Below are 68,845 nucleotides of genomic sequence, written 5' to 3' on the forward strand. Positions count from 1 at the left end.
TAAGCTACGTGAGCGGAAAAACTTGCCGCCGCCGCTTAATCAGGTAGCTGATGTCTCTTCAAACGCTACACTGCTCACTACTTGAAATATTTGATTAAAGTCACCTTGTAAAATCAAGCAACAATAATTTCGGCCTTCAATCATCATTTCTTTTCTGCTTTTCCCCAACACTTAGGGCGTTGAAATTATTATTATTATTATTATTTTTTTTTTTTTTGTTGTTGAAATGCATATCAAAAATATTTTTTTATATTTTAAAAATTATTTTTAATATAAAACATATCAAAAGGATCTAAAATATATAAATTATATTAAATTTTAACAAAAAAATTTTTAAATTTTATGATAACGTGGTTTCAACGGTGTTCTCAAATGCTTTTTATAGCTTATGCGTTTGAGTAGCTGCTGATCGCACAGGACATGTCCATTGTCATGAAAAGAGTATTCGGAAGTGTGGTTGTTGTTGCTTTTCAAAGTGTTTTTTATTTAGAAAAATATGTCCATAATATTTTTTTATTTTTTAAAAATTATTTTTGAGATCACCACATCAAAAATAATTTAAAAAATATTAAAAATGTATTAATTTAAAATAAAAATAATTCAAAATCTTTTAAAAGTATTTTTAAAAAACACTTTCAAGCAGCCTCGAAACCAAGGCAAGAATCGTGGTTGGGTTTTTATTACTTTGAAATGATTAAAAACTGTAAGTAGATGGATCATGCTGGCCACGTGGAGGATACATCACAATTGTGCATTTACTTTTTCCCTTTCTGGGTGAATAGTATTGTCCCTTTCATGCATAATTAAGCCCGCCGAACAAATCGGTTTAGCTTTGAGTCGGTTTAATTCGTAGCTAGAGTAATCGGTTCAATTTTTTTAACATACAAAAAAAAGAAAAAGTCCGTATAACAATTATTTATCTGATATTTTTCTCAAGTAAAAGATGTTTATTGACTCTAATTTATTTGGTTAAAGTTACGTTGATTCTATTTTGTTTAATCATTATTTTATGATGAAGACTACCACTTTCACCGCACCGTGTAGTCCAACTCTGTTAAAATATTTTTTAAAAAATTTAATTTTTTATTTTAAATTATATTTTTTTATATTTTTATATCATTTTAATATACTAAAAATAAAAAATATTTTTTTAATAAAAACACTTTAAAAAATAATCACAACCACTCTCTTAAAAACCCTTTCAATTAAAATAATAATAAAAAACAATCCCCATTGTCTATTTAAAAAACATCTTCTTCTTCTCTATTTTTTTTTCTTTCTTGCAAATAAATCATGCGCATCTTGATTTTGTGACCATGGGTCGGTGAAGTGGTTATTTGCGAAAATCAGATCCTTTCTCGATTGATCTCACTAAAAGACTGAACTTTTAGGACTATCCACTTTAATTGACGGGATGATTTCTTCACTTTAATTATTTGCATTTTGAAGATGTCGGATACTTTACTGGTTTGAGATTTGTATTCCAACATGGATGTATTCGGTCTTGTTTAGCACTGCGGCCAATTATATTTTTAAGAATTGTTTTTCCAATTCTAACCCGAGCTACGTTGCAGGGTTAATCTATTAAACGGGTTTAATAATAAACTTTTCCTTAATTATTACATGAACAGGCCCTTTTAAGACATTTTTCATAAGAATTCTTATGGCGGAATGAGAGCCTCGCTGCCTCTTTTCAACAGCGACTCGAAGTTTTGAACCCGTAATTTTTTTCCCATCTCCCACCCCGCTTGAAGCCCAAATGTATTCTCTGATAATTTGCTTGCGCGATGAATTCTCACCAGCTTGATCTGCTTCCAAAAATACCAAACAGTTTTCTTAGCTAATAAAGATAAAGTTGGTGATTCTTTGGTTAACGTGGGAGTGATGAAAAGTCAATGTCATAAGGCTGGGGTTGGTGAGCACCAATAGAAAATCGAAAAAACAAAATTGCTCCTCACAGATTTACTATAAGGTGCCCCTCCAACATCCTTCCACCAACTCCATTGGAAGGTGGCGACTCCATTGACCTTTGTTCACCCTCTCTCGAACCCACCTTTTGTCTTCAATATTTTCTCTCCCCTTCTCTGCTCTAGTGCCTCTCTGGCTCACAGGTATGCTACCTCTTCATATGTTTGTTCTTGATTTAATTCCTGCGTCCCTTCTCTCTCTTCTTTGGGTTTTTAAGCAAACAAGGTCGTTTAAAACCGAAGTTAGACTAACAAATGCACGAGTTAAAGGGTTGATTTTAATGTTTTTTAAGTTATTAAATACTTCTGTGCCATTGTACTGGGGAAGATATGGATACATTGATTTTGTGTTTTAAGTGATAGTGATATAGATGCATCCAGTTCCTTTTCTTTTGGTTCAGGAGTTATGGTTTATGGAGTCGTTTTCAGATTGTAAGATTTAAGAGGGAAAAAGGAAGGCCTGTTCTTTTTTTGGTGTTTCACACATGTTTCTACAACCGAAAGATTTCATTTTTCACTATTTATTAATGCCAGCCACTGCATTTAAATGTGCAACCACCAAGAACTTTGTGGCACATAAACAGGCTGGGGCTGGAAAGGGTAACGATCACAATTTAAAGGATATCCATTATCAATTTGTGACAATTTGTCTTTGAAACTGCAGAGAACTTGGGGTGGAAGTGGCATAGAATCGGTAAATAGAGCATTAGCACGGGGAAAGATGATAATCAATGTGAAGGAATCAACCATGGTGCAGCCGGCAGAGGAGACGCCCCGGAGGGGGCTGTGGAATTCTAATGTGGACCTGGTGGTACCGAGATTCCACACCCCGAGTGTCTACTTTTATAGGCCCACAGGTGCCTCAAACTTCTTTGATGCAAAAGTGCTCAAAGAGGCTTTGAGTAAGGCCCTTGTACCATTCTACCCTATGGCAGGGCGGTTACGTAGAGATGAGGATGGCCGCATCGAGATCGATTGCAATGCTGAGGGAGTGTTGTTTGTTGAGGCTGAGACCGCCTCAGTTGTTGCTGATTTTGGTGATTTCGCACCCACTTTAGAGCTCAAGCAGCTTATTCCAACTGTGGATTACTCTGGCGGGATATCTACTTATCCTCTTTTGGTTTTGCAGGTATGTTTCTTCTATTTTTATTTTCATCTAATATGAGAATTATTTATTTTTGATCCTTTGAGCCAGCACACAAGTGAATTAATTATGTGATTTATCTTTCGATTTTGAACATGTTGCATGAATTATGGTGTAAATGTGCCTCTTAAAATCCTCCTCTTCAAGGCCTGATTTCTTAAGAAGCCATAAATGTATCCTTCTAAGCTGCACAAGTGAGTCAATTCAACTGTTGTTTCAACTGACGAGTTTCCATTGTGGTTGGATGGGATAATCTTCATGTAAGAGAGATCTGCTATGAACATAAAATTTCTCAAGTCACCCACAGGCTCTGGATTCACTTTTTCTAGGCCAGAAAAGAAAATGCTAGGTCAAGCTGTCCTGGAGTGTTTTGTAAACGCGTATCTACTCTAGAATTTATGATTTGGATGTTATATGGCATCAAAATTTGATTTGGAAACCTATCAGTAGAAGCAACTTGGGTTTTTTCATTCACTAGCAGGTCTTATCTAACATCATTTACCCAAAGTTTGAGATGAATTGTAATGTACACAACTCTCATCACCTAATTCATGAATTTATTGGAGAAAATGCAGTTTAACCTCCTAGTTTGACAAAATCACATTGAACAAACTTAAGTTTGCATAAACTTCCTTTTTTCATACCTATAGGGGAAGACCATACCCATCTTCTTATATTTGAAAGTATACTGAACATCCTAGTAGTGTTTCTTCCATACCAATAATAACAGTAACCAGCAAACACCCTGAAATTTTGATGTCAAGAAGTCTCCGCAACAAGATTTGAAGATAGCATAAAGTAAGTTTGTTTAGTCAGTTTATAAAACATTTTTAGTGGTTAGCATTTTACCTCAAACTTCACAGATAATCAAGACAATTTAATCCATCTAAAGTTTAAGGGCACCATGTAACTGTTTAAATCACTTGCATACTTTATTTATCATAAAATCATGGAGAAAAAAGGATGAGGTTGATTGAATTCTTGGTAATGTTTTGACTTTTGAGCATTTATTGCCCAATATAATTTTGTTTGAAATGGTTTTCAGATTGATCATTTATATGAGGTTTAGTTTCGTGTCGAGAAAAAGAAAAGGAAGAGGTCCAGTTTAGTTTTGAATTGCTGTATTGTTGTGATCATTTGCACGCTGGCTGTCCCAACTTGATGGGTGGGTGTTCGATAGATGACTTTAGAGAAATTAATGGGTAGCTAATAACCTTATGTTATCCTACTACACATTTTGAAGTTGCCCTATAAGGATTGGATGTGACCATGATTCACATAAATTCGACAAACAGAGTATATTGCACACGGAGTTGTTAGTTGTGATGGTAGGAACAGAGTACTGCAGTAATGTAGACAACAATACATTTACTTGATATCATTTACTGCATCTGCACATAAATTTTATTGGTGGGAACTTTAAAAGTTATTACAACATGACCCAAATTCACTTGAGCATCGATTCAATGGTATTGTAATCGTTCACATCATCATTTGAGGTGAGCGATTCTGGTAATTACAGAACTGTCATCTTGCCATGCTCCAAGATATCTTGAAGGTATCTCATTTGAAATGTCCAGTCCTTACACTCTGCTAAGCTCTTCTGATGACAAATAGTTCGCCGCTAAATTGTGTAAAATACATTTAAAACTCAACTAAGGATTTAAAGGGAGGTAGTTGAGAATATTTCCACTTAAGAAAGCTGGTAACTCTGACATTGGTTTTTTCTTTGTGTTGAATTTATTGACTTGGTATATAGAAATTTGGTTTGCCTTTTGTTAGGCTATGCTCATCTGTCTCAAATGGTTTGTGTACTTCAATTTTTTATGTACACTCTGTTTCCATGCTTTTCGGAAAGAATTTTTATCATCAAACTTTGATGAATTCACGTTATCATAGTATTTGCTAGTTGGGCATAATAAATGAAGTAGACCTGGGTTTTTATTTTTTTTTGTGACTGGCAAGTGGTAATGAGTGAGTAGTAGAGCCACCAATGAAAACAGACCTGCCATCTTACCGCATATTCACAAATTAGAAAGAAAATTCAACTTCTAGATGGCATGGATACTTCTCAAGCTCCTGAATGCACTCAAAGATATTTTTCTGTTGATTGCAGTTGCATTTTTCTTTACTGGAATAAAGAACTCTGCTTGAAATAGTAATCTCCTGGGTTTGGTCTGATACGTAACTAGCCAAGTCTATCAATCACTTAAATCTAATTTGTTTTGATGCTACTATGAGCGCACTATAAGCATGTTTATGATTTGATTCTCGGCAGGTGACCTATTTCAAATGCGGAGGAGTTTCACTTGGTGTTGGTATGCAACACCATGCAGCGGATGGGTTTTCTGGTCTTCACTTTGTGAATACATGGTCAGATATGGCTCGTGGTCTTGACCTTACAATTCCACCCTTCATTGACAGGACCCTTCTCCGTGCCAGAGACCCACCCCAACCTGCATTCCACCACGTTGAGTACCAGCCTCCACCAGCCATGAAAACCGTTCTTGAAACCTCAAAACCAGAGAGCACAGCGGTCTCCATTTTTAAGTTGACCAGGGATCAGCTCAACACCCTCAAAGCCAAAGCAAAGGAAGGTGGAAACATTATTGGCTATAGCTCATATGAAATGTTGGCGGGTCATGTATGGAGATCAGCATGTAAGGCACGCGGACTTCCTGACGATCAAGAAACCAAGTTATATATCGCTACAGATGGTCGGTCAAGACTGCGCCCTACACTTCCACCTGGTTACTTTGGCAATGTAATCTTTACAGCAACACCAATTGCAGTAGCAGGTGAAATTCAATCAAAGCCAACATGGTATGCTGCAGGAAAAATTCATGATTCATTGGTTCGCATGGACAATGATTATCTAAGGTCAGCCCTTGATTTCCTAGAGCTTCAGCCAGATCTAACAGCCCTTGTTCGCGGTGCCCATACTTTCCGGTGCCCCAATCTTGGGATTACTAGCTGGGTTAGACTGCCAATCCATGATGCAGATTTTGGCTGGGGAAGACCTCTTTTTATGGGGCCTGGTGGGATCGCATACGAGGGCTTATCATTCATCATACCAAGCTCCACAAATGACGGGAGCATGTCAGTAGCCATATCTTTGCAAGCTGAACACATGAAACTATTTGAGAAGTTTATATATGACATTTAACAGAAGCAGCCGAGGCTATTATCCTGTCATGGTTTCTGTCCTCCCTTCAGTAAATCAGGCTGGAAAAGCTCAGGTTTTTCTTTTCTTTTCTTTTCTTTTCTTTTCGGACATGGTTTGATGCATGGAAGACTATTTGAAAGGATAATGCGCTCTCACGAGGGCTTATGTTGTACATATTTATGTATTTGCCTCGAACTTCGAAGTATAGGATGGAAGGAATAAATACGACACAGAATATCATGTTTAGTTTGGTGGAGATGGAGACAACAAAATCCAAAATGTTTCTCCTTCATTTTGAGAGGACATGCTGACCAAAGACGAAAACAAGAAATTTAATGACTTTTTTACCTTGTTTTTCATAGAATAATTTGGTGTTGTTTGAATATTTTTTACCACTAGATTTGTTCAAAAAAAAAAAAAAAAGAGTAAAAAAAATATAAATTTAAAAATCATGAATAATAAGATAAAAAAGAGAGGAGAGGAATAGAAAAAAGAGGAATGTCGAAAATTAAGTTAGATTTTATTTTTGATAACTAAAGACTGTCGTGATTAATTCAAACATACCTTGATAATTTGAATTTTATATCTATATCTAAAATCCTTGCATTAGAATTTTGTATTGATTTTATTTATTTATTAATGATATTTGAGCTTAGATTTGTATTTAGAGAGTTTATTAGATTTTTTAGATGTGCATTTTAGTTAGAAAAAAAAAATTAAAAAAAATGAAGTTTTTTGATATTTTTTACCACTAGATTTGTTTCAACAAAAAAAGTAAAAAATATGAATTTAAAAATCATGAATAATCAGAAAAACAAAAAGAGGAGAGGAAGAGAAAATACAAGAATGTCAAAATATCAGATTTAGTTAATTCATAGATACTTAAATTAAACATATTATTTTTGGAAGAGGAATACATGATGATTTGAATTTCATATCTAAAAAAATTACATTCGAATTTTGTATTGATATTTTTATTTATTAATAATATTTGAGCTTAGATTTGTGCTTAGAAAGTTTATTAGATTTTTTAGATATGTATTTTAGTGAAAAACATAAAACAAATGAAGTGTTTTAAAGCATGAGTGATGTATTATATATATATATAGCCGGGCCTAAACTAGACTTAAGTGTGCTGGGGCTTTTTCAGGAGTGACCCAACAATTTTTATATTTTATTATTTTTATTTTCTATTTTCTATTTTCTTATAATATTTTTCTACATCAAGTTTATTAATTTTTATTTACCCTATAAATAAAATAAAAAATTATATTTTATGTTTTTTATTTGATTATTTTACTAATTAACACTTGCTTTTTTGTAATCTTTTACTTTGTATTTATATAATATTATATTATTAAAACAATAATGAAGAAGATTATTAAAAAAAAATATAAGTTTATTTTGTATTTTTGATAATTAAACTCAATTATTTTTTAAGATAAGCTAAAAAAATAAGGATAAATAAAAAAAAACATATAAAATATGTATAATGCAGTGAAAAACAAAATCTCAAATAGCAATAAAATATTTTTAAAAATCATTTATATAAACGAAAATTTGAATATTTGGATTTTAAAATAGTAGCTTTAGGAGCATCGCTTTGGATGCAAGTTTTTGTTCCCAACGAAGTTCTTTCACTTTTTCAAGTCATCTTTCCTCTGTTACAATTATATGCACAAGTTAGGGAAATTTCGAATCAGTCTCTTCGTCCCCGACAATAATATCTCTCGTAGCTTACCCTCTTCCACTCTCCTCTCGGAATTTCTCCATTACCTCCCTTGAACAGCACATATCAACTCAAACTTGAAGCCAATAAGAAAGATCTCTAAAAACCCAAGAAAACGAACACTTGCTTTTTTTTTTTTTTTTCAAGGCCAAGTCTTTCTTTGGAGACTCTAAGTCGTTGAAGCCTTGAAGGTGAGTACACATGGAAAGAAAGGCCATTGGAATTGATCTTGGCACAAGCTACAGTTGTGTAGGTGTGTGGCAGAATGATCGTGTAGAGATCATAGCCAATGACCAAGGGAATAGAACGACTCCATCTTATGTTGCCTTCACTGATACTGAACGTTTGATAGGTGATGCAGCCAAGAACCAAGTTGCCATGAATCCTCAAAACACTGTTTTTGACGCGAAAAGACTTATTGGCAGGGGTTTCTCCGACCCTTCTGTTCAGCGTGACATGAAGCTGTGGCCTTTTAAGGTGATTCCAGGTCCTGGTTGTAAGCCTATGATTGTTGTTAGGCATAAAGGTGAAGAGAAGCAGTTTTCCGCTGAGGAGATATCTTCTATGGTTTTGATGAAAATGATGGAGATTGCTGAGGCTTATCTGGGTCCTTCTGTAAAGAATGCTGTGGTGACTGTGCCTGCTTATTTTGATGACTTGCAAAGGCAGGCTACGAAGGATGCTGGTGCTATTTCTGGGCTCAATGTTTTGAGGATTATCAATGAGCCTACTGCAGCTGCTATTGCTTATGGTTTGGATAAAAAGGAATCTCGAAGCGGCGAGCAGAATGTGCTTATTTTCGATCTTGGTGGTGCAACTTTTGACGTTTCTCTGTTGACGATCGAGGAGGGGATTTTTGAAGTGAAGGCTACTGCTGGTGATACTCATCTTGGAGGTGAGGACTTCGATAACAGGCTTGTTGATCATTTTTTTGCGGAGTTCAAGAGGAAGCACAAGAAGGATATTAGTGGTAATCCAAGAGCTTTGAGAAGGTTGAGGACTTCCTGTGAGAGGGCGAAGAGGACTTTGTCTTCGACTACACAGACGACGATTGAGATTGATTCTCTGTTTGAAGGATATTACGATTGACAACTCTTGCAAGACTTCTTCAATGGCAAGGAACTTTGCAAGAGCATCAATCCTGATGAAGCTGTTGCTTATGGTGCTGCTGTCCAAGCTGCAATTTTGAGTGGTGAAGGGAATGAGAAGGTTCAAGATTTGCCTGTTTTTGATGTCACTCCTCTAAGCCTTGGGATTAAGACTGCTGGTGATGTAAAGACAGTTTTGATTCCAAGAAACACAAAGATTCCCACCAAGAAGGAGCTAATCTTCTCTACATGTTCTGATAATCAGCCAAGAGTGCTTGTTCAGGTTTATAAAAGTGGAGGTGCTAGAAACAAATACAATGATCTTCTTGGTGAACTCGAGCTCACAGGCATTCCTCGAGCCCCAAGAGGAGTCCCTCAGATCAAAGTATGTTTCGATATTGATGCTAATGGAATTCTAAATGTTTCTGCGGAGGTTAGGAATGCAGGAGTGAAGAACAAGATCACCATCATCAATGACAAGGGAAGATTGAGCAAAGATGAGATTGAGAGAATGGTGCAGGAAGCAGAGAAGTACAAGGCAGAGGATGGGGAGGTTAAGAAGAAGGTGGATGCCAAGAACTCATTGGAGAATTATGTTTACAATATGAGAAATACAGTGAAGGATGAGAAGTTTGCAGGGAAATTGGATCCAGCTGGCAAGCAGAAGATTGAGAAAGCAATTGATGAGACTATTGAGTGGTTGGAAAGGAACCAATTGGCAGAGGTGGATGAATTTGCAGACAAACAGGAGGAGTTAGAGGGCTTCTGCAATCCAATTATTGCAAAGATGTATCAAGGCGCTGGTTGAGACGTGTCAATGGGTGGTGGTGCTGAGATGCCAAATGGTGGTTATGGCAAGCCTAGCTCCGGAGGTTCTGGTGCTGGACCGAAGATTGAGGAAGTTGATTGAGGCATGACCTTGGGCAAGCAGGGTGTTCTGTTTTGCCTCTCTGCCCTTCTGATCTGTTTGGGCTTGTCACGTTTGACAGAATTCCTATGTAATGTAAAGTTTTAGTTGAGGCTTGAGGGATTCACATGTATGGAAATCTATATCAATACTTACGTAAAAGATATCCAGTTTGATTTTAGTGAATAAAAAATCTTGAATATGTTTTCTTTCTTTCTTTGATTTCTTTGTTGGGTTTTGATGTTAGAACTTAGCTTAGACTACCATATCATCCCCAATCTCCTGCAACTTCCATAGACTAGCAAGAAACTATTGCTTCTTAGGATTTGGTAGATTGAGAAAATTACACTAGTCTTGTATCTTATATCTTCGTTCTCGCGAATAACTTAGGAAGCCATTCCCAAATGGGTTCTCATAATTAGAGAGAGCTCGTGGACAGATTTCTCTGCTCTGCCCATGCAATGGTCTTTGGTGGGCATGGTTAAATGTGAAATGGCAGCTTATATCTACGAAAATACGGCCAGGGAGCCTCATCAAAAGGTCAAGTCTTGGTTCCAGTAGTGTGAAGGAAACCAAAACCATTGGACGGGTGCCCATCCGTATTTCTGCAGTTTAAAACATAAAAAATGGAATATATGATTTAATATATGTTTCAAGAAAAGGGTCAGTGGGAAGTATTTCTTTAATATATGCTTCTTTATATGTTTGTCTGAAGATTTAGAACAAGGAAACCTATAACAACAATGGCTAAAACATCATGGCTGAATCCCTTGCTTGTACTTTAAAACTAACCCACTTTAGAATTTTTAATTTGGTCCATTGATAAAGAAGATAGCGACAAGATATGATAATCCTATTGTTAAATGTTAATGGCTCTGGAGAAAATTCTTTGTTAACTTAAATAAGGGAATCATGCAGTTGTGTGATTCATCTTCTTTTATCAAGTGGGTTGCTGGTTTAGATTAAGCAAAGACACAAAATCTTCAAAAACCATAAAGTGATTTGTTATGCTTGATTCTTATACACGGTCCAAGCCTCATGATGGAGATTAGCTTAGATGGGAGATTTCAATAGCAATTTGTGTTCCAATTATCTGACAAAAAGAGGATGGCTAGTGGAATAAAACCTGTAGTTCCCATCTTTATTATTATTATTATTATTATTATTGCAAAAGCCTTCGTAGTGCCTCCAATGTTTAGCTACCGGAACATCCAAGCGGCATCCATTAACTATAGAAGCTCTGATAATGGTTTGGTCTTCGAAATAAGATATCAAGAGGTTGATGGTGGTCGCTATAGTGGAACATCATCCCACTTCACATTCGTGTGATTCTGCTCCTACTAATTGCATGAAAGTAACTCAGGAATCATATAGCCTTGGTGGAAAACGCGTTGTAATGTGGTGTTCTCTGGCAGCAGAATTGTTTCTGGTTGGAGCTTGGGATAGAAGATCTGATGTCACTTTGTTACTCCTTTCCATCCCCTTCTCCCCCAAGAGAGTAAAAGAAAGAAACAATTGTAAACGAAAACTATCAGTTGGCTTTAAGTATTTCGTGTTAGTGTTTGCTTGATTTCATAGATTTTATGGTGAATTTATAATTGATGGCATTACTTGTGGGAAAGAGGCGTGTAGGCATAACAGCTAGGCATTCCCTTCTGATAGCGTGTGGTTTGGCTCAAGCTTTTTACATTTGAAATTCGGGAATGTATATATCTTATTGTCTGGAGAAAGAAGAGAGACTTGCTGGTGATTTTTAGTCAAATTCTTGAAAGTTCAAAATAATATTCTGATGCCAGAGGCGTTACAGTGCATGTACAGAAAATAGGGAAGGTGTTAGTCATCACTGAGCGTGGATGACGACATTCCTAGAGAGGAAGCAAAAGTGGCAGTTGTGTCGCCACTGAGATACCTCTTTAGTCTGTCCAAGTCATCAGCAGCATCGAGCATTGTAGGCCTGGTAGTGGGGGACTCCTGAGTGCAAAGAATACCCAGCTCAGCTAATTCTCCGATTGCAACTTCCCACATCCTTTTCACTTCAGGAGATTGATCTCTTGAAGCTCTCATCAAGGAAGAGTCTACCACTCTTTCCACTCTCCCATGGTAGTGAGTCTTCACCCATTTGTGTAGGTTTAGCCCATCAACAAACATGGCATCTGTTGGCCTTTTTCTGGTCAAAATCTCAAGAACTAGAACGCCAAAGCTGTAAACATCTCCTTTTGTAGAAGTGTTTGATCCAAACCCATACTCTGCATTATAAGAATTCAAAGTGATTTACTCGTTTTTATATCAATGTGAAGTAATTTAGAAATTTGTACCTGGTGCGATATATCCAACTGATCCGCATACCAAATTTGCTGTAGAGTTTCCCATATTGTCAACCGTCCCACCGTTTCCACCCGCAACAGTCATAACTAATCTTGCTATACCAAAATCAGAAACCAGAGCGGTCATGTCATCGTTGAGAAGAACATTACTTGGCTTTAGATCACAATGTATGACTTTAACAGGAGAGTGGTGATGCAGATAGGCCATTCCTTCTGCTATGTCACTGCAAATGCTAACCCTCTGGAGAAGAGTCAAATCGGAACTGCATGAACCCAAACCTGTCTCTGAATGTGGATATAAACGGCTATCCAAGCTTCCGTTTGCCATGTATGGAAGAACAAGAGCCTTGAAATCAGGAAGACTGCATGCTGTTATGATCCTTATCAAATTTCTGTGCCTAATCCTCTTCAACACCTGGCATTCCCTGTTAAAACTCTTGGTTGAATTTCCAGACTGCAACTGCAATACCTTTACGGCTATGGCTGTCCCATCTTGAAGAAGTCCCTTGTAAACACGGCCATAGCCACCCGTCCCAAGTAGTCTCTGCTCCTCAAATCCTTCTGTGGCTTCCAAGAGTTCTCTATATGTAATTCTTGGAAAATTGTGGATCAGTTCCGGTGTTTTTTGTTTTCTTGCCAGCTCTGTGTCCACTGAGTTTCCAGAGGAAACATTTGCCTTGATGCGGCGGATTCCAATCACACAACATATTGTTGTTAAGATAGCTGATGCAAATATGACCAGTACAAATATAATCAACATACGTGAGTGAAACCAATTTCTTTTTCGAGAGCATTTCGGCATGCCATAAACTGTGCCACAAAGATGCCGATTACCTAAGAATGACTTATCTGTGACAGAATTGAAGACACCGCCAGAGGGTATTACTCCTGCAAAGTTGTTGAAAGAAAGATTTAGGAAACTGAGGCTTTGAATTTTGTTGAGGCTTGTCGGGATCCCTCCAGACAAGTGGTTTCCGGAAACATCAAAGGATTCAAGGTTCTTTAGATCACCAATGGAATCAGGCAGGTGCCCTTCAATAGAATTACGTGAGAAATTTATCAGCTTCACTGCGATGCAGCTTGATATCTGAAAGAAGACACTTCCACTGAGGTTGTTTGATGAAACATCTATCTCTTCCACATTTTCCAGCTTACTGAGTTCTATAGGTAAAGGACCATCAAGATGATTGTGTGAAAGATTTAGAAATCTTCGGATCTCACGTATACCCGATATTTCTGCAGGGATGCTCCCTGTCAATTTGTTATAGGACAAATCCAGCTTGGACAGATCAGTGCACTGCCCTAATGTTGGAGGAATAGTTCCTGAAAGGAGGTTGTTGTTGAGAAACAGAAAACTCAGTCGAACCAAGTTTCCTAGAGTTGCAGGAATTTCACCGGAGAGTTGATTGTTTGACAAGTCAAGCAGACCAAGACGAGGGAGCTGACATAATGCTGCTGGAATTGCACCAGTTAATAAGTTGTGTGATAAGAAAAGCTGCTCCAAGGAAGACATCTGGTTGATTTCAGCTGGAATGGTTCCATTTAGAGAATTGGATGTCAAATTCAGCACTGTAAGATTGGAAAGATGTGCTATTTCTGAAGGGATCATTCCAGAGATCCTGTTTTCTTGCATTAACATGGTATCTAGATTGACACTAAGTCGGCCAATGGAACTGGGCAATCTTCCTCCAAGATTCATACCAGCCATCTCGAGCTCCTCTAATTCGGTACAATTTGCAAGTGCCGTGAAGAATGGCTCGAGGTTGGTGTTGCGATCATGGCTGACCATATTATTATACGATAAATGCAGTGAGACAACTGAATATAGTTTCCCTATGATATTTGCAGGCAATTCTCCAGTGAGATTGTTATACTCTACATCTATATTATATAACTCTGAAATGTTGGCTAAAGATGCAGGAAGTTCTCCTGTAAATTGATTGTTGTACAAATTGAGGTTCCAGATGCCTGGACAATTTCCGATCTCTTCAGGAATCCGGCCTGTGAGCAAGTTCTGGGACAGGTCTATATTTGCTAATGAAGTGCAGTTTGAGAAGAAGGAAGGTGGAAGTGTGCCCGTCAAATGGTTTCCGTTGAGAGATAGCACAGTAAGGTTGGGAAGAATGGAAAGAAATTCTGGAAATGGGCCATGTAGATTGTTGCTGTCTAGCAAGAGAGAATGCAGATGCTGAAGAGAAGAAAATTCAGGAGGAATAATGCCATAAAAGTTATTCTCGGAAAGACTGAGATTTCGAAGCCCGCTGAGATTTGAAATGATGGGAGACAGTGGCCCTGTGAGTTCACTGCGGGACAGATTGAGTTTTACCACACTGTGTCGGTGTTTGTTGCATCTGACACCTGCGAAGCTGCAGACATCTCCATCTTCAGTCCAGGTAGCTAGCATGGACTTTGGATCAAAAACTATGGTCTTTTTGAATGCTAGAAGAGCAGACTTGTCAGCAAGCAAGGAATGGTTACGATGGTGGTGAGAACCTGAAACTGCAAAAGGAGACATTAGAAATAAATGCTGGAGCAGCAGCAGAAATGTTCCGATGAAGATCATTTTTCTTCTGTTGTAAGTGTCCAGTAATGTTTCTTTTATGAGAACCCTTGCTCCCTACACTTTCATCCTGCTTCATAATAATGAATTACTGTCAGAAAAAAAAATCTTGAACTTTTAACAGAGAGGTGCAGATGCGATTGATAGAATAAAAGAGTGGTACAAATGAAGAGATAATTGATCTCTAAGGAATAAAAAAGAAATTCAGTGCAGGTTATGATTTTGTGGAGGGACTAAAAAACTAATCTCACCTCTTTCCTCATGATGAGTAGACCTTCAACTAAGCCTAAATGAATATGCATTGAAGGGACAACAGAGCAGATTGGCTTATCCTTTTTCTTTTCGTAGTAGGGCACGCGCAATTTCAACCTTTACTGTTGAAATATGCTTTACTTTGCCTGCACAGTTGCATATGCCTGTGATACACGCACAAAGAGGTTGCATGTGAGATTTCTTTACCCTGTTCATCGTGGATGCAAGACGTGTTTCTTTCAGGGACTGCAGTTGACATTTTTGTGTGATAGGAGTAAAACTTGTTTCTAGAAAAGCTCAGTTGACATTCTTAGTGTTCTTCGAGTGCAGATGACTAAGGCCACTGTCTGTGGCTTGTCCTTCTGGAACAAGATGCCAATCCTGAGTCATATCAACCGAAAACAACGGGAATGAATCTCTCGTTTTCATGGTACAGAAAGAACCAAAATTTCTGCGCAAGTCTGTCTATTGTTTTTGGTTGTCTCGTTATCATTTCTTCATCATCATCACAAATGGAGAATTTGATGGAAATGAAAGCCTCCACTAGGCTTGGAATAGGTGGTTGAGTTGGTGGAGAGCTAGAGTCCAAGAGGTATCTTCTCTTTGTGATCTCTGATTCGAATTCCTTTGTCCACTAATATTATTTGTCACAGACCGCAGGGCATGATCTTGAAAGTCTTGTTTAGAGAGAAAAGATTTGGCATGGTGCATGCAAGCCAACACATTATACCCTTCCTAAAAAATAAAAAAGAATGCCAAAATCTTTTAGGAATTAGGACCCACCCTCTTTCGGGAAGTTTGTGGCTGTCCAGTTTTTTCGATCCACTTGCAAGCTTTTTTGAGCTGTTCTCCGTGAGTTAGGCGCTCCTAGTTCGCAAATTGCATTTTCATAATCAATTTATTCTTCACTTTTACTTTTAGATTGGATCTACACTCCATCATGATATCATCAAGTGGATGGTGCTCATGGAGTAGTGGTGCTAGGATTTTTTAAGGCCTTTGGCCTACTCTATCCTATGATCCTGCAGATCTGTGATTTTTTAACAGAGACGGTGCAAGTTTTCTCTTGTTCGTCAAGTTTTTACCCTTTTAGATACTCAAATTTCAAGATTACACAGGATATTTACGTCTTGTTAGACTTCATCCCGGTGAATTCAACTCTATGGTGCCTCCATGAATGCTGGAGGTAACACAGACAAGGTTTTTCTTGGGGTACCTTTTGTACTGATTTATATCACTGTATATATATGTTCTTATGGTGAGGATGAAATTTCACTTTTATACTGAAAAGAAAGTGATGAAGTCCGGAAAAACTTGCTTTTATGGCATGCGAAATTGGATCTAGATGTATGAGCTGGGTTTTCGGGTTTAGGCTTAATTATTCATCAATTAATCATAAGAAATACTATCCCATATACATTTCTGAAATTTATTTTTATATTTTAAAAGTGTTTTTTTTTAAATTAAATTAAATTTTATATTTTTTTATTTTAAATTAATATTTGTTTTAGTATTTTCAAATATTTTAACATATTGATATTAAAATTAATTTTTTAAAAATTATTATTTTAATATATTTTTAAATAAAAAATATTTTAAAAAATAATCTTTCCATATGTGGATTAGTTATTTAGAGAGTGTTTGAGAGTGTGGTAGCGATTGCTTTTCAAATAGCTTTTCGTGCCGAAAAGCATGCCAATAATGTTTTTTTCATTTTTTAAAAAATCATTTTTGACATCAGCACATCAAAACGATCCAAAAAGTACAAACCACACTCAATTTTAGTAAAAAAAAAAGAAAAATTTGAATTTTTTTGAAAAGCTGGTTTGGCCGCAATGCCAAACAGATAATACAGCCAGGCCGAACGGTTTGAGTGTTGCAGTGAAAACAAAAGATGGTTGTCGTTTGGGCCATGTGGCCCAAACGACAACAAGCTATTTTTTTAAGCCCATTTTAAGTGTACCGGAAGAAAGGAAAAAAAAGGAAGAAATACCCTTACCAAACACTCCTCTTGCAATAAAAAAGTAACCATGATGAAGGTGTTTTTTTTTTTAATTTAATGAATAATAAAAATCATTAGCAGTCACTTTAAGGCTATTTATAAATGAAATAATACTTTAATTTAAAAAAAAATCAAAGAAGAAAAAATAAAGCTTACTATTTAAATGCAATACATCTATAGATTCTATACAACTAAGGAAAAAAAATACTTTTCGAGTTTATTCAAAAACAATATATCCAAGAATTAAAAATTTATTTTTCAAGTGTGTCAAATTTGTATTGACTTTGAAAATATATTTTGTTTGATATTTTTCATTGTTTTCTTATGCATGTTTTTTTTTTTAATTTTCTAAATGACAAGAAATATTAATAATAACATATCCTTCTTTTATATAAAAACACTTTTAGTAATATAAAAGATTACAGTTCTTTTCTTTTACATTTTCATATTTGATCAACATCATGAATTTATTCATTTTATTATAAATTTATTTTTAAAAAATATATTTTCCTGGAGTTAACTTTTCCGTGATTACTTTTAATTTATAAGGGAAAAAATAATATTTTATAGTTAGATTATCATAGGTATAAAAAAATAAGATGGATAGTATGAATAATGATTTCAATTTTTTATAACAATAGTTACTATCTTGAAGGGCTTCTTGTTTTTTCTATTGAAAAAAATTCATATTTCTTTTAATTTACTAGTAAAAATAAAAATTAAAAATGAAGGAAAAAAAAGAAAAAAAAAAATGAAAAAAAAAAAAACCAAAATCGAATTAGATTTGAAAACGGTTTGGAGTTACGTTATAAATAATGTTTCATTAAATTTTAAATTTATTATTTTTTTATATTTTAAAATTATTTTAATATTCTAATATAAAAAATAACTCTTAAAATTAATAAAAAAAATATTATTTTATATATTTGATAATAAAAATTAATTTAAAAATCAACCACGACAAACTTCCAAAAACCCCCTTTCAATCTTGACCTGGGCGCAATAATTGTGGAAGCAGTTCTTCTATTGTAATTTGTAGAGACAAAAAGGCGTGCAAAATTCGATGAGGAATTTCTGCGTGCTTGCTTGGAGTCACAAGTGCCAGCTATGCATTGAGATCTGACCTTTCCGAAGCAATAGTTTGATTATTTAACTCGATATTTGATTATTTCCATGTCCTTCAATGTCAAAGTAACCGACCGTTTGCCTAAATTTTATTGCTAGTGGACAAGTTGTATCAAAATGCTCCTACATCGTCCAATATAAAAAAAGTAAATTTTAACTAATCAAATTTTAAATTTATTTTTTAAAATTTATTAATTTAAATTTTACAAATTTTAGAGTTTTATATAATTATTAACTTTAAAACATCAAGAAATTAATTGTTGTACGTGAAAATTAGTCTAAATACCCATAATTATAAAAAAAAAACATAAAAAACCGGTTTGGTTTGTCAAATTAATAAATTGACTTGAAATTTTATTTAAGATATTTTTTAGGTTTTTTTTAAATGATATTATTTTATTTTTTAAAATTATAATTTAAGTTAACTTGTGAATCAACTTGTTTGAATTGTAATACAGATTTTATATCAAGTCAATGTTTTTTATATCTATGATTAAAAATAAAAAGTTTGAACCCTAATAAAGAATGATGGATCAAGTTGAATTAGAACTCAAATGGAGTGTATGGGCAAAATTAGATTTGAATTTAGATTTAATATACTTAAATTAGCCATCAACACGAGATATTAATATTGGATTTCTTAACAACAACACACTAATTTTGAGCATTACTTTCTTAAATCTTAACATTAAACGTATTTTGTAATTAAATTTTGTTTCCACTAGTTACATCAATAAATACACTATTTAATGTTGAGCATGAGAGGAAAATAAATGTTAAAGTACGTGAAAAGTAGGTCTACTTATCAAATGGGCACTTATCAATAAGCAGTTGGCCTTATGATATCAGCTTCCCTGTAGCTGCACTTTCAAAGAGGTTAGCAACTTAGGATTTAGATTCTCTCCTTTGGAAGAGTTAGCTTAAGAAACACTTAATCAAGAGGATGTCATCAATTAGCCCCTCAACTTTCTATGGTGATCACTTAAGTCCTTGTTCTAGTGATATGATACTCCTTGCTCCCTGCTATTAGCTAATATAGTTGACTGCATGCAAAAACAAAATCCCACAGAGTAAATTTAATAGCTGGGTTTTATTTTTGGAGTCGTTTTATGTATTTTTTTTTATTAAAATATCTTACGTATTTTAAAGGTTTTTTTTTTATATATATATAATTTAAGATTGTGATTCATTGAGGTTTGTGCTAATAAATGTTCAACTAAATCGTTGAAATATTATTTATTTTTTATGCTCAGATTTTTTTTTCGCTTAAAAATTCATAATATATATATAAAATAAACTGGTAAGCTCCTAAATTTTACTGGGGAGGGGGTTGAAATATATCATAAAACAAAACAAAAATCTAATTTTGAAATTGTTGAAATCATTTCTAGAAATAGATCTAATTTTTACTAGCATTGTGAAAATCTTAAAGCAAAATATCATGGATATTCTTAGAAGTTAGAAGGGGTTTTGAGAAAAGGTCAAAGGTTAAAGGTTAACCTGTACCTAACGGTGAAATCAAACGAAGACATGCAGAAGACGATAGTTCAAGGACCAGATAGATCAATTTGTTAGTATAAGCCTCTATGTGCCGTAAACTTAATAGCTCAGGGACAACAGCTGCAAAAAAATAAAATAAAATTTGAACGTTCCCGACAACGTATGGCGACATAGCAATCCGAATATACAGCGAGGTTTGGTTTGCAAATAGCACATAAACAATTTACAATCGGTGAAAATCCAAATCCAGACGCGTTAAAGGCTTTCAAACTCGCTTTCCCTGTATATCAGAAACCCTAGAGGGACTTTTTGTTGACAATTCAGTTGCGTTTAGCTTAGAAAACAGGGAAACAAAAGCAGGAGCTGCTAGCAATGAAGAGAAAGGCAAAACACATAGAAGAAGAGGAGAGCATGAAGTGCAACAATAACAATGGTGGAGTGGCATGGTCAAGAGGGCCACTTATTGGCAAAGGAGGGTTTGGATCAGTTTATTTAGCAAGTTTAAAGAACCCCAAATCAAGAAACGGCTATTATCCTCCAGTTATGGCTGTCAAGTCTGCAGAGGTCTCTGCTTCTTGCTCCCTTCAAAAGGAGAAAGAGGTATTTAACTGTCTCAATGGATGCCCTTTTATCATCAAGTGTTTTGGTGAAGAAACTACTAGTAATAAAGATGGTGAGATGTTTTATAATGTGTTGTTAGAGTATGCATCAGGAGGGAACCTAGCTTGTCTTATCAAGAAATCCGATGGTGTTGGTTTGCCTGAATTGGATGTGAAAAGATACACTAGGTCTATTCTTGAAGGGATTTGTTATATTCATAGTCGTGGTTATGTGCATTGTGATCTCAAGCCTGAGAATATACTGCTTGTTTCCAATAGGGCGAAGGCAGGTGAATTTGTGGCAAAGGTTGGGGATTTTGGGTTGGCGAAGAAATCAGAGAAGAGGAACAAGAAAATGAAAATTGACCCTTATTTAAGAGGGACTGCTTTGTACATGGCTCCAGAGACCGTGGCTAATCATGTTCAAGAGTCTCCTTGCGACATATGGGCTCTTGGTTGTGTCGTTCTTGAGATGCTTACTGGGAAGCCAGCTTGGGATTTGAAACCTCATGTTACTACTGAAGAGCTTCTGAGGAAGATCGGTGATGGATATGAATCGCCTAAAATTCCTTCTCAGATTTCGAAGGACGCTAAGGATTTCTTGAAAAGGTGTTTTGTGGCGAACCCAATGTTCAGGTTTACTGCTGAGATGTTGCTGGATGAACCTTTTATGTCAGGAGTGGACTTAGATGGTGTTGAGTTTGTGGAGACTTCGGATGCTGAAAGTGTGGAATGGACTGTCACATTATGCGGGACAGATGATGAGTTTAGTGACCCTTCTCTTTATGAAGAGTGGAGCTTCACATCAGATGAGGGTTCGTGTTTCTCTCCTTGGTCTGATGATGAAGAGGGCATTACCAGTGATGTTGATGCAATGAAACATGCATCAAGGGTTGAAGCAAACGCAGTGCAGTATCCAGCAACCTGCACTATCCCTGCTGGTGCATAAAAGTGAATCAATTGCAGACTTTTCATTCAAACATGTCTAGGTTGACATTCTTTGTTGAAAATTCTTTCATTTTTTCTGCATATTGCAGTAGATCACAAGATAATTTTGTTCTTGTAATCAATGATTCGTTGATTTTAGTCAGCAATATAGATAGAAGAACCGTGTTTGTTATTGATTGATATCTTTCTTTATTGTTATTTTTAATTTACAGCTGCTATCACACCTTTTTCCAGCTTATGATCCTTAATCCATTCATATAAGTAGGTTCTTAACATCCTATTGACTAAATGTTAAGGGTTAAAACCTCTGTTTCTGTCTTGGATGTGCAAGTAACTGAGAAATCAACTTCCTGGAGAATAATAAAACTTTTCATGCCCAAGTTAACTAATCATTCTCTTACTAGCTGCAGTTTGATTAACAGATGCAATAAGACTCAGATCTTCCACATCACAACAAAATTCATCCGAAGCTACTTAGATTATTGGAAAAATGAGTTTCAATTTTTCCACTTTTAACTCCAAAATAAACCACAATAAGATCCATTTCCAATTTAATCCATAGAGAATGTAGGAATATCTGTCAGGAAAGCCTTCTGAAGTTCCAACTTTGTGTTTAGGATTTTCAAATTCTGCAGTGGTCACTCTGGGAAATTATGAATTTTTTTTTGAAACTTTTGCAGTTCTTTTTGTCAGTTTAGTTGCAATCAACTGTCATTGAAATATTCCCTTGAAGATTGTCATCACTTGACTACTGCTACATGTATGTGTTGAAGTTCATCTATCCCCACTTCCCCCTTTGTTTCAACTTCCTTTTGAAGAGCAGAACTGCAGTATTTGTTCTTCGAGTAGCCTTCACTGCTAAAGTAAGTGCATCCAGTCCTTAAATGCTAATTTGCTATGGAAATTGTTTTTTTTTTTTTCCATACTATTTTTTGAATCTTTCCATGACTCTTTTTTTCCTGGAACCTGATTGCAGTACAACCAGAATCGACATGGCAGTAATTACAGACATTGAGGATACAGTTGATAAATGATACCAGCTAATGTTCCGAGGGGCAAACTATGCACGTTCAAGTGTGGTGTCCTGCAAGGTATGCACACTTTGGACAGACTACAGGGTAGGTGAACACTCATAAAAATGGCATGACAACAGATATAGAATCCAATCTTTATAAGCTCTCCCAGAATCATAATAAGCTAATCATAACCTTGTTCTTCTCATCGTTGTTTACCAAGTTCAAGTTCATGCCAAGGACTCCAAAGACTCACTTTGTCTACATTTTTTAGTTCTGTTATCTACTCTTTATTTCCTAATAATCATCACTTTCCAGAACTTTTGAACGGCTGTAGTGACATTTTTGGTATGAACATTGCCAGCTGCAGCTAATTCCTGACACTTCAATCTCTCAACTCCAGCTAAGGCATCAAGAACATACAGATTTCTACCATTACCACTATAAAAAGGGAAATCAACTTGCATGATGACAATATACTCGTAACTAGAAAGTAGACAAGTAAGAAAAAGGGAAAATCTGAAGCATTACAGTGCAAGAACTTGGAAGAGACCACCAAATGATCAAATGTATGGAGTTGGAATGAGTAATAACTGCACATAAAATCAACGCTGAAGCTGAATGTAGAAGTACCATCTGGCACTGCCTCTTCAGCTCTCTTGACATAACAGTCAATTTCATGTAACCAATACTACATTCTAACCATATCACTATCACATCTGTTCAGTTCTTTTGTGCTTTCAACTTTTTCCTAGTAGCACCAGCAAATGAAATATTAGAGCAACAGCGTCATAATTCGTTGCAGACAATAAATGGTAGGAAAAAAAGAGTGTAAATGCAGCAGAAAGAAGTTATTAGTATAACAGAAGAAAAAGATTGAAAACAAGTAATCAATTTTTGATTGATTGAAGAGCATCCGAACACAGTCATTAAATTTAATGTTGAAGGGAAGAAAACTGAGCACACCACACTCCCAACTTGTTAATCTGATGCATTTGTAAACATTGGAGAGACATCAGGAACAATGCTGGAGCTGGAAAACTGTTCAGTGTCTTCTAAAAGGGAACCGGATGAAGAATGCTCCGAAGATACAAAGATGTCCTCGCCTCATAAGTTGAAGACAGTGGTAAACTGAACCTTTCAGGATTCAAGACCTCCTCTCCTTCACTAACCTTTCTCTCTCCTTCTTCCTTAAATGCCATCACATACTTGTTACTCAGGAGCTCACTTGCTGTTGATCTCCGTGCAGGATTCCTTGCAAAGAAACACCGGAGAAAATCCTTACCTTCCTCTGATATGTTGCTCGGAATAGCTGGCGATTTGTGTGCAGAACCAATCATAGATAAAAGGTCCCTCACAACTGAATCTGGATCCTTCTCTGGAAATTCTTTTCTGCTACTTTTTCACTTTTTTTTTCCAGCGATTTCGTTGACGGCAATTTGTTGACAAACTGATGCCATCGCTCTATTATACCATTCATGTAGGGCAATTCTTTTCATTCCATTTGGATAGAATTCCTTGCTAACACACCGATATTATTTTATGTTCCAAGGCTTGCACATAACACACCGCCATGGCTAGCCAATGGCTTTTTCCTACACGAAAAGCACTGAATAGCGTTGACAAGCACTATTTTTCAGCTCCGCAACCTATTACGATCACTAACTTCTCCACTAATGACATGCCTTCTTCTCTATGGAAAAAATTCAAGGACTAGTGTATAAATGCAACCGGTCACCAGAGACGAGTCGCAATGCAAGAGACTAGTTTACCTTGCAAGTCCATCCTTGTACATAAAAAGCTAGAGTATACAAAAGCATGTCATGCAACATACATTCCATACAAGTTCTAGGTTCTAGGCCATGCTCTAGGCCATTCCAAGTCACACAAAATCAGAGCTACTCTTAGCCATTGAAGGTCACACAAGTTCAAGGCCATACAATTTACACGATTTGCCATACACAGGTTGCACACAAATACACATTCTCTATAACTTTATTCTATTTCTCTCTTCTTGTACATTATTCCATCCTACCATCTTTAATAACTTAAGCATTGGAGGGTATTCCAACTGCAGACTGATTTTTTGAGGAACAACCTAGGCTAGAGTTAAAGTTGAGATACAGGTTTCATCACACTGCAAGAACTATTATTCACCTCTTCTGTGAGATACACATTGCAAGTCATGATAACATGGCCAGCAAACTAGACCACAAAAAGAATGCTACGTCAAGGCAGCTCAGGGAAGACATAGGGATTTAAACTGAAGAGTGCCAAAAGAATTTGTTTACAAGGCTATTAGAGATGCATCCATTCTGGGGCCAATGAGATGGTCATTCGAGACCACTAAGGTCATTCAAAAGAATAACACACTATCTAGCAGCCATGCACCAATAGGGATGGTGCATATCGATAGATATTGCCGCACTGTGTTTGCTATCGCTTTAAATGCATCAACATCACTAGTAACAAGGAGAAACAAATGCCCTCTCCTTCTATCTGTTTCTTTGATAAGTTAACACCCTCTCCTTCATCATCAGACCCGCAAGAAAACAGGAACCCTCATCTGGTGTGAAGCTCAAATCTTCAGAACAAGCAGAGCCACTGAATTCATAATCTGCTCCGGTCAATGCAGCTGTCCATTACACCGTTTCCTGCATTCAAAAGTCTCCCCAGCTTCACCTGGAGTATTTAACCTGGGGTGACTAGTGAGAGAATGAGCAACCGCACCGGCGGTCCTGGATAATTTCCTCGGTATGCGCATTTACCCACTTAGCACCAGATAAATTTGGGGAAATCACTACAAAAGAACAACTAAATAGTCGAGCTGTCGATAGAAGCAAAAATTCACGCGGAACATAAAAAAAAATGCAGTACATATTATATTTTTTTTCCTTGTCCCCAGCTCATGACGAAAGCAAGAAACCTACATATATTTGATAAAGAAGTCGAGAGCAAACGCATCATCATGTGGCTGTAGTTTAGTGGTGAGAATTCCACGTTGTGGCCGTGGAGACCTGGGCTCGAATCCCAGCAGCCACATAATTTTGAATGTTTTCATTTTTTATCGGGGCTTGACATTCACATTTTAATCCCTTTCCTTTTTCCTTCGAGGGGTCATATTTCCATCCCATAATCTCTCATAAGGCCGCATGATTTTAGCTTGGGCTTGGGATGTAAAAGCCCAATCCCATTCACTGGGCTTTTTTAGTCAACCTCAAGGATAACATACGTGACCCATAATCATCAGATCCCCTCAAGTTTTAGAAGGAAATCTTGGAATGAAGATTAATGGTGGGACTTTCGATATAGCTTTGGTCTGGACTGTCGTTTGCAATTCTCAACCTGGTTATGGTCTTCTAGATTTTCTTCCTTTTTCAACTCCCCCCCCCCCCCCCCGGCGCCGCCAGCACTTGCTGCTTAGAGACCTCATGGTGCTTCCGGTGCCCCCTATGTATATCTGCTGTTGATGCAATCTTCTGTATTGGCTGCCATATTATGTTGCAAAAACCCAAAGCCTATCTCACCCACTGAGATTTTGAGCTCATCAACCCCTTTGTCTTCTCTCCTCTCTTCTTCATCCAAGGTGAGCTAACTTCTTGTATTTTGTTTTCGTTTTTACTCAAATGGGCTCTTTTCTTTTTGGTAATTGGTAGTTCCTTCTCTTCTCTGTTTCCTTACTTACTACTGCCATTCTCTGTAACGCACAAGCTCTATCTCTATGCTTTGTTGTAGCCGTGAACTTCTCTTTAGATCTTAGGTGCCTTTTGCCTTGACTTTAAATTTCATTATCGGTGCTGAATGGTGACTCTTCTTTTCTTTATTCATTTTTTGTTCTTTTCATTCGTTGCCTATATGTGATTCGATGCTTAATTCTCGAGTAAAAGTTAGCTAGTTTGCTCTTAATTATGCTGCCTCAGATCAACTAAAATAATAAATAAATCTCCCTTCTTAGTTGCGCCTAACAGAAGGCTGCTCTTTGATTTGTTTTGGTAGGCTAAACATTTTTGTGATATACGAGCATGATCTCTATTCCCTGTGAATTTGTTTTAGCTTCCTGAAAACTGAGAATTTCTCTGCCTTGTGATAGGCAATTCCTAAGTACATATCATGAGTTTGTAGGATAGTTGATTTGTTAACCTTAATTTTATGTAAACTAGTAGTCACTCCAGCATAACTATTTTCTTGGAAATTTATTCCCATCTCAATAAATAATTATGTTGTATTTTTAACTGAACCATTATTTTCTCATCCTCCTCCTCCTGAACCCTCTCTAACTTCCCTTCTCCAATTCTCCTACCTTGAATTTAAAGATCAATTACTCCAACGATACTCTAGGTAAATAGAAATCCTCAGTTGGTTTTATCATGTATAACAGCATGCATGCATACCTCAACTTGGTAATTCATCTACAGTTCTCGTAGTTTTTCTTTAATGCAAACACTAATATCTTCTGGAAATAGCATCTCGTTATTCCATAATTCATCTACAGTTCTCCTTGTTAGGGGTTGAGAATGTATTTACAAAATCCAACCCGAGTCGTAAATTAGTTGAGTTAATTTAAAATGATATCGTTTTAATATTTTTTTTTTAAAATAAAAGTTAAAACAATATCATTCTTAAAAACTTAGAAAAATCAAATTAGATTTCACCCAAATTTTGATTACAAGTAACCTGGCGGGTGGGTTTAATAATACTGGTGGCGAAATAAACTAGTCTCCGGTGGGTTTAATAATATACTGTTGGAGAGGATAGCTTAATAGAAGAATATCTAATAGTGTTAAAGAAAAACAAAATTGAGAAAAGTTTTAGTCCGGCACCCAGTTGAAAAATGGTGAATGATTGGGAGAGAGATTTAAGATTTGCCCTTGAAAGTGATAATCCAAAAGCACAGTCACGCTTGACACAACAGTAATTTCAAGTGTCTTCTGGCTATAATTAAATATCTGCCATATTATCAACAAAAATTCTGGTTTTCCTTTCTGCAGTTTCATGGAAGACGGCAACAGACTGCAAGTAGTAATGTTTCCATGGCTAGCCACGGGACATCTCATACCATTTCTCCGACTCTCCAAGCTCTTAGCTGAAAAGGGTCACAAAATCTACTTTGTATCAACGCCGAGGAACCTTAATAGGCTTCCTAAAATACCAAAACAACTATCTTCAGAAATTATTCAAGTATCTTTTCCCTTACCTCATGTACCCAACTTACCATCCTATGCAGAGTCATCTACAGACGTACCTTACACCAAACAACAGTTACTAAAGAAAGGCTTTGATTTGCTTGAACCACCACTGACGACTTTCCTTGAATCCTCAAAACCAGATTGGATTTTCTACGATTATGCTTCTCACTGGCTACCATCCGTAGCAGCAAGGCTTGGTATCTCATGTGCCTTCTTTAGTCTTTTCACTGCTGCATGTTTATCTTATATTGGGCCACCATCAACTTTGATGAATATTGGAGATCCCCGGTCGAAAGCTGAGGACTTCACGGTCGTGCCCAAGTGGATCCCTTTTGAATCAGACCTTGTTTACCGTTTGCATGAGGTAGCAAAGTATGTGGAGAAAACGGAGGAAGATGAAACTGGACCGTCGGATTCGATCCGGTTCGGTTTTGCAGCTGGAGGGAGTGATGTTGTGATCATTAGAAGCTCTCCCGAGTTTGAACCGGAGTGGTTCAATCTCTTACGCGATCAGCTGTACAAAAAACCAATTATACCGGTCGGGTTTTTGCCTCCGATAGTCGAACACAACGAAGAAGATGATGATATTGATGGTCACAAGTGGGGTAATATCAAAGAGTGGTTGGATAAACAAAAGGCTAACTCAGTAGTTTATGTTGCCATAGGGACTGAGGCTTCTTTGAGTGGTGAAGAATTGAAAGAGTTAGCTCTTGGTTTGGAGAATTCAACGTTACCTTTCTTTTGGGTACTCAACAAAATGCCTGGGTCAACTAAGAACGCGTTGGATATGCTACCAGATGGCTTTCAGGAGCGAGTCAAGAATCGTGGGATTGTACATGGGGGATGGGCTCCACAGGTGAAAATACTGAGTCATGATTCAGTTGGGGGGTTTATGACTCACTGTGGTTGGAACTCCATCATAGAGGGGCTAACGTTTGGCCGCGTGTTGATTCTGCTTCCAATCCTTAATGAACAAGGGCTAAACTCAAGGTTGTTGCATGGAAAAAAGCTTGGGCTGGAGATACCAAGAAAGGAGCAAGATGGATCATTTACATGGGCATCAGTGGCCGAGTCAATGAGAAAGGCAATGGTAGATGACTCGGGCGTATCGTGGAGAAACCGGGCAAGGGAAATAAGATGCTTGTTTGGGGACGTGGATAGGAATAACTGTTTTGTGGCAAGGCTTATAAATTACCTTACGGAGAATAAGAAGGCCCGGGTTCCATAAGAGTCGAATAGCTCACCTCATGGATATGAACCCAAGGCCGAGAGCTCGCTCTTTGAGATTTGAAATGGCTTGTTACTAATAAAATACTTATGAGCTTTCCTTAAATAGAATATTGTATATGCTAATAAAAAAAAATTGTTGATTTTATTCAAAGATTGAGTTGGGAAGTTGAAATAAAAATGTTACTGTAAACAAAAACTGAATATTTGTTCCAATTCTAAAATTTTAATTAGTTTGAATCAATAAAATAAAGTTTTATTTTGTTAAATTGATCATTAACTTAATATCAAAATCTATTTTTAACATCATTAGTGCCTTGTGTGATTAAAGCCAACTAAAATAAAATATCAAATTCATTCATAAATTAATTAATTTAATATAAAAGAATTAAATTGAGAATAAAAAAGTCAAGTGAGAAAAAAAAAGAAAACAATATACGAATGACTATTGTAATTCACAATGGATTATGTCTTTTATATTGCATTTTTTTTTATTTTTTTTTTAATATTTCTTCTATCACGCATAACCTCGTCTCTTCATGTTATTCTAAAAATAGTTTTATATTTCACCAATTGTAAATTTAAATTATAATTATTAAATGAAAAGCAAAATGATCTAATAAAAAATTATGTGAATTAAAAAAAAAATGAAGGATCCAACAAAAAAAAATGCAAACAAAAATAAAATTTTAGGTGATAAAAAAAGTTTGAAGGCACAAAAAAAAAGGGTAAGCAAAAGTATTTTTATTTTTATTTTAAATAAAACTTAGCTTGAAAATACTTTTCAAACAAATGAAAAATTAAGAAAAATATTTTTATTTTTATTTTTATTTGAAATGAAATATAATTTCATGAAATAATATGTTGTGTGGATATTAGAATACTTTGCTGTCGAAATTAAACAAAAACATTGCTTCTCCTGCTAATTTAGGAACTGAGGTACCCATTTGGATCTTCCTTAATCGATAAAATATGGTACTGTCTCGCGTGGAGGATGAATTTCAAGACAGAAGCCATCCGTTTGGAGGAAGTCCACACGTGCTATCTACAGTTGACCACCGGTACCTCGGAGAGATTCAAACACAGGGAGGAGAACATGCCGATAAAGACATGGACCGCGGAAGATCGTGTATGGTTTTAGACCAAGGGCTAAGTCTTTCCCTTGTATTATTGGCAAGACCGAATCTCCCGAATATGTGAATTAGAGTTATGTCATTAACCAAATTGTAATATTAATTATAGCTACGAATTCTAATCAAATAACTTTGTTTTACATATTTGACTGATATTTTTTTTCAATTATATACAAGATTTTGTACCCATATTTTATATGGAATATGTATTAATTAATCTAGTGTCATAGGTATTAAAATTAGTTTGATTTCACGAGTTGATTTGTGGAATTCATGGATTCTGAATCTGGTTCTTTTAATTGAACTTAAAAAGACATTGATCCAATAAAACTTGGTTAACTTTGTAAACCAACTAAACTCATAACCTGGGTTAAGGAACTTTTTTTAATATATATATTTTTATTTAAAATAGACATATATAAAATTAAAAATTAATTAAATATTAAAGTGATTGGAAAAAATCAAATTAAAATAAATTATGTTGTCCAACTAATAATCAACATAATATTTAATGATGAAATTAGAAGGAAATAAAAAAAATTAAAAACAAATGCAATTGTAATAGATTAAAAAAAAAAAAAAAGGCCTGGTCTCACAAGCATAGAGTAACTCACCCACCTTATTATCAATTTTTTTAAGAGATGTATAATAAGTTCTTTGCCCTTAATGATTTAAAAAAATAAATAGAAACATATAATATGTCACTTTTACTGTCTAAATTCTAGCAATCTCTGGTAGCTAGAAAATCAAGATGGAATCTTAAGGGGGTGTAGCTCAACTAGTCAGGCTCTAGATTTGTTTTTTAGAGGTCACCAATTTGAATTTTACAAATCTCATGGTCATTGAAGACTTATATGGTCGTTAACTCCAGGATCGTGGAATTAGTTAAGGTACGCACAAGTTGACCCAAACACCCATGTTAATAAAAATAAATCAAGATGGTCTCAACCATATGTATTAATTAATATATGTAAGAAAAAAGGATAATATGTATTTGTTAGTCTATTTAGACGGCCATTTATAATATCATTTTTTTTTAATATCAAGTAACAAGTCGAGTTTAATGTGGATGGTTACCTACTTCCTCAACAAAGCAACATATTCACATGTACAAGGTCTATATATAAATAACACATACCCAATATGCTTTAGTGTCATACATTAATTACATGCCTAATAATATGAAGAGCCGGGTGACGAGTGCTGTCTTCCTTGCCACTACTTTAGCCTTTGTTGGACTTGTTGCCATTAATGGCGCTCAAGCAAGGATTTTACCAGGTGATTAACAAGCTTCTGCTTAGACATATCATCAAGTCGCACTAATTTCATAGAAGTTTATTTATCTTATAAATTGTTTCTTGATTCGAACATGATTTGTTTAAAATGATGGACTTAAATAATTAAAGAGTTTAATTTTTTGAATGTTGAATCTCTTTGTTCTGGAAATATAGAATTGCTTGGAAATATTCTAAATAAATTCTCGTTTCTTCATGTGCTGCAGATAGCCTTGGACTCAAAGTAGCAACACTAGCTAATTATGGAGGAACTTACAGCCCACCATCTCCATCTCCGATCCCTTCACAGAGATCCAAGGAATTAACCAGCAATTACGAGAAGTATTCATCTCCGCCACCACAGTCTCCGAAAGCTGATCCATCAACCGGTCAAGTGACGCCTAGTTATGGACGGACCACGGCATCACCTCCTCCACCCCCGAAACCTGCATCACCAAAAGCCCAGCTTGAGATCATTAGGTCTCAATGCACTGATGGGTGCATTTCTATGATAACAAATCTTGAAAGACCACTACCAAGTCCACCTCCATCTCCAAAGCCAGCACCTCCTTCAAGTCAGATAACCTTTGATCTTGAACCGAAAGGGCAAAATGTATTTTCAACTTGAGTTGGCTAGTAATTTCTCCTACGGGGTCATCTGATTAATTGAATGGATAGTTAACTAGGAGAGAAGAGATTAATTAGCAAATAAGCATGAGATTAACTTGATGGATGTAGACCAAACTTTTAAAGCTATACAAGATCTTAAATTTCACGGTGACTGAGATTAATCAAAGAATTATTACACTGGCTGCCTGGGTTAATTTACATGGATATATAGCAACTCTTTTTAGTGAATTAAAGTTATATCAAGTATTATGCTATAGTTATGTATAATATTTGGAGAGAGCTACTCCAGTTATCCAGTCAATGTTTGGTATGCTAAATAATATCCATTGGACTAGATTATACTAGACAAATAATTATCTTGTTTTGTGTTTGATATATTTTGAATTGAATTAAATAGTTTATCTTATCATAGATATCACTACTAGTTTGATTTGGTAGTTCAATTTATGAAATTCATGATTTTAAATTTATTTAGATCGAGTACTTAATTAAACAGGAAAAGATATTGACTCAACAAAACTTGATCAATCTAGCCAAGTTAACTTATGATTTAGTTGACTCGGTTAAATTTAATTTTTTTCCACAAAGTCAAGATTTAAAAATTAAAAAAATAAAATACTATTATTTTAATTAAAAAATTAACTTAAATTAAATATTAACAAGTTGACTTGATAATCAATACCAATAACTAGGTATTTTTCCCCGAATTAATCCCAAACCGCAATTATATTTATAGTATCAGTTTTTTTTTTTTTTCAATGTCAAATAACAAGTCGAGGTTGATGTGGACGGTCACCTTCAACACTGCAACATATGCTTATGTAAAGGTTTATAAATAACACATACCAACATGCTTTAAGGTCATATATATTGTTATTTCACTCGCTCTTCTAACATACAATTTTTTTTAAAAGTGTATAAATAGACTTTTATAGCATTTTTTTTAACATAGAAAAAGTGTCAAGTGGAATTCGAAAAATTCATGTATTCATTTAATTAAAAGGAACTCACCAAAGCTGTTGGCAGTGATTAAAGCATCAGAACTACCATCTACTAGAGAGGAGTTTATTGGGAGGAGAACTGTAATCGGATTCTTCCAATGTGATTAACTTGATGTAGACCGTCGAGATTTCATGAGCTTTTCATCCTCGCATCCAGGTTCTCTCTAGTCTTGGGTTTGATAACGTACTCTCACGCCTTGAGGGAGGTTAACTATGTGGCAGATGCTCCTTATATACTTGTTTTTATGGAGCTTGTTTTTAAGAATGAGAACTCCCAGGAGAATGTTGGTCTGGTTAAAATATATAGTGGCATGTAACTCGAAGCTGCTGACACGATGAGGTTGCAGAGAGCTGGTCTCTGCTGGTTGCAGAGGTGCATGGCAGCAGGGAAAGTTGGGAGTCTTGTTTACTTTACTGTGGAAAATTTAACAGGATGGTTGAATTTAATCGGATCAACCGAGTTAACTGAATTTAATGAGCGGTCAACTTTTAAATTGGTTTCAGACGAAAACTTACAAGGATGTATGGAATTATAGATTATTGAACTATTAATTATTTTTCCATGTCAAATAACCAATTCAACTCAAAAATTTAAGTTGTTGAATGAGATCTTAATATATGATTTATATTATTTCCTAACACATCCCCTCAAGTGAAAGTCTTTAAAGCTTAAAACTTGCACAGTTCACATTATCTTATACTTAATTTTTATCAAATAAATATGAATGGTGAGATTCAAACTCATAATTATTTAATTATTAAGATTCTGATATTATGTTAAAGAATTAATTCAATTTAAAAAATTAAATTATTAAATGAAGTTATAAAATATAATTTATATTATTTTCTAATATTTTAATTCATCTTCCATATTCGCAAGAAAGCGCATGCACGAAGGCAACCTTTTTGAAGATTTTACATTTAATATCTGTGAATTGCAACTACTATAGACACAATATTCGTTCCACACAAACCAAATTTTTTGCGATTTCTTCCTCCACTACAAAAATTGTGTTCTAAAAAGACCAGATAAAGATTATACTGGCTTCACTTCTGGTGTATGCAGGTGCAGTGGTTGAAACCGGAGTTGAATTGGGTTTTGGGTGAATAAAAATGGGGCTAAACGTGGTAATCCTGGATTAGCTGGTGCTGGTGGTTTAATTTGTGATTCTTCTGGTGCATGATTACACGGTTTTACTGCTACTATAATGTGAAAGCTGAGCCCATCATAAAGTCAACTACAGGGAATTTCATTCAAAGTCTACCACGTTCCATGATTGTTACTTTCATAAATGGCAAACCCTAAGTGTATATCTTTGAAGAAATGTTTTACTTTTCCACAACTTACTTATTATTGAATTGAAAGTAATTTCATTCAAAGATTGCCAATCTTTCTCGTTCTTCATGCAACTGGTGGAATTTTTTGTCATCGAATTGTCTTTGATTCAACTTTTTACTATATATGTGGTTTAAAACGGAGATGCATCAAGTCAAGAGTGGATGTCCTTGTTTGTGGATATTGAATGAACCCTATATGTGCAAAAAAAAAACGTGTTTTTGTGTACCAAGTAGAAATATTTGATCAAGCACCGAGTAGTCAGCTAGGTTCACGGGTGCTTCCCCTTGAAAAACTAATTTAATATCATATCTACGATGACCCGCTTATGCCTTGTGAAAAGACCTCGAGAGCAATGCTTGAGAACATTAATTTGAAAATTTTGTATTTTATTTATTTATTTAGTGTGATAAAAATGGAGCTTCTAAATGTGAATTAGATTAATGTCATAAATCAAATTATAATATTATAGCTAGGTATTATAATCATATAACTTTGGCTTACATATTTGAATAATAAAATTTGCAATCATAGATAAAAAATTTTACCCAATATGTAAAAAAAAAAAAAAAAAAAAAACGATATTCTCTATCGAATATGTATTAGTTAATCTATTTAGACGGACAATTATAGTAACATTTTTTTTCTTAATATCAAGAAACAAGTCGAGTTTAAACTTTAATGTGGACGGTTACCTACTTCCTCAACACAGCAACATATGTACATGTACAAAGGTCTATAAATAACACATACCCATTATGCTTTAGTGTCATCCATTAATTATTACATGCCTAAGAATATGAAGAGCCCGGTGACGAGTGCTGTCTTCCTTGCCACTACTTTAGCCTTTGTTGGACTCATAGCCATTAATGGCGCTCGAGCAAGGATTTTACCAGGTGATTAACAAGCTTCTGCTTTAGACATATCATCAAGTCTCACTAATTTCATAGACGTTTATTTATCTTATAAATTGTTTCTTGATTCGAACATGATTTGTTTAAAATGACGGACTTAAATAATTAAAGAGATTAAATTTTTTGAATGTTGAATCTCTTTGTTCTGGAAATGTAGAACTTGGGAATATTCTAAATAAATTTTCGTTTCTTCATGTGCTGCAGATAGCCTTGGACTCAAAGTAGCAACACTACCTAATTATGGAAGACGTTATAGCCCACCACCTCCATCTCCGATCCCTTCACCAGGACCCAAGGAATTAACCGGCAATTACGAGAAGTATTCATCTCCGCCACCACAGTCTCCGAAAGCTGAACCATCAACCGGTCAAGTGACGCCTAGTTATGGACGGACCACGGCATCACGTCCTCCACCCCCGAAACCTGCATCACCAAAATCCCAGCTTGAGATCGGGTCTCAATGCACTGATGGGTGCATTTCTATGATATCAAATCTTGAAAGACCAGTACCAATTTCACCTCCATCTCCAAAGCCAGCACCTCCTTCAAGTCAGATAACCTTTGATCTTGAACCGAAAGTGCATGCAGGATCACCACCAGGGCAAAATGTATTTTCAACTTGAGTTGGCTAGTAATTACCCCTACCGGGTCATCTAACTAGAGGAGAGGAGATTAATTAGCAAATAAGCATGCTCTCGAGCTATGGCAGTGACCATTTCCCATCTCTCTAGAGCAAGGTCCCGTAGGGTGATGTTCTTGCTAGCTTGGCAAATCTTAGTTCTCACCTTGATTAGCATGGTGTTTTTAGTGAGAGATAGCAGCGCGTAGCTGATCAGTGGTTTTAGCTGGAAAATCTTATGCATACAAATAATGGCAGCGAATCATGAAATTAATTATATATATAATCCTTCTTGTTTTTTCTTCATGTTAATTAATAGTTAGATGGCTTTTACCACAGCTATGTGTGTATCGGAATTCACACACCTATCTAGTTGATCATGTATTCCAAGTAAAATGAATTCGTGACTGATCTTGTTGCACAGCTAGACGATGGTTGAACACATCATGCAACGATGTACGTATATATATATTACGCGAGGTTTTTTCTTCTTTTTTTTTGTGTGTGTTTTTAAATTATTTTAATGTGTTATTATAAAAAAATTAAAAATTATGTTTTAAATATTTTTTATTAAAAAATGTTTTTGAAAAGCTACAGCAGGACCAGACACTTAAATTTATGCTATTGAAATCAAATATTGAACTTTTGAGATTTTATCTCAGCACTTGTTAATTGATTTGAACAATTATGCTTAAAGCCGGAGAGTTCCAGGATAACTTGATGGATGTAGACCAAGCTTTTAAAGCTATAAAAGATCTTAAATTTCACTGTGACTGAGATTAAGCAAAGAATTATTACACTGGCTGGCTATGTTAATTTACATGGATATATAGCAGCTCTTTTTAGTGAATTAAAGTTATATCAAGTGTATATGGTATAGTTATGTATAATATTCAGAGAGCTGCTCCAGTTATCTAGCCAGTGGTGTTTTGTGTGTTGAATAATATTGATTGAACTGGATTAAATTCAACTAGATTATTTTGGACAAATAATTGTTTTGTGTTGTGTTTGATATATTTTGAATTAGACTGAATAATTTATCTTATTTTATATTTGGTGGACACGGACATGCCTAACTGATTTAAAACCTGAATAAGTTTGGGTTTAAAAAAAAATAAAGAAAGAATTAATCCGACCTGACCTGATCAAAAACCCAGGTCAGCTCGAGAAAAAATATTGATAAAAAATTCATTGAGTTTTTTTTTTAGAAAGAGGTTGTTTTTTTTTTTATATTGATCTAAGTTAATAGTCAACCTAACTCATAACCCAAACTTTATCTAGAGCTGACCCTCAAATTGACTCTTGAATTAAGTTTTAAAACTATAATTATAATTATTTTTATTTTTATATTGGATTGAGTTAATAGTTAACCTAACTTGTGATCCAAATATTATCCTACCTTGATTTTCTAATTAAATTTTAAAATTATAATAATAATAATTTTTAAAACTATAATTTGTGTTTCTAGGCTTAATGGTGTACTATGCACGATGAATTTAACTTTTTTAACATAAAGTCTCGTGAGTGGTAGGTTAGGAGTCCCATGGTTCTAAAGTTAAAGTAAACAAATTGGAACGACATTGGTGAAGGAGTAAGGGAAGCCGCCACTAACACGGTCAAATTGTCGGTACTTAATGAGTCGCCACTCAGCTCGATATCCTGAGCTGAGTGGGTTCCTCTGGCCCATGCTTGACGTGACAATGTTTTCGTCGAGGTTCACCGTCCGAGAGTGATCCTTCGTCCTTTTCCATTTCAGTCAACCACCATGATTTTCCCAATATAACATGTCTTTAATTATGCTACCATATTGGCTCCCGTTTCACAGCCAATTATTAATAATATTTTAAGTGTTTTAAATTTAACAGCACAGTTACATCCAAGACAATTAGATTTAAAATCAAGGTTAATAATTAAAAAAAAAACAAAAAAAAAAATTGAATCAACCCAGATTAATTTACTAATCTTACAATCATAGACATAAAATCAAGTAAACCTAATAGAAGGAAAAAAAAAAAACATAAAGATCAATTTTCAATACATCAAATATTAAAAGATGAAATTGAAATAAATATTTTTAAAAAAAAAATTCAACATGCATTAACTTTTGAAATCAATAACTCTGGTCATAAACTTGAGGCTAACCATATAAAAGGTTAATCATAAAAAATAACAAACCAAAACTCTAAAAGAAAAAAATTAGAAAAAAAAAAAACAAGCAAACACAAGTGAAATTTCTAAACATGGTTTAGTCTCTAAAACATGCAACTCATGAAATTCTTGATTATGAGTTAAAAAGAAACTTAATTCCCAACCAATCTAATTTGAAGGATGAAATTATGAAAGAATATCAATTTAAAAAACTTGTAAAAGCAAAAAAAGATAACAAAAAAAAAACAGAGAGAGAGAGAAAGAATGAATATCAAATTTAATAAAAACAAATCCAAGAAGGATGAAATTGTAAAAAAAATTTAAAAAAATAATTTCAAACAAAAAAATAGTAATTAAAATAACATTAAAAAAATTCAAAATAAAATAAAATAAATAAAAGAGGGTGAGATTGAAAAACATTTGTAGTTTAATATATTATTTAAAATAAAAAAATAGTAATTAAAAGGATATGACTAAATATGAAGGAAAAACATTAAAAGGGTTGGTTTAAAATTTTAAAAGGTATAGCATAAAATTTAAGAAGGAGAAAAAAAAAAAAAAAAAAAAACATGGTTACTAGCGTCAAACCAGAGGCATCTCAATACACGCAGCTCTCCATTATGGATAGAATGTTGAGACGCTGAAAGGACACTCATATGTTTTTGTATTAATTTTTAGTATGTAATTAAATATAATAATGCTTTTTAATAACCTTGACATTAACAATAAAATCAATATAATAAAAAAAGGTCATTGCGAGATAACTACGATTGATTTGTCTCTAAAGGGAAAAAGTAATTTTGTTATTTAAAAAAATCAATAAGACATTCTAATTTTTTACTCTAGAGTTAAATTTATAATTTTATTATATAAAAAACAAAATTATTAATCTATTTCTGCACAAATTATTAAAAATAAATATATCACGATGAAAAAATCATATTACTTTTAATGTCAATTTAAAGGTTTTACAGGCCAATAGCAGTTTCATCAAGTAGCTGTTCCAACGAATAGTAATTTGTATCTAGAGATAAAATAAAACCTCATTTTCCTGTAGTTTTTTTTAATAATTTAATTTAATCAACACCATTAGCAAGTTAATCAAGTCGAGTAATTTTTGTAGAATCGTTCAATGCTATTGGTGTTCACAAATTTCCTGGCTTCTAATAAGCCTTGTTGAAGGCACATTGCGGCTTGTTTGAACCCTGAGCTCTTGTGAACTAGTAATTTACGAGATAATTTTTCCTTTTATTTGTGTTCATACTTTTGCGTGAGTTTATGGTACTGCAATAAATATTTTTTAAAGATTACTTAGCGATGTTAAGCACTTTATAATGAATATAAGTAATTAAAATAAGATTTTAAAATAAACATCGAGTTTTACAAACATTAGAGTTATTAAAAGCTTATATAATCATTAATTTCAGAATTCATGAGATTAGTCAAGATACACGTAAACTAACCCGAATATCTACATTAATTAAAATAAATTTTAATAGAATAATTATCAGTAAATTATTAATAAAATAAGAGATGTTCTAGTCACTACTTTCTTCTTTATATTTGTTTTTCAATTTTCATCGTGATTTTTTTTTTTAATTTTCATATTTTGTGTCTTCTTAGGAATGATAAATTACATTAAAATCTTTTTTATTCTTTATTCATATGTTGGAAATATGGTTCTAGATTGACTTCAATTCATGCACTAAACAAGAAGTTGATATATTACTTATCCCTAACCACTAAATAATCTATATTTTGAATTTTTTTTTTTAGATTTTATTTAGGTCTTCAAGTGTTTTTAAAAATATTATAACATGCATGAGGAATTGAGTGAAACAAAAGTGAAAGAAAAGAAAAATAAAAACATGAAAAATGGGGAGCATTTTGTTAGTTATTTAGTAATAAAGGGTAAAAGATGAAACTACCTAAAAAGTGAAGGTGAAGGGTAAAAGTGAAAACATTTCAAATATAAGGATTGAAGTGAAATAAATCAATGAGTACAAAAATTAGTTTACCGTACCATTTCTCACTAGCTCCTATTCTTCCTTCCTCCGTTCGTCTCTACGTCGCTTCTTCTCAGCACCATCGTCTCCTTCCCGTCGGAAGCAAAGCCCAAACCTCAACTGTATAAATCCATAATCAGATTGAATTTTGGTGTTAGCTTAATGAATTTTGGCGGATAGTCATCGATGGCAGACCAATCAAAAAAGGAGAAGGAGAATCTCTCCAAATCAATATCAGCTCCACAAGCATTTCTCATCCATCTGATATCTGGACTTGGCTTAGCAATATCATTATGGGTAGCCCACAATTTCTACTCCATCAATCTCGTCTCTCATCCTTCAACTACCCTCCGTCTCATCTGGGTACACTTCAAAAACCACTCTCTCGTTGATTTTGAAGTTATTGTTCTAAATTATTAATTGGTATCTTTTTTTGTTTATTTTTTTAGATTGTCGAGAGTGCAATTGTCATACTTATTTACAGCCGCTTTCGAATTGATCCGCAACAATGCTCGGTATTACCTTGTCATTCTTTGCTCTTTATGTATTCTTGGGTTTTTCTTGCTTTCTTGGAAATGTAGAAAAGTTAAGTTTTTTTCTTTCTCATTTTCTTGGAAACCAAACAAGCCCTTTGTTGGATTTGTTTTCCTGCTTTAGTCAATCTGTCTTTATTTTTAATCTTTGTGAATTTTGCAGTACTTGAAAGCTGTAGTACGGGGAATATTGGCACTTCCTGTTGGTCAGTATTGAACTTTGCTTTCTTATTTATTTATTTTTTATTTTTTCTTGGTATTTTAGTTTTATGATTCAGAATAAAAAAAAATGTATCCTTTGAATATATTAGAATACCTCTGCTATTTATTTAGCATGTTAATATGTCACCTTGGTAAACCTATTCAACAAGAAGTCAAGGTTTCAATCAAGATTTTATTGAGGTTTGAAATGAATAGAAGTAAACGATTTGATTTTGGAATGTAGTTCAAAATCTTGTAAGTGAAGTTATGCTGCTGCTGAATTTAGTTTCTGGCTATTATTGTTAGTTTCTCTATATGCATTATGTCAACTTAACATATTCCCTTGTATCTTTTACTTTGTAGGCGCTCTTGTGAATGCACTTGGAGCCATTGCGTTGGGTGCACCCATTGGTATCCAGTATGTGTGCTCCTTGTTGACAGTTTTGAATATTTTGAGAAAATTTTGAAATTAGAATTCATAGTTGAGGTTGCAAGAGATAGATTCTTTCTAATACTGTTAAGGCTGTAGTCCCTAAGAAAACCTTTTCTCACTATCAGATTCTTAACTCCTTCGCCCCCCCCCCCCCCCCCTCATTGTCCCTTGTGAAGTTCTATTTTGTTTGAACCAAGTTTTGATGTTGAACTTCAATAACTTTTGGTGGCTGCCCAACTGTAGCTATTGACTTACGGTTTCAGAATTATGAAGAGAGGAATTATAAACATGATTTATGAATATTTTTCTTTATCACGATGCTGTTCAGACTGCATCTTTTCCTTTGGTTTTTTGAATTCAACTTCATCTGAAGTGCATCTTTGTTTTGCTTTTTTGGTATTTGAGGACAGGTACTTGCCAAAGACCATAAACTGGTCTCTTCTTATGTCATCATTCACAGTAAGTATTTGTTGTTATTGAACTTGCCTAGCATAATTCTTAATGTTTGATGAATCGAAATTGAATCTACATTATTAGTATCTCATCTTTTCAGTTCTATTTAATTCTCATTATTGTTAAGTTTTTGTTCTCCAGATGAATGTATCATGATTTTTTATATTTCATTCCAAACTCTCTTATTCAGTGAATGGGTCTCAAGTTGCAAATTTATTTCCCCCCACTAGCTTGTTGCACTTGCTTTTGTTTTTGTGTTTAAAAAGTGCTTTTGAAATTTTATTTTTTTTTTGCTTTAAATTGAATTTTTTATATATATAATTTTGGATTATTTTGATGTGTTGGTGTCAAAAATAATTTTTTTTAAAAAAAAAAATTATTTTAATGCATTTCCAAGTGAAAAACACTTTGAAAAGTAACTGCTACTATAATCCCAAATGCTACCTTAGTAGGGGAAGTCTAATGATTGCCTCTATATCTTTTGGCAGGTTGCACCTGCTGCTTCAGTATTTGGTTCATCATGGACATATTGGCAACGAATATTTGCACAGACAAAGTAAGGTTTCCAACATTAGTTGCCTTTTAGTCCATGTTTAGACTTCTAGTGTACAGCAAACGCTCTTTTTGAGCATCTCTTGTATCTCCACGAAATAATTTAATTGTTCCGTTGCTTTGAACCTCGGATTTCTTTCCAATTCAAAGGGAACCACAGTTTAGGTACATGCAAGCCTTAACTTTTTGATGGGATTAGACATGGTATATGTGCAATGTTTGAATTGAAATGGGGGAGAGCCCATCAATAGCTTATGTTTTGTCTGCTAAGTTGATCAGCAAGGCAAACTGACTGGAATTTTCTAAAAATCAAGGCTGTGAAGTTAAAAACATGACTCATGAAGAAAACTGGTTAGCTTTCCTACAAATTTGTTTGCATCAATGTTGAATTCTTTCCCCCCACTCTCAGGCCAAATGAACCATTGGAATATATGATCTGCATACCAGCACATGGGGCTGTTATTGGAGGCTGGTTTGGAGCTTGGCCTATGCCACTGGACTGGGAAAGGCCATGGCAGGTACTGTTCTTCTTCCTTCAGTTCCTGTACTATTTGATTTTGTCTGTTACACTTTTGGAAACTGCTGCATGTTTGAACAAAGATATTGGTCATTTTCTTCCAAATGAACACTGTTTATCCATAGAGAGGTTATTATGTATCCGCTACGGTGTTATCGTGGGTTGTGTATTACCCATCTGTATATCAAGATTTCCATAATTGCTTTGACACTCTTTTGAAAATGATTATTATGGGCTGGCATGGGATGGCCCAATTTATACTGCCTCTTGCTTGGGTGATAAACCATTTCTTATATGTGTAGCTTATTAGGAATCACTTTCTGAACCTTGTTCCTACTTTCACTCGGTGAGCATTGAACACCTTCTGTCTTACAATAACAGAGTGCATAAGTTTTATAGGTCTTAGGTGGGGAGGGAGTAAAGTGATGAATGGCTCTACAACGTTAGTTTCATGGTTAAATGTGGAACAAGGAAAAGTGTAAGTTAGCTTGATAAGCTATAATCGCACATGAGTTCAACTTGCAGAGAATGATGAACTTGAGGTTATTGGAGCTTGATGCTTAATCTTATTTGGAATCAAGGGAAGCATCGGTCTCAGTACATTTTTAGACAAAGCAAGGTTGAGGACTTGACCGCTTAAGTAAGGAAACATAAAGGTGTTCAGATAAGTTAAAGCCCCACGACAGTTAAGATACAGCAAGAAACTTGTTTCACTTCAGGATACAAAATAAACTCGGTGCATTATCGCGGGGGGGGGGGGGTTCCTTAATGATGTAGGAGCTTTTGGATTATTGAATATTTTTCCGTAGTTATTTTACTTTTCTTATAGTGTTGGAATCCTAATGCTAGTTGGGATCTATATTAGCTATATAACGTTCAACAAGGAATCATTTTTCTATTAAGATGAGGATTTAGACCTAAAACTAGTATAAATTGGGCTGTCTAGTTTATTTTTCTGACATTTTTTATGTCATTATCAATCGTTATAGATTTGAGGGTTCTGTACAGACCCTAAACCTATTTTTCTAGTTTCAACTTGAATTCTCTTCAAGTCAGTCAACAATTTTTTGTTCTTTACTGTTTTGAGTTGATTTCTCTTCCGCGCTACTTCACCTAACCAATTATCCAATATTCGTAGTCTTGCTTTGCTATGTATTTTGGGTTCTAGCAAATGCGTAGCTCAGGAACCCAGTTTAGAGTGAACTCTAGTTTCATATTGCTACGGCAAGTGACTCTGATCCAGGATGATTTTGCAGGGGAAATTCCTTGCTGTATATTTCTGCTTCTCACTTCAGGCATCCCTGGAGTCCAGCTGACTTTTACTTGTTTCCTCGCCATATCGTCTTCCTATATGATTCTTTTGAGGCTTGATGTTCATTATTTATGATTTACAGGAATGGCCGATATGTGTGACCTATGGAGCCATGACTGGATATTTGGTTGGAATGCTTGCAAGTTCTGGTTTTGTTCTTGCAAATGGGAGACGGCAACGACTTAAAGAAGACTAACATGCTAAGAAAGATTATTTACCTTTACCTCGCTGTAGGAACAAGCATGCCATTTTGGAGATTGCTGACATACACTTTGGAGATCGCCACTGAAATACCTTTTTTTCTTTTTGGATGGATACAATCAGCCAGGCTTCTTCTTTTGTTTTCTGGACGAGTATTCAGCATGTATAACATCAATTGTTTTTTATATTGGTTTTATCATGAAAATTCACTTTTCACGACAACCAAAGGAGAATTACTAGATTTATGTAAAATTCATTTTTTACATGTTTCCTTATATTTATGTTGTATAAAATCAAGTTTTAGGCATCAATGCGCACTTTATTCATGCGTGCTTCAAAGATTTACTAGATTCATCAAGTTTTGTTATTTTAACATCATGGCAAAAAATAACAAGATAGGCAAACTTTGCTTTTGTGGAAAGGCAAAAATGATGCCAAAATATTGCTGTGTTGGCTTTCTGTAATGATTGTATCCAGGTTAATTTTGAACAAGTACGATACTAAATTTCTTATTCATCATCTCTGCCGTCTGTATTACTCCCAATTAGATCACAGCCACCCTCACCATTTTGCAAATCATCTTCCCAACATGATTAAGCAACAATTCAGCTAGGAGAATTTTGGAGCTAAAACTTGCCAAGACAATAGGAAGAAAATGTAGACAAATTTCTCCTATTGATTTGTCAATTAAAAAAAAAAAAAAGAGTAAAAAATGACATTGGATTTTAGGCTGTAAAGTAGGATAATAGCTCACTCTACAATATAGGAAAGCAAAAGCCAATGAGATGCCAGATCTTGTACTCAAACCAAACTCGCCGCATCCGGCAATCCTTGCTGGAGATCGTCAACATTATTTCTAGATGTTGAAGAGGAGGCATTCTTACTGGGATGCTTGGCAGGAGGGGCAGTAGAAGCCCGACAGACAGGACAATTTGAGTTAGAACTGAGCCACTTATCAATACAAGGAGCATGAAAGGAGTGCTTGCACACACTTAGTTGCTTCACTGCTTCCCCATCAGAAAACACAGACAAACAAACTGGACATTCACTTCCAACATCCTTCTCATGCGTGTCTTTCTGAAACTTAACATCTGAAGCCCGCTCTTTCTGATCACCGCTCGTTGTACCGTTTAAGTCGCCGGTATCAGCAATATCAGCAACAGAAAGGGTTTCAGAGATGACGGAACTGCTGCTTCGGTGATGCCTCCTCCTCCTGAAGGGGCCAGGAGGGCACTTGATAGAGAAGAAAAAGGTGTAGATCAGAGCGGGAACGGCGATAACAGCTATGAATGCAAGAATGAATTCAAGAGGGGCTAAATCTACACTCCTTGGTGATGAAGGGAAAGGTGGGGGTTCAGGTACCATGAAAATGGTAGGTGGATGCTCCATGTGATGACAGTGACGATTGATAACAATTACTCCAATGAAAGGATGTAAATAGCTGTAGGGTTTTTGTTAGCTTATTATTATTACTTGAGATGGTGGAGTTGCTTTGTCTTGTTTACCTTTTTCTTTATTCTGAGAAGCTGGGATCTACGAGGAACTTACATGCTTCCTAAACTGGCGGTGGATTCTATAAATTTATGAATATAAATCTAATTTTAGCTAAATATCACCACGGTAAAGCTTATTTAGCCCACTCAAATTTAATTGGATTAATTAATATCAACATTATTCTCTCTCTCTTTTTAATAATATCTTTTTAATAAAAATAATTAATTCAAGTATCCGTGAATTAATCCAATAATTCTAAGTTTCCGGGCCGGGTCTCGCGATCGCTGGAGCAGGAGCAATAATTGACAAAGGCATTTGTATCTACATGTAAGAATGAAGATTCTACACGCGTCGGCTGTGCCTTGCCAAATGGTCCCCGCATCATTTCTAGCTACATATATTTAGTCCCTTTGTTCTAGATTCTTGTAGCCACTGTTTGTTTATGTTTTCATGCTGTATTTTTTTATTTAAATGAATTTGTTTTTTTTAATTAATGTTTTTATTATTTTTTAAATTATTTTGATATGATAATGTTAAAAATAAAATTTTAAAAATAAAAAAATTATATTATTTTGATGTATTTATAAACAAAAATCACTTTAAAAGAAAATGCTACTACAATATGAATTATTACTTTAATATGATACCTCTATTTTCTTTTCTTATTTTATATAATCACTCTACTAAAGAAATATATTAATATGATCCTTCTATCGAGATTGTGTCCGATTTATTGTTAATTTGTGGTCTTACATGTTAAATAAAGTTGATTAAATTGTTCCCGCAAGTTTGTATATTTTTTTAATAAAATATTTAGACGTTATAAGCATTTTTAAAAAATAAATAAATTCAATAAATCAGGTTATAATTCTAATTAATTAAATAAACTAGTTTTATTTAAATCATATTGAAAAAAAATAGCAAACGATATATATCTATATAAAAAGCGATCGGAATAACACGAGTAAAATTTAAATAAATATATAATATAAATCAACACACATGTAAAATTTATTGAATAAACACATATTAAAAATATAAAAAAATTAATCTCTATAAAATATATATAAAAAATTAAACATACCTAATATAATAAAAAAAAATTACAATTTAAAAAGGCAAAAAAACCAAAGAAAAAAAAAACAGTAGAGAAGATGTATTAATTAAAGCATAAATTTTAAAATTATTTTTAAAAAGACATTAATAAAAACAATGAAAATTAAAAAAAAGGAAACTAAAATGAAAAGAAAAAAATTGAACATGTCAAATTTCTCAACATGTTTTTTTATATAAAATATTAAAAATATAAATATAAAAACTTATGTACTCATTTAATGAAATAAACTACAAATCATTGTGTAATTAAATGGGGAAAAAATATCATTAATGATAAATAAAAATATAATTAATAAAAATAAATATAAATATAAATATAAATTAAGATATCAAATTATTTATTTATTTAATAAAATTGATAAGCGTCAAGAGATCTAGTTTAAAAAAATTCCCAAAATTCAAAAGTATAAATAACTAAAAATTGAAAAAACGAAAGAGGAAAAAGTAAATTTCTGTGAAAAACTTTACTAATAAAGGTGATTACTTGCGTAATTAAATAATTAAAGTAATAATAGGCAACAAAAAATCCAAGTCATTCATCATTCTTTCATCACTGCATTTGATTTATCACAGATCAAATCATTAGTTTATCACCCACCTAAAATTCAGCTTGTCTCGTGTTAACGAACAACAACCTTAATTGATAATAATTAATAAGAAATCATAAAGTGTATAGTTAATTGGTAAAATTTTAAATTTTTTTTAGAGGTTACTAGTTCGAGTTTCACAAATCTTATAGTTATTTAATGCTTATATAATTGTTAACTTCAGGGTTTATGGGATTAGTCAATATATACTCAAGCTGATCCGATATTTTCATTTAAAAATAATAATTTTATATGGATTTAGGATTGAACTTACATAATTTTATTACCAACAAATATTAAATATTAAATATTTTTTCATGTATCATTAAGATCCGAGCTTTGTGACATCATTGTAGCATTCCAATACTTTTAAATCAAATTGAAATTATAATTAACTCAAAGTTATCCCCCTCAAAGTTATGTATCCTATGCCTCCAAACCTGATTACAAAACGGGTAGATGCCTTCATTTCCCATCCGCTTCTCAATCATTTTGCTGGTCTTCTATTTAGATCTGGTGTTAAATGCTTTTTATGTAAAATGATTGTTCTTGTTAATCTTAGTTTTTGAGTTGGTACAATCAAGTTACAAGAGAAAAGGTCCCGTTTCATGCTAATTAGGGTTCCCTGGAGAATGAAAAGAACTTCATTAATTACAATTATAGTTACATTTTACAGCGAAAATACCTTCATTAATTGTGGATTAGATACAATCAGCCCCAGATTAAGTTGCTAGTTATCCGACCTGCCCCAAACCACGGCAACTCTCTGTCCAAAATTCATCAAAAACACAGTAGCTGAGCTTCGAATATAAATTTGTAGAGATTTATTTTATTTTGTGATTAATTTTTATCTAATAGAACGAAGATAATGAGATTTTGAGCTCATAATTATTTAGTTAATAAAATTTTAATAACATGTAAAAAAATTATATATCTCAATGCAATGTTAGATAAGATTTTAATAAATTATTTATATTATCCACTGAGCAAATTTCCAACATCACCCCACCCCACACGTCGTTAATTAATTAAATAACAAAGATCGCATGGAAATTTCGAGGCTAGACTCGTTAAAAAAAACAATTTAATTAAAGGCTATTTAAAATTTTAATAACATGTCAAAAAAATTATATATCTTAATTCAATAACAAATTATTAGATAAGATTTCAACAAATTATTTATATTATCCACTTAGCAAGTTTCCAACATCACCCCACCCCACACGTCATTAATTAATTAAGTAACAAACACTTGAGGGTCTAGCTCAAGCGGTCAACTGCAAGGCTTGCTTTGCGACTGTCCCGAGTTCGATCCTCAAGAGTACCAACCTGTCACCCCCGCTGTGCCTTACCTGCCCACTAAACTTGCAGGATGTTCAATGGGCTCAGGGATTAGTCATGGTACGCGTAAGCTGGCCCGGACACCTCGGGTTACAAAAAAAAAAAAAAAAAAATTAAGTAACAAAGATCGCATGGAAATTTCGAGGCTAGACTCGTCAAAAAGATAAGAAAATCCAGACCAATTTAATTTGTCCTATTAACAAGACTTGTTAAGAAACAGCTTAAAAATGACATTTGATGTTAAGGTATGAGCATACAGTGTAATTGATTATGCATTTTCTGTTTTCAAGTGGGACGGCGACTTTATTTGACGAGAGAACGCACACATCAACTAACTTCTACTTCCAAGCAAAAGCATTGAGAATGACCAAAACAATATGAAATTGGATGCAGAGTGACCTCTGTCGGTCACTCATTTAGATCTGAAAAGACTGCTTATTTATTTTAATTTATTTTTTATTTAAAAGTATATTAAAATAATATATTTTTTAATTTTTTAAAATTATTTTTAACATTAGTACATCAAAATAATTTAAAAACATAAAACAATTAATTTAAAAAATTCAATTTTTTTTTAAAAAAATTAAAACACAAAAACAAATAGATTTAAATCCAAACTAGTCCAACATAAATAAATTGAAAACAAGGAAGTAAGATAATAGATATAAAAAAGATATATTTTTATGTACTTTTTATTTTGAAATTATAAAAATTCATTCTAAAATTATCTTAAATATAAATTTATTTTATATCTTTATTTTTATCTCTTCAAACACATGTTTATATTCATATTATCTTCATTTTTTTTACCTCAAAATAGTAATTACAAGATTTTTCTCCTTACCCCTTTGTAATTGTTAAAAACAATTAGAGTGAAAAATGGAAGTTTCATTGCCACATTTACCTACTTCAATTGTCATATTTACCCCTTCTAATTATCAAATTAGAGTGTAAAATGGAGGCTTCATTTCCACACTTACCTACTTCAGCTATCATATGCCTAAAAACAACAATTCTCAAAGATTTTTTTAAAAATCAATATTTCTCAAAAATTCTTTTTAAACATAAATAAAATAAACATTGAAAAGTTAAAATAATATCATTATTTTTTTTTAATTTCTATCATTCCATTTAGAATTGGAGATGCGAAGAAGTGGAGTACCTCCTCGACTTGAATCTGAAGCTATCTCTCACAAAATCCAAGGAATTGACAAGCTGCCATTATATGAGAGGTTGATTTTGCAGCCACCAGCCGAGATCATGACTAGTCATGAGGGGACCCTGAGGTCACCTCCAAAGCCTGGGCCATCACCAAGAGGCCGGGCCATGCAATGATGGGTGCGTGCCCATCCATGATCGCAGCAAATTTTTGGACGCCTACACCAGCAGCGAACTATTATCCTGTTTATTTTTATATTTTAAAAATATTTAAAAAATATATTTTTTTTATTTTAAATTAATATATTTTTGATATTTTTAAATTATTTTAATTCACTGATATTAAAAACACTTTAAAGAACAATTATACCTATATTCAAATATAAATTCAACTGTTTCCAAGGTTCATGCATTGGTGCTGTTTTTATGTTTATGCTTGGCAAATCTCATTTCTACTCCTATATATATATATATAGTTTCTCCTTAATTTATACTTAAGGGTTTGTTTGCTTGCTTGCCAGGTTAATAGTAGAAAATGGCATCGTTTTGTAACGCTTAGTGATTGGGCTTTAGCTCTAAAAGTATTTCTGTGTTAAGTATCATATATGTTATTGAATAATTTTAAGGGCCCGCTTGATGATTAAGAAGGTTTCTTCTTCTTTTTTTAATCTTCGGGTTTAGCTAGATTTTGAGACCAACACTGGAGAAATTTAAACATCCCTTTGAACCGATATGACAGGTATATAGTTTGGGAAGAAAAATAGTTTTAGTTAATACACAAGTAGTATGCTATTTTTTTTTTTTTGTCATTCGAACCATTATGATTTTTTTTTTTTTTAAGAAGCTGCACATGATTAGGATGGATTATTGATAATTTTACCATTCAATCAAAAATTTATAGTTATTTTTTAATTTTTATCACCATGCTTTTAGTTGCTATTTTTGGTTTCGAATTCTTTTATATAATTAATTTTTTATTTCATCATTCAACATTTAATCAGTTGAGATTGAGTTTTGCTGTTTTTCCATGTATGACGCTTCTAGTCCAATTATTCGAGTCTTAAGTTTGAAAAGTTAAAGAGGTTTACATCTTTCTTTTTTTCATTGCTAAACATTATTTAAAAAAAAAAAAAAGGTTTCGTGAATTTTTTTTAATTTTTTATCGGGTTATCTTAATTTTATGACCTAAACCATGAGTTTGATAAATTAACCCGAATTAACTTGTTTTTTTATTACCCCCACAACATATCTATCATACTAATCAGGTTGACACGGGTTGAGTTTTTTTTTTTTGTAATTTTGTTATTCAATATTTGATTGACTGAAAATTAAATTAAATTATTTTTTTTTAAAATTTTTTTTTCTAATTATTGTGATATTTGTCCGCATCTAGTTTTATAGTCAAACTTGTTTTTGTTCTTTTGAGTTTCTATAGAAGGGGTGCATAAAAATTTGTTTGGTGGTCAACCATGAACGAGGCTTGATTTACAGTTCTGGAGGGTTAATTTAGATTGATTGTTTTTCTCAAAACATCGAGAAACATCGAGACAATAAAATTATTTTGATAAAAATAATTCAATGAAGTTAATGGATTTTTGCTGGGTTCTCACTGTGTTTTATCTTGGATCAAGAATCAATCTATATTTTTTAACCTAGTCAGGTTAGGTTAATTTTCTATTTATATATATATTTTTAACTCAAACTAGCTAAGACGCCTCAACTGGTTTGGGTTATATAACTGTAGATGGATGGAGGGTTTGCCTGGGATTGTTGTCTCGTAATTTTCAAGTACATCAGTGGTTTTTGCCCTTAGGCTATCTTAACACTACACTTCATCATCTTGCATCACCTTCAAGAACAAGCACGTTCTACACAACCCAAAAACTTGCCACCATTTAATTATTACACATTGTCCATACCATTAGAATCTTGTTTTCCATGGTCAGAGTTTCTTCTCCGATGAAGACATGGGCGAGCACCCAAAACTGGACTAACCTCAACACCAGCCCAGGCCAGGCTGCCCATGGTTCATGTTGAGCCCTAAAGGCTAAGCCCGACCACATCCTCCAACCCACCACCCAAACAAAGACTTGAAGACGAAGCCAAAATCACGAGAAAACGCAAAAGGAGCTGCTTTACTACCCATTGAAGGTCAGTTGGTGGATTGGTGAGTCTGCTCTCTCACATAATCCAAATTTCAAGAAATCTCCACCTCCCGGTAAGAAATTCCCCATTGCATCATGGGATATATGCTTTTCTTACAACACCTGGTATCAAAGCGCTAAGCAGAATATAATTTGCAGCAGCTTTCTGTCAGAATTGACATGGAATATAGCTCGGAAAAGATATTAGTAATTGTTTTTTTTTAAAGAAAAAACTATATTGTTTTCGTTAAATTTATCCTAGTCAATGTTAAATCTGATTTAACTTAAAATTAAATTTAAATTAAGCTTTAAACCATGAATTCTAATAATTCTAATAATAATAAATAATGAAAATAGGAGGGGAAACAGACACCAAACAAATGGCAATAAAATGATATAACCTGGCAAATAAAAACCAGCTAAAGAAGATAACACGTGCATGAAATTAAAAACACATAGAAAATGGGTGAATGCACACAACTCAAGGCAGAGGTCATGGGACCCACTTTGGCTTTATTCTTCAACGTTAAGCTAAAATCCCCACCGTTCAAGATATCAACGACACCCCACCTCGATGCTACCGTCACTAGTAATGACCCTAAAATGGGTCAACCATATTTTTATCCCTGTAAGTTAATCAATATTATGATCTGGTCTTTGTAGATCAAGATTATTCAATATCATCCCTATAATTTCTACCAGCCTTTAAATACTTAGAATCCCTAAAACACCCAGGAGGAAAAAACATAAATCGTCCACGTATTTAAATTTAATTAGTTATTTAACACAAAAAAAATTATATTTATGCATTTCAAGAACTATAAGATAAAGATTGATAATTGACAAGTCATTAAACTATAAGGACTGTAATAGACATTAGAAATATTTGGGGAGTATCATATAGTTTACCCCCAGAAATTCAGAAGAACAGATAACAACGGCAGCATTTATCTACGATCTTTCCTTTGTAATTGAAGTCTGAAGACAGCAAACAAAATACAAGAAAAGAAAAGGCTGAAACAGACACAGCTTGCTATCTTCAATACCAAAGAAACCTCTCCCTCCCTCCCTCTCTCCCTCCCTCTCTCTGTCTAGAAGCAAAGAGAGAGCTTGATGTTCTAGCAAGTTGACGTAACTTCTTTAATGGGAAAGGAGAACGATAATAATATCAAGGATATGAAGATGGTTGAATCAGAACCTTTGAATGGCTTCTCTCCAGTATCTTCAACTAGGGTCTTTTGGAAATCTAGAAAGAGATCAGGTAGTACCAAATAATCTTTCTTCTTCTTCTTCCTTATGACCTTTTTCTTCTTTCTGTTTGCTTTCTGGGATAACAAGAGAGAACTAGACAGAAGGTGTGTTTGAATTCAGTCATTTTTTATATGTTTGTATGTTTTACGAACATGTCTACCGAACCCACATCTTGAAGTTTGATGTTATTCACAAATTCTAGTTCTTGTTGCATGCTCTTGAAAGATCTGTGTCAAAGACTTCATTTTTCAGACATTTAGGACCTTAATTCTTACATTCCTCGTGATAACAAGAACAAATCCTTTAATGATCAATTATTAACCATAACCTCCTCTCTCCATACAGTAGAGAAAGGCAAAGATGATAGCTTTAACATTTGCTAGTTAATTAGAGAGAGAATAGTTTATTATAACTTGTTGCTTCTTTCTTTCTTTCTTTATTTTCTGGTCACGATTTGTTTTCTTTGGTGGTACGTTAATTCATCAGTTTGGTGTAAATCTCTCTCTCTCTCTCTCTCTCCTTCTTATTATTATTATAATTATTATCCTTTTTAGTTACTTTTCCTTTTGTTATTTCTTACAAGAAAACACCAATCATCCCCAGTTATCAAGGATGGTGTTTTGTATAGTAGCATTTGGTAACGGCCATTTTTTTTTTAGTTTAAAATTATTTTTTATATTTTAATATATTGATATAAAAAAATAAATTTTAAAAATAATAATACTTTAATATATTGAAAAACACTCGGATATACTTTTTTTTTATGGAACATTTTGGTTTGTAGATTTTATAATTAGAGTCAATTTCTTTACTCACCTGATCCAAGGCCTACCTCTCCTAGCCTTATAATTAGACATCCTCTATAGATCAATATGAATTGTGATCAAGACAGCTTCGCCTAACATTTTTGGTGGATGGATCTGTGATTTATACAATAGTAAATGGTATTTTGTTAACCGAAATTATGCTTTTTAACCTTGAAAGATGGAAAACTGGGTGACTTGGTATAGGAGAGACTGATGTTTTCTCTTTTCATCCCCTAACCTCTAGGAAGAAAAGGGTAATAGTTTTCTGGACAACGTGGCGATGTTATTGTCATTCAGAAAGATTATCAATTGAGTTCTTTGCAGATAGATCGGTAATTAGCAAATTGTAGACATCAAGTCACTTAAGCTTGGTATAAGTTTGTTCTGAAAGAGCCAAGTGTGTGGATTGTCAATTTCATACATGTCTATTATGGTTGCCTAAGCTCCCAAAGAGCACAGAAAAATGTATGATAAGTGCCATCATGCATGATTATGTCACACGTATTACAGTTTTCTTACATAATAGCATAATCGTTTCATTGTTTACAGTTCTCCTTCAAGCTCAAAATGCATAGCACTGTCGATATCAGTAGCATATATGTGACTTGTTCTATTTTTTAGTGCTATGGTATACATGATATAGATCTGCCATGCCCCTAAAATTGTTTGGAACTAGAATGGTAACTTCTTTCCAACAGCTAGCGGGAGGAATTTAGACAAGGTAACGGAGAACACTGCTAATGAAACACCCAACAAACAGGAAGAATCTTCCACTGATGAAAAGATGGAGGACCCGAATCCAGCTTCAGAGCTTTCTGAGCGTCGAAAGGCCCTCTTTGAACCATTGGAACCTGTAACAAATATCAACGGCAAAAGGCTACCTGCAGAATCCCTACTCCCTCCACCGGATTTTGATGATGCGAGCTATCCCAAGGGCTGGCTGATTGGAAAGAAGCGAAAGCTTGTTAATGTAGATGTTGTTGAGAGTATGAGGAGGATTGCCGTGCAGGAAATGAATAGAAAGGTATTAGTTTCATAAGCCCAACATCCCTCACAAATCACCTTGGCTGCATGTGCGGAATGAATCATCATCGAATGATTTTTGCAGGACCGAGAAATTGATGGCCTAAATGAGCAGTTGGAAGAAGATGCACGGTGTCTAGAACATCTCCAACTCCAACTTCTGCAAGAAAAAAGTAAACGCACCGAGGTAGAGAGAGAGAATGCTATGCTTCAAGACCAGATATCAATGCTGATGAACATGCTTCAGGAAAATGAACAATTGGGCGACGAAGATGTGGGGGATGAAGACCCTGACGGACCTTAAATAGTTGTTTGATCGTTTATTTTTTCTTTTTTTAGGCTTTGTTTGGAAAGTCAGAAGAATTTATACATGAAATGTATACACGTTTTTGTCCACATATTTCTTGGCGGTATTTGTTGCCTTATTTGTTGGAACTGGTCGCACCTTGTGCACGCTTCTTGTTGTTTGTAGTTGTCTCCATCCTGTCTTGTAAATGCATATATGCTTCTGGTAATTTGTTCTTGTGCCATGCCTTGTGGCTAGCTATGTTTAGATTCGATACTGTGGCTACCGATTCTTCTGCCTTGTGTTGCCCTGTGATTTCATGTGGCATGTTCTTGCCTCGTGATTTCCAGTAAATGGCATGCTGCACTATAGTAGGCTTCAGATATATTTCTTCGAAATATCAGAAAGACGTACCGAAAATTTTCAATCTTCTTTCAAGGATGTAGCCCTTGTCATGGACAAGGTTCATAGAAAATGATTTACTGTTTAACACTGTAACACCACATTCCATGTGAACTGTTTTGATTACACAAGGCTGTGATCCACTAGAAACTAATAACACCTAGCTTTATAGAAACCGTTAAGATTGCAAAAGGTCGTACAAAGAAAACACTACAGTTCAAACACTATGGTCACCAGTGACCCCATATAAACATGGGAGGATTCTTCATCAATATCCATCTCTGAACCCCCAAACTGCTGTACAAGTTGAAAGAGGTAAATTATATCCCTATACTGCCTGATTACCACAATCTTCCTATACATTGAATAAAAAATGTGGTAAAGAGGCAATCCTTGGAAGATTAAGCATCAGTTCTCCAACTGAGTCCTTCCTCGTCATGGCTGGTGCCTGCTTGCAGCAGGTAACGTTACTAGCTTCTCCCTCAGGTGCAGGAAAATCATCGGCAAGATTGCTTTGACATTCTGATGTAGTAACTGAATTAGTTTCGTCTACTCTCCCACCATGATCCATATCTAGATTGTCATGACGTTTCCCCTGCAAGTCCCAGGCTGTTCCAGGATCCTTCTGCAGTAGGCAGCAAAGAGAATTGACCCTTGTCATGAGGGATTGCTCATCTGAGACTGATGTAACTTGAGAGTCTCCAAGCAAGTATTGGGTAATTTCATCCAGAATGTCGCTGCTCTTTATGTCACCACCACAGAGGATAGAGTTGCCAGAGGTCATCTGTTCTGAAATGCAATGTCCAATATGGTTCACAAGATCGCTCATTGACATGGATGGATGAAGTCCAGGCACTTTAATTTGATCCCAGTTGCTCGGCAACTTCTGTTCCCCTGTTCTGTTGCTCCTGATTTCTTCAAATACATGGGTCTCCATTCCTAGAAATAAGAGAGAGATGAAAATGATTACAGAAGGCAAGATAAGAAATTAAAACATGCAAATAAATTCACAAGAGAATGAACAATTTTCAAATCACCATTCCAGATATGGGTAACCATGAAGGTATTACAGCTTTAAGAAAAGAAGGATTTGACATAAGCAGTCAAACAAGACTAACAGATGGTTCTTGAAAATGTCAAAGATGCTTAACATGCACTAGGCTTAACAAAAAAATCAACTCGGGAGCTTACATGCCTGTGCTAATTCGACACTGTATGCAGTTCCCTTACTGCCAAAGGAGTTCTCCATTTCATATTCAGAAAACCACATTTTTTGTGGAGAATTCATTTTAGTTTGACATATAAATGACTCCAAGTCTCTGTAAAAGCTAGATCATATATAGTTATATTGACTGATTATTTGGAACCTTCGTCCCACAAGTAACTAATTTTAGCAGCCATATAGCAAAAGCACTTTTGCAGTTTCTTCAGAGTATTTTAGCTATGGCTTCATGTAATCACAGAGTTCATTCCCAACTAGTCCGCATTCTGAACTATTGACTGAGGTAACTCTGGTTCCTCATGATTATCAATACACCACCACAAGGGAATCATTTAGCTGTCTCTGTTACTATTAACTGCAACAGACATATAGGCGATTGCAATCCACCATTAATTGTAAAAAACAAAGATATATTACAGTAGATCAGATATGTCTGATTGCTTCTAACGAAAATATATAGGTAAAGAAAAGGGTTTTCAACATTAAGAACAGTTACGAGCATAGTGCAGCTCAGACCTCATAAAAATATGAGGTTAATTATCCAAGATGACAATGGCAGAGGGTGTAGATATAATATGCAGGCATGTTTCTACCATAACTTCATATCATCATTTTCATCAATATATTCAGTTTTAGGATTATAATCTTACCAAAGCTAGTTGAAGAAGTTTCATGGGAGATATTTTCAGGAGTTTGACACAGGAAGCCTTGACATTCATTATTCAAGGAAGATAAAAGAACTCCAGATGGTTGTCCTGCTTCCCGCAGAGGAAAAACAGTGGTCTTGTCCTCAACTTCAGAATCAAGCCCTTTGCCAGATTCATGCAAGTCACTGAATGCAGAAACTCTTTGCTCAAAGTATGGAGATTCTAATATAATTTCTTGCTGTTGACTAAGAAAGTTTAGACGAGGATCACATTGAATAAGCTTTTCAAAATGCTTTCCCATGAAGCCTTGCTGGCAATGTAGAAAATGCTGCCTGTGTAAGAAGTAAGAAAATCAGCATTGCAATTCAAATAAAATAAAAGAGCAAAAACTGAAGGAATCAATTGTTAATAGCATCTTCTATACATCATGAACAAAATGAACTTCTCAGCAATGACGTAATAAAGCTTTTGTTGAAATCTAGCCAATATGGTAGAAAGAAAGGGGCACTTCATGGTCAAGGCATAGCCATGTAGTGTACAGAGGGAAAGACCAATTGTAATGATTACAGAAAATCAGAAATCTTGAGCAAAAAGGGTGATCTGTCCCACATCAGACAGGAATAAGAGTCTACTTTAACCAACACGGGAGAGTACATAACAGAGGTTTGATGGAAAATTATAAAAACCCACTGATCTCATAGACAAGATGCAATGTCATCTAAATGGACTTCTGATCATCTTAAAATACTAAAAAACCATCCAAAATATAACAGATAAATCCAATTTACCAGTTGCACTCATCAATACTTCAGACTTGATAACCTGACATAATGCAATATTTCCAATAGCCTGGACCAAGATCAACCCATCCTTTTCTATTCAGTAAAATGATGAAAATTTGAAGCATCTCCGATAAGATTGCTAAAAAATAGAAACAAACTCAAATCATTTTAAAACCTAATCATTTGCAGGCCTGATTGTAGCATCTCCCATAAGATTGCTAAAGTGTAGAAAAAATGAAGGTGCAAGATGATAAAGCCCAACAAGAGAATTGGGATCTGACGTCAAGAGAATGATAGAAGAAGCCAAGAGAGGCAAGTTAACAGCTTCTTGCACAAGAGTTGGTTGGATACAATAAGAATCATACATGATGAAAAGAAGAGAGCGCTCTTCTTTAAAAAGAAGAAAGGGATATGGCCAGGAACCATGATGAAAATGTGGTGGCAGCAACTAGACAAGAAAATTAGCTTAGATGAGCCATGTTTAAGCAAATACATAAGTTCAGCAGTAACAAATTCTTCATGTGAGCTCTACAGCAACAACTCAATAGTTTGTTGTTTTCCTTTTTCAAATCAACACCAAAGTTGCTAAAGAGAGAGTTGTAATGGAAAACACACACAAATCAAAGGCTGAGAAGGCTAGGGAGAAGACTTTGTCCCCTGAGGGGGGAATGGCTATGAGAGAAGGTGAAAGTGTGAATGGTTGGGACCAGAGCAAGGATTCTTACACACTACAAAACCGCACATTAAGGCTTTGATTTTAAAGATGAAAGGATTATGGATGGGAACTGGGTCTGTTAACCCCAAGCTCACATCATTGAAAATTATTTCCGCTTGCTGGCAATCTATCACACTGCCATACCTGATGTGGATGAAAGAAACATGAAGATTTCAAACGAAGTGAAGCAGCATTTGTGATTGCAGCAAGAGAAATTGGTTTTGAATTCTATAAAAGGACTCAAACAAGTGTCATGGTACGTGAGTACAATTCGAAGACAGGGAGGAAAGTTGAAAGGGTGCATACAATTCTAAATGTATTGCAGTTGACAAAGCGGGATGTCTATGATAGCAAGAAATGAGAAAGGTGCAGCAAGCATGGCAAGATGATCGATCCTCCAACACGTTCCTAATTTTAAGAGTTTTGAGACTTTTAAAATTAAGGGGGAGTGTGGAATTAATTTTGAAGTCAAGTGTTTTTTAATTCTCCTAGGTGCATTATAATTATTAAAGATATGTTTATCGTTCTAAGTCTCTTAAATTATCCTAGACTAGTATAAATACATGTGTTCAAGTATTGTATTCAAGTCCAAGTCCATAAGACTTCCTCTCCTCTAAGTGTAACATATTATATGAAAGAGATTTATTTCCACCATGCTTCCCTTCCTGTCTTCACCCAGCTTGTTCATTTGTATAAGCTCACGTTTTTCGATGAAAGATAAAAGGGAAAAGAATATCAGACACTTGATGGTATAATAAAAGTCACCAATATTGTGATCGCCGGATATTTCAACAGCGAGGCAATAACATAAATAAGTTCCCCTCGAATTAATAGAAGCTTAAACACTGTATCAGTACCTGTGAATGCTTGCTTGTCCACCAGTAAAATCCGATGTTGCCTGCCACAAAGTATGCTTCCTAGGTTGTGGATTTGTCTCTCTAAAGAAAAGGGGCTGTCTAGCCAGCTGCACCAAACACATACAACCCTCCATCACCACTATCATTATTAAGATTAAATGTGCGCGCGCGTCAGAGACAATAAAGAGGGACATGTATTATACAGGTATATGATTTTAATCAAGAGAAAGAAAGTAAAATACCACTACATCCAAGGTTTCAGGCCCATCATCAGGAAAATTTGCCTTGATTGCCACAATATCTGACCACTGAATTTCAATCTTATTCTTAAGCCCGCCATCAAGCACTTCCCAAACAAGTTTATGCTTAGCAAAGTAGCACTTTGCCACCAAATCCCCTTCATACCTTGACTTATACTAAGTCAACAGGGAAAAAAAAATCAGAATTCAAAAACATTAAATACTAAAATAAAAGTAAAAAAGAAATCAAATGGCATACCTCCCAATTCCCTATTTTTAGAAATGAAGCAGGGAAGTTTGACGCTTTAAGCTTATCGGCTGCAACGGAACCAGTCTTCTTTGACAACATAGTATTACTAGTGTTTTGTTGAGATAACTTCATTTGAATCAAATCCAGAAAAGATGGGCTCTTTTTCAGTGACAAACCAATCGGGCTTGGCTCTCCAAGTGGATTGAAAGCTACACCATCTGGGTTCATCACCTGCCATGAGATAAATGAATCAAGAAATCAAATCCCCATATTTAAATCCAACAATAGAAACTCAAACAAAGACACGGAAAGAAAAGGCACGAAATATAGTTCTGTATGGTTACTGAGAAGGTGTAGAAAGGAGAGAAAAGAAAGCGAACCTGTGAAGAAGGGTGGTCAAGCTTTGAACGTTTATAAAGGGGGCTGAGTTGATCCTCTAAAGAATCCTCAGCTGCTTCCAGCTTCACAACTGCTGTTTTTTCGCCTAAAGAACTCATTAACTGAACCATCTGAAACCTACCTTTATTTTATCTTGGTGAGTTGACTCAGTTCTAACTCAAAATCCTCCTTCAACTAGCGGTATCAAAAGCTCTCTCTCTTATTTCTCCACAACTCTCAGCCAAAACAACAGCTTTCTTTCCGTCTTCTGTCTTATATTCAAAGAAATGGGAAGCAGTAAACTTGTTAGTTGACCACTATACCCTTTAAATGAGAGGTGGTGGGCATGGTAGTCCCCACCGGTATTGACCCTGTTTAGATTTCACGTTACTGAACTGATGTGTTAACTCACGGCTGTCAACGGCTCATATCTAATTAAATGGGAACCAGATGACTTGTAAGTTGACCACTATACCCTTCAAGGGAGGGGTGATGGGCATGGTAGTTCTGTCAATTCGACCGTATCATAATTCATCCTATTAATTTACTCGAGTTTATTATCAAGGTTAATTTAAAAATAATTTAAAATAAAATCCAAGTTAAAATCAAGTTTTGCATCGATAAATCAAATTAATTTGTGGAGACATGCCTGGTTTAATAACTATAATCACCTTTGTCCACGGAGGGTGGTTAAGTCATTAGAATCGTTTAGGAGGGTGGAGATGGCGTCATGCGGTGTCTCTATCGCGTGACAAACACGTGCGCAGCATTTTTTGGTTTTCGGATAGAGAGTGGGACCCGGTTCATGAACCTTCAGCTTGAGTATCTTTTGTCGTTTTGCGAGGCATCCTGGAAGAGGAAGGGATGTGATTGGGTGGGGGTGAAACGTGGAAGAATCTGGTGGAGTTGGAGGACACGTAAGTATATTTTCTTTATATGAAAATGAGAGGGATGCGTTGTGGATAAGAATATCCAAGTTGGATTTGCCACCTTTGTTGACTACTCCTTTTCATCTTTCTATTATCAAATTCAAATCTATGAATAAAATTATTTGATTTTATATTTCTCATGAATTTTTTTGGATTTCTCGTGAATTTCTTTGAGCACAAAATAGAATTCAAACTCTTCCTCTGATTTTTTTTAACAAAAGGATTTTGTAGTTGCTTAAATGATGAGGTGATGGGTTATATATATATATTATATATATAGAAAGTGATGATGCATTTATAAGAAAGTGATTTTTAAATAATTTTTATTAAACAACAACTTGTATATTTCAAATAGCCATCACGTCTTAAATGATTAATAGTTATGAACTTAATGCGACTTAATTCTATCTTTAATTAAGTAAATATATGAAAGATGAATTAATATAAATGAATATGGAATGTATGGTATGGAATTAACTCGTATCTTTAAATGATATCTTTTCATCCTTCGTTTAGTGTTAAGTAGTTGAAGGATCTCTTAATTAAATAACAAAAGTATTGATTGAGACAAGTTATATTACTCTAATCTAGTTTGTTTAGATATGGTTTATTATCATAGTTATTTTTTTAAAATATTTTTTGATTTAAAAAATTATAACATAACAGCCTAAATAAACATATCCTTGAAAGAATTAGTTATGATTACTAAATTCCATCAATTTATAACTAGATTTAAGACTTAGATTATAAATTAAATAAGTTAACTTGTATTAACACAAGGTAATCAAAATAACATTATTTTAATTTTTAAAAAAGCCTTAAATGAAAATGTTCTGGAAAAATCTCAAAAAATATAAATCAGATTGACCTACTGAATTAGGGTGGTGTTACCTGTTCAGTCTTCCATCTTCATGTTGCATTTAGAATCTTAGAATAATCGCGGATTTATTATTGACAGGGTGATGCAAGGAAGAAAGACTACGTTCCAAGTATTCTACTTTAAACAAGCTAAGCTCGTAGCTCGTAGCTCGTAGCTCGTAGCTCGTAGCCACACATTAGGTGATCAACTTCTCACTCCATCTAGAATTGTTAGATTACTTGTAACATCATCATGTCGTGCAAATGATTATTAAATAATATCTACTTGTATTAATTGTTATATTATAAACATTTCCATCATCAAAAGGTTTGTGATTATTAAATAAAATCTACTTGTCTGCCCTTTAGCATTAGAAAATGCTCAGATCACCAAGGTGGAAGGAGTCCAATTACTGCAATATAAAATACTTTATTCGACAAGACAAAACAGGGCACAGAAGCTGTGGAGGTCGCTGGCCTGGCCTGGCCCTTGAAGGAGAGAAGTCAGAGGAGTAACGTGTGAATGGTGATGTGATGACCGATGACCAGATCACCATTGAAGGACCGACCGAGAGAAGAAGTGTAGCTGCAAGTCATCAATGGTCGCAGAAACCCACAAAGGTGACTCCATGCCGGTGATTCAAGATCAGATGTAAGAACTCTCTTTCTTTAATTTTATGGAGTTAATTCCGTTATAATTAATAGTTGTGTCGAGCTAGCAATTTAATCAGATTCAATGATCATGAAAGGTGGAGGCATTGCCTTGATGCTCGCTCAAATCACCGGCGCCACCGCAAACCCTTCTGACAAGCTGGAGGAGTTCAAACTATGCATGGGACGAGGTCCTCGAGTCCGAGGTTTTCCACCCATCTTGTAATAACGTTGTTTAGAGGGGGAAAGCAACGAAGGAATGATTAATCAAAGAAGTAAGGCTCAAAAGATCAAGTTGATTGTTATTTTATTACTCGGCGGCATAACACAAGAATCTAATGCTATGTGCATAGATATGATTGATTGATGCACAAGGACTAGCACTATCGAAAGCGACACTAATTAAACATACACTATCTTATTTAGTTAGTAATTTTGAAAAAAAAAACATTTATTTAAAATAATTTATTTATTTTTAATTATTTTTATATGCTAATATTAAAAATAATTTTTAAAAATTAAAAAATATATATTTTTAAATAAAAAACATTTTAAAAAACTTAATCATCCTTAAATCACGACGGTTGGTTCGTGAGGAGTCCTTATCAAGGTCAGCAAACTAATCAAATCATTGTAAATATCACAACCTCTTGGCATCCCACCATGTCCGCTACTAGCTAAAAACACAGTAGCACAGAAACCCTTTTCTTAGTTGCCAAGAACGTGCATGTGAATCTACAATAACATCTCATGCACCGGTAGGGTCCTTTAGCCAGCCGTTTCTCTCTTGTTCTCTTGCCAAACTCCAACTCTTAAGAATCTCCCACTCCTCTCCCTCCCTCCCTCTCTCTCACACACATTCAGATACACGTACAGTAGTGCTCATTGCTAAGATTCTTTCTTCGTTCCTTTTTTGTTCTTGGCCGGCGACTCTTTATTTCTCATCTCCCCCAGTTAGTGTCATCGAAATGGTGCAGGAAAAACCTCCTTTTCCTTCGAAACTCCTCCATCTTTCTCTTCTTGTTTTTCTCCTCGCCATTTTGGATAATGGAGTTGAATGTTTTCAAGGGAAGAAAGTCCTCAGCATGCATAAATTCCGATGGAAACAGGAGAGTGATAGTTCAAGTTGCCTCTCCCAAAAATCAAGTGAGTATAGCGAAGTGAAAAGGGAAGGGCTTAGCTAGCTTCTTAATTTATTTATCTGTTCTCCGCTTTCGGGATGATCTGTACTCTACTACTTACGTTCCTTTATGCCATCACTGTCTAGAACTTAATTATTTCATGCTTTATGGGAAACACTCATCATTAATTAGAAAACCTTATCTTGGCTTCACTTTCTTTTTCTTCGTATAAAGTACAGCGTTGTAGGATTATCCATGTACTGTTAAAATATTTGCAAAATTTCTTAAATTTTTTTCCCTCGAAGCAAACTATTTTGGATCAATGGAGATCAATGTTATACAATATTTTTCTTTTTCGACAGCCTGCTGCATCCATATACATTAATCTTCGTTGGTCATTAATTATTTCTCTGCTTGTAGGTAAAGTTACACTAGTATTTAATTTCTAGAATACAACTACAGTGCTCTAATATGGACAAATGCTCATTCTGTTTGGAATTTGAAGGGTGGGAGAATGGTGCAGTGATATTGGAAATGAAGCACAAAGATTCTTGCTCAGGAAAGATCTTAGACTGGAATAAGAAGATTCAAAAACGCTTGATCATGGATAACTTTCAGCTTCGATCGCTTCAATCTAGAATTAAAAACATCATTACTGGAAATATTGATGACTCAGTGACTACTCAAATCCCATTAACTTCTGGTGTAAGACTTCAGTCACTAAACTACATAGTTACAGTGGAATTAGGTGGTCGAAAAATGACAGTGATTGTGGACACAGGAAGTGACTTGAGTTGGGTTCAATGTCAACCTTGCAATCGATGTTATAAGCAACAAGACCCTGTTTTCAACCCTTCAAAATCTCCTTCATACCGAACAGTTCTATGCAATTCATCAACGTGTCGATCCCTACAGCTTGCAACTGGAAATACAGGAGTTTGTGGGAGTAACCCTCCGACTTGTAACTATGTTGTTAACTATGGTGATGGGTCCTACACAAGCGGTGAGGTGGGTATGGAGCATCTTAATTTAGGAAACACTACAGTCAACAACTTCATATTTGGCTGTGGTAGGAAAAATCAAGGTCTATTTGGTGGAGCTTCAGGTCTTGTGGGATTGGGAAGGACTGATCTCTCTTTGATTTCTCAAATTTCACCCATGTTTGGAGGAGTTTTCTCCTATTGTTTGCCTACAGCAGAAGCTGAGGCTTCAGGTTCACTAGTCATGGGTGGAAATTCCTCGGTTTACAAAAACACAACTCCTATTTCATACACCAGAATGATTCACAATCCGCTGCTACCCTTCTATTTTCTCAACCTAACTGGCATTACTGTTGGTGGGGTAGAAGTACAAGCACCAAGTTTCGGTAAAGACAGAATTATAATTGATTCTGGGACTGTTATTTCAAGACTTCCTCCTTCAATTTACCAGGCACTAAAGGCTGAGTTTGTGAAGCAATTTTCAGGTTATCCTTCTGCACCCTCTTTTATGATTTTGGATAGTTGCTTCAACCTTAGTGGATATCAAGAAGTTGAGATTCCAGACATAAAAATGTACTTCGAGGGAAGTGCTGAGCTCAATGTGGATGTAACCGGGGTTTTCTATTCTGTCAAGACTGATGCGTCTCAGGTCTGCTTGGCTATTGCAAGTCTCCCGTATGAAGATGAAGTTGGCATAATTGGGAATTATCAGCAGAAAAACCAGAGGATTATATATGATACCAAGGGATCCATGTTGGGATTTGCTGGAGAAGCTTGCAGTTTCTACTAGGTCGATGATTTGGAAGAATAAAGATCTGGTGTGTGACTGTGCAAATGTGATTATTTGATGCAATGCCAACTGTTCTTGTTGGAAAAGAAATCATCAAGCATTAGTTTTTCTAAGTTCATATCACATATAAATATCTTTAATTTTCCATGGGGGAAAGGTATAGAATGTGTAAATGCCATTTCCAATTTCTTGAGTGTTTCTAAAGTGCAGTCCCAACACAGCTAAGATATCTTTTGTAGAATTTTCATGTAAGATCTGTTTGAATTTAAGAAAGGATGCCGAATGTGGTTATATAATTGCATACTCTTACATGCTCTGTATATCTAACGATGATTAAACGATGAAGATTTTTTGATATTTCACAATTTTCAGGGGCTAAAATACTTGATGGGAAATTTATTTCTTTCAATTGCTGGTACCATAAAAGAAGAGAGAGAGAGAGAGCATGAGCCTTTGAGCAAAGAACATAAATATGATGAAGACGATTATGAGCAAAATCACTTTAATTCATTCTAGACAGGTTGCAAACCACATATTTCAGAACATTATCAGTAAGGCTTTGCAATGATGCATACGTATAATAATTTGTAATCTACACATGAAAAAAAGAAAACACAAAAGGGACCTAGTGTTTGATTGTTGATTTGGAGATATTATATTCAATAATGTCCGAGAAGACTGTCTATTGTTCAAATTGATTCCAGTGTTCATGGAAACTAGATTCTCACCAAGGGAGGATGGACTTGATCTTATCAATCAAATATTGTCCAACAGAAATATCGGGCAGTCAAAGATTGAAAGCAATGCCGAGGAGGTGTGACTTCTGACAAGAGGCATTCCACGGGACACTCTGTTGACAGCCTGCAGCAGAAAGTTATGTCCTTTTTTGAACTTATAGTGGAGAAGCCTTCGTGTTCTAAAGATGATACATCAACAGTAATTCCAAGAAAGTAACATAAAAATCTTCCCTCCAAGCCAAAATTGAGAATTTAACCGCAAGTCTTCATGCAGAAACTAGCAGACTCCTAGGTCTTTTTATGTTTCTGGATTAAGTTCGGATCACTTCCAGGTATCAGAAACAGCAGGCCAACTGGAACTCTTCTCATGAGGCTCCGGATCAAAATAGCCATCCAAAGATTGTCAGATTGTGTCCGTGTGTGTAGCCCTCAAGGATATTTTGAGCAAGAGACCTCCTACCCAAGTTGATGAAAGCAAACCTACATGGTCTATTGACATGAGCAAGGCAAAGAAAGTGTCCTCTATACCAGCAGGGAAAAGCTTGGAACTAAGTACAAGAGGAGGCTGCCATTTAACGCGTTCAATCATCATAGAAATGTCTTCATCCATCGCAACAAAAAAGTAACAAGGTAAACCAATTTTCAAGCTCAGACGCAGCAATGATATCAAATCTATCAATCCTAATGCTTCAAACAACAACAAAGACCAGAAAAGCAAGTCACGAAAAGGATGGTCTTTTAACCAATATTGTCAGAGAGGGAGCCAACTGCACCCACACAGAATATGAAACCTGTTGGTTCAAGTTATTAGAGAAATTACTAATAAAAACTTTTGAGCATAAAGCATAGCGAAATTGAGTGATGATGCAGAGATAAACTTAAGAAACCAAACTGAACATTCACTAATAGCTTTGTGAAGTACCAAAAGATAATTGTGTGAAAAATTCTAGCATACAAATGGTTCCACAGTCTCTTCTATTGCTGGGAGCTTTTTAAATATTATAAGTCAAGATTTGTTGCAGAAGTTTTCAATTTCAGGTTCTGAATATACTCATCACTTTGATTGTCAAAACATAGAGGTATACGAGCAGATGCTCCTCGCCTCACAAACAGAGCAGCTGAAAATGTTTTAAAATGATGCAGATTGGTAAATGCAGGGTTTCAGTTGATATCAGAGCACACAGATAATCCTGTGACATGTAATTACTCGAGCAAGAAAATAAAGATAAAGGAAGTAGGAACTAGCTAAATATGGCAAGCGGTGTCGATGGTTATACAGTCTTTCGGCCTTCAAATAGACATTGAGAGAATCTCTCGAACAGTGCTTCCCTGCAAGTTGGTGGATGAAATGAGTGGTTTACTGGCGGTCAATATATATTAATACCCAAATAATACTTAAAATTACATAATATAATTTCTCAATGTTAATTTGGTACGTGGACCAAAAAAGTAAAAAGCTCACAAGGAGTGCTATAATAACTTGCCCATTATTTTCCCCTCTCTTTGGGCCATTGGCTGTGGGCTTCATTTGCATCAAAATTTATGCAAACCGGTCGGTTTATTTCAACCCGCTTGAGCTCCAATTTCAATATCTTTTAAACGGGTTTGTTTGTCCCTCAAACATATCAAAATTTATGAATAGAATTATCAAACAAATTGTTCATACATTAGTCTTAAGAAAATGATATATAGATCATGCTTCTAAATCCAAAATAATTGAATTCAAGTTAATTATTAGAATTGGATTTCATTCATGCATGGATGAGTCGATAGGTGTTCAAATATGTTATTGATAGTTATTTGATTTTAAAAATAAAATCTGATTTCTAATATGAATTTAGTATTTTTAATAATTTTAGAAAAAATGATTTATTACTTAAATATCAATATCTAAATTTTTTATTTTAATTTAATAATTTAATTTTAAAGGACATGATCTTTCAAATATGAAATACTCTTAATTTGAAATCATTTGAATTGTGTTTGGTTAGTTTATTGCGATAAAAAAAATAAATCAAAATATGTTTGGTTGAAAATAAAAATAAAATAAATTCTTTTTTAGAATAGTCTTAAAATGAATT

At 34.6% G+C, this 68,845-nt stretch overlaps 13 protein-coding genes and 1 non-coding gene across 16 annotated transcripts; 11 read left to right on the top strand and 3 right to left on the bottom strand.

Annotated features, from left to right (window-relative positions):
• The first annotated feature begins 1,889 nt into the window (after positions 1-1,889).
• LOC118054672 (shikimate O-hydroxycinnamoyltransferase) lies at positions 1,890-6,523 on the top strand. The gene is made up of 3 exons (XM_035066341.2): positions 1,890-2,111; positions 2,632-3,096; positions 5,390-6,523. The coding sequence occupies exons 2-3, from the start codon at positions 2,689-2,691 to the stop codon at positions 6,275-6,277; spliced, it is 1,296 nt and encodes a 431-aa protein (XP_034922232.1). The 5' UTR covers positions 1,890-2,111; positions 2,632-2,688; the 3' UTR covers positions 6,278-6,523.
• Positions 6,524-7,688: 1,165 nt separating this feature from the next.
• Positions 7,689-10,218, top strand: LOC118054673 (heat shock cognate 70 kDa protein-like). The gene has a single exon (XM_035066342.2). The coding sequence runs from the start codon at positions 8,208-8,210 to the stop codon at positions 9,093-9,095; it is 888 nt and encodes a 295-aa protein (XP_034922233.1). The 5' UTR covers positions 7,689-8,207; the 3' UTR covers positions 9,096-10,218.
• LOC118054575 (heat shock 70 kDa protein-like) lies at positions 9,118-9,902 on the top strand. The gene is made up of 2 exons (XM_035066213.1): positions 9,118-9,158; positions 9,197-9,902. Exons 1-2 carry the CDS (start codon positions 9,118-9,120, stop codon positions 9,900-9,902), a joined length of 747 nt encoding a protein of 248 aa, XP_034922104.1.
• Positions 10,219-11,610: 1,392 nt separating the features above from the next.
• LOC118054674 (putative leucine-rich repeat receptor-like serine/threonine-protein kinase At2g24130) lies at positions 11,611-15,729 on the bottom strand. Of its 2 annotated transcripts, XM_035066344.2 has the most exons (3): positions 15,137-15,729; positions 12,317-14,955; positions 11,611-12,247 (listed from the first exon to the last, which is right to left on the bottom strand). In XM_035066344.2, the coding sequence occupies exons 2-3, from the start codon at positions 14,886-14,888 to the stop codon at positions 11,835-11,837; spliced, it is 2,985 nt and encodes a 994-aa protein (XP_034922235.1). In that variant the 5' UTR covers positions 14,889-14,955; positions 15,137-15,729; the 3' UTR covers positions 11,611-11,834. The 2 variants fall into 2 exon arrangements, with proteins under 2 accessions (XP_034922235.1, XP_034922234.1); XM_035066343.2 differs by lacking the exon at positions 15,137-15,729 and having other exon boundaries at positions 12,317-15,084.
• A 4,199-nt stretch (positions 15,730-19,928) lies between these two features.
• LOC118054675 (mitogen-activated protein kinase kinase kinase 20) lies at positions 19,929-21,491 on the top strand. Its single transcript, XM_035066346.2, has one exon. The coding sequence runs from the start codon at positions 20,137-20,139 to the stop codon at positions 21,310-21,312; it is 1,176 nt and encodes a 391-aa protein (XP_034922237.1). The 5' UTR covers positions 19,929-20,136; the 3' UTR covers positions 21,313-21,491.
• Positions 21,492-25,294: 3,803 nt separating this feature from the next.
• Positions 25,295-25,366, top strand: TRNAH-GUG (transfer RNA histidin (anticodon GUG)). The gene has a single exon. It is a non-coding gene; the product is annotated as a tRNA-His (tRNA).
• A 242-nt stretch (positions 25,367-25,608) lies between these two features.
• LOC118054676 (UDP-glycosyltransferase 91C1) lies at positions 25,609-28,891 on the top strand. Its single transcript, XM_035066347.2, has 2 exons — positions 25,609-25,910; positions 27,313-28,891. The coding sequence occupies exon 2, from the start codon at positions 27,317-27,319 to the stop codon at positions 28,736-28,738; it is 1,422 nt and encodes a 473-aa protein (XP_034922238.1). The 5' UTR covers positions 25,609-25,910; positions 27,313-27,316; the 3' UTR covers positions 28,739-28,891.
• A 2,149-nt stretch (positions 28,892-31,040) lies between these two features.
• LOC118054678 (uncharacterized) lies at positions 31,041-31,914 on the top strand. The gene is made up of 2 exons (XM_035066349.2): positions 31,041-31,148; positions 31,372-31,914. The coding sequence occupies exons 1-2, from the start codon at positions 31,052-31,054 to the stop codon at positions 31,770-31,772; spliced, it is 498 nt and encodes a 165-aa protein (XP_034922240.2). The 5' UTR covers positions 31,041-31,051; the 3' UTR covers positions 31,773-31,914.
• Positions 31,915-34,892: 2,978 nt separating this feature from the next.
• LOC118054677 (uncharacterized) lies at positions 34,893-35,943 on the top strand. Its single transcript, XM_035066348.2, has 2 exons — positions 34,893-35,007; positions 35,230-35,943. The coding sequence occupies exons 1-2, from the start codon at positions 34,899-34,901 to the stop codon at positions 35,646-35,648; spliced, it is 528 nt and encodes a 175-aa protein (XP_034922239.1). The 5' UTR covers positions 34,893-34,898; the 3' UTR covers positions 35,649-35,943.
• Positions 35,944-39,798: 3,855 nt separating this feature from the next.
• LOC118054679 (uncharacterized) lies at positions 39,799-44,205 on the top strand. Its single transcript, XM_035066350.2, has 8 exons — positions 39,799-40,161; positions 40,248-40,313; positions 40,495-40,537; positions 40,896-40,950; positions 41,376-41,424; positions 41,907-41,974; positions 42,380-42,488; positions 43,882-44,205. The coding sequence occupies exons 1-8, from the start codon at positions 39,985-39,987 to the stop codon at positions 43,993-43,995; spliced, it is 681 nt and encodes a 226-aa protein (XP_034922241.1). The 5' UTR covers positions 39,799-39,984; the 3' UTR covers positions 43,996-44,205.
• Positions 44,206-44,645: 440 nt separating this feature from the next.
• Positions 44,646-45,579, bottom strand: LOC118054680 (RING-H2 finger protein ATL33). Its single transcript, XM_035066351.2, has one exon. It carries the CDS (start codon positions 45,387-45,389, stop codon positions 44,802-44,804), a length of 588 nt encoding a protein of 195 aa, XP_034922242.1. The 5' UTR covers positions 45,390-45,579; the 3' UTR covers positions 44,646-44,801.
• A 7,245-nt stretch (positions 45,580-52,824) lies between these two features.
• On the top strand, positions 52,825-55,435 carry LOC118054684 (protein HEADING DATE REPRESSOR 1). 2 transcript variants are annotated; one of them, XM_035066354.2, is made up of 3 exons: positions 52,825-53,101; positions 54,596-54,921; positions 55,006-55,435. In XM_035066354.2, exons 1-3 carry the CDS (start codon positions 52,984-52,986, stop codon positions 55,222-55,224), a joined length of 663 nt encoding a protein of 220 aa, XP_034922245.1. In that variant the 5' UTR covers positions 52,825-52,983; the 3' UTR covers positions 55,225-55,435. The 2 variants fall into 2 exon arrangements, with proteins under 2 accessions (XP_034922245.1, XP_034922246.1); XM_035066355.2 differs by having other exon boundaries at positions 52,827-53,101; positions 54,574-54,921.
• Positions 55,436-55,747: 312 nt separating this feature from the next.
• Positions 55,748-60,959, bottom strand: LOC118054681 (uncharacterized). Its single transcript, XM_035066352.2, has 6 exons — positions 60,701-60,959; positions 60,330-60,551; positions 60,074-60,247; positions 59,832-59,938; positions 57,481-57,809; positions 55,748-56,547 (listed from the first exon to the last, which is right to left on the bottom strand). Exons 1-6 carry the CDS (start codon positions 60,827-60,829, stop codon positions 55,964-55,966), a joined length of 1,545 nt encoding a protein of 514 aa, XP_034922243.1. The 5' UTR covers positions 60,830-60,959; the 3' UTR covers positions 55,748-55,963.
• Positions 60,960-63,817: 2,858 nt separating this feature from the next.
• LOC118054683 (aspartyl protease family protein At5g10770) lies at positions 63,818-66,384 on the top strand. Its single transcript, XM_035066353.2, has 2 exons — positions 63,818-64,282; positions 64,763-66,384. The coding sequence occupies exons 1-2, from the start codon at positions 64,105-64,107 to the stop codon at positions 66,025-66,027; spliced, it is 1,443 nt and encodes a 480-aa protein (XP_034922244.1). The 5' UTR covers positions 63,818-64,104; the 3' UTR covers positions 66,028-66,384.
• Positions 66,385-68,845: the final 2,461 nt, after the last annotated feature.

This window comes from Populus alba, chromosome 3 (genome assembly GCF_005239225.2).
Source record: "Populus alba chromosome 3, ASM523922v2, whole genome shotgun sequence".
In the NCBI taxonomy this organism is placed as follows: Eukaryota; Viridiplantae; Streptophyta; class Magnoliopsida; order Malpighiales; family Salicaceae; genus Populus; species Populus alba.

Coding starts and splice junctions, on each gene's coding strand:
- LOC118054680 (XM_035066351.2), bottom strand. CDS start 45,389: ATGGAGCATCCACCTACCATTTTCATGGTACCTGAACCCCCACCTTTC.
- LOC118054681 (XM_035066352.2), bottom strand. CDS start 60,829: ATGGTTCAGTTAATGAGTTCTTTAGGCGAAAAAACAGCAGTTGTGAAG. Junction 59,939..60,073: donor CTGAAACCTTGGATGTAGTG/GTATTTTACTTT, acceptor TGTTTGGTGCAG/CTGGCTAGACAGCCCCTTTT. Junction 56,548..57,480: donor AACTTCTTCAACTAGCTTTG/GTAAGATTATAA, acceptor TCTTATTTCTAG/GAATGGAGACCCATGTATTT.
- LOC118054673 (XM_035066342.2), top strand. CDS start 8,208: ATGGAAAGAAAGGCCATTGGAATTGATCTTGGCACAAGCTACAGTTGT.
- LOC118054672 (XM_035066341.2), top strand. CDS start 2,689: ATGATAATCAATGTGAAGGAATCAACCATGGTGCAGCCGGCAGAGGAG. Junction 3,097..5,389: donor ATCCTCTTTTGGTTTTGCAG/GTATGTTTCTTC, acceptor GATTCTCGGCAG/GTGACCTATTTCAAATGCGG.
- LOC118054679 (XM_035066350.2), top strand. CDS start 39,985: ATGGCAGACCAATCAAAAAAGGAGAAGGAGAATCTCTCCAAATCAATA. Junction 40,162..40,247: donor CTACCCTCCGTCTCATCTGG/GTACACTTCAAA, acceptor TTATTTTTTTAG/ATTGTCGAGAGTGCAATTGT. Junction 40,538..40,895: donor AATATTGGCACTTCCTGTTG/GTCAGTATTGAA, acceptor TTTACTTTGTAG/GCGCTCTTGTGAATGCACTT.
- LOC118054676 (XM_035066347.2), top strand. CDS start 27,317: ATGGAAGACGGCAACAGACTGCAAGTAGTAATGTTTCCATGGCTAGCC.
- LOC118054675 (XM_035066346.2), top strand. CDS start 20,137: ATGAAGAGAAAGGCAAAACACATAGAAGAAGAGGAGAGCATGAAGTGC.
- LOC118054684 (XM_035066354.2), top strand. CDS start 52,984: ATGGGAAAGGAGAACGATAATAATATCAAGGATATGAAGATGGTTGAA. Junction 53,102..54,595: donor GAAATCTAGAAAGAGATCAG/GTAGTACCAAAT, acceptor TCTTTCCAACAG/CTAGCGGGAGGAATTTAGAC. Junction 54,922..55,005: donor TGCAGGAAATGAATAGAAAG/GTATTAGTTTCA, acceptor TGATTTTTGCAG/GACCGAGAAATTGATGGCCT.
- LOC118054683 (XM_035066353.2), top strand. CDS start 64,105: ATGGTGCAGGAAAAACCTCCTTTTCCTTCGAAACTCCTCCATCTTTCT. Junction 64,283..64,762: donor TTGCCTCTCCCAAAAATCAA/GTGAGTATAGCG, acceptor TGGAATTTGAAG/GGTGGGAGAATGGTGCAGTG.
- LOC118054678 (XM_035066349.2), top strand. CDS start 31,052: ATGAAGAGCCGGGTGACGAGTGCTGTCTTCCTTGCCACTACTTTAGCC. Junction 31,149..31,371: donor TCAAGCAAGGATTTTACCAG/GTGATTAACAAG, acceptor CATGTGCTGCAG/ATAGCCTTGGACTCAAAGTA.
- LOC118054677 (XM_035066348.2), top strand. CDS start 34,899: ATGCCTAAGAATATGAAGAGCCCGGTGACGAGTGCTGTCTTCCTTGCC. Junction 35,008..35,229: donor TCGAGCAAGGATTTTACCAG/GTGATTAACAAG, acceptor CATGTGCTGCAG/ATAGCCTTGGACTCAAAGTA.
- LOC118054674 (XM_035066344.2), bottom strand. CDS start 14,888: ATGATCTTCATCGGAACATTTCTGCTGCTGCTCCAGCATTTATTTCTA. Junction 12,248..12,316: donor AGTTGGATATATCGCACCAG/GTACAAATTTCT, acceptor CTTATAATGCAG/AGTATGGGTTTGGATCAAAC.
- LOC118054575 (XM_035066213.1), top strand. CDS start 9,118: ATGGCAAGGAACTTTGCAAGAGCATCAATCCTGATGAAGCT. Junction 9,159..9,196: donor GCATCAATCCTGATGAAGCT/GTTGCTTATGGT, acceptor TGCAATTTTGAG/TGGTGAAGGGAATGAGAAGG.